The sequence below is a fragment of the Pseudonaja textilis genome, chromosome 4, assembly GCF_049901715.1.
Source record: "Pseudonaja textilis isolate UNSWEBS1 chromosome 4, rPseTex1.2, whole genome shotgun sequence".
NCBI lineage: Eukaryota > Metazoa > Chordata > Lepidosauria > Squamata > Elapidae > Pseudonaja > Pseudonaja textilis.
Genome location: NC_141993.1, coordinates 10645954 through 10718042, shown reverse-complemented (window position 1 = coordinate 10718042; position 72089 = coordinate 10645954). Strand labels below are relative to the sequence as shown.

At 42.3% G+C, this 72089-nt stretch overlaps 1 protein-coding gene across 2 annotated transcripts; it reads right to left on the bottom strand.

The window, feature by feature from the left end:
• Window positions 1-15803: 15803 nt before the first annotated feature.
• Window positions 15804-57478, bottom strand: WAPL (WAPL cohesin release factor). 2 transcript variants are annotated; one of them, XM_087932228.1, is made up of 20 exons: window positions 57255-57478; window positions 52843-53363; window positions 44917-45957; window positions 39724-39792; window positions 39427-39545; window positions 38345-38440; window positions 34393-34542; window positions 34096-34232; window positions 31267-31378; window positions 29657-29881; window positions 29321-29432; window positions 29058-29155; window positions 27986-28062; window positions 26800-26975; window positions 25755-25870; window positions 25109-25270; window positions 22465-22672; window positions 21605-21693; window positions 20202-20297; window positions 15804-18379 (listed from the first exon to the last, which is right to left on the bottom strand). In XM_087932228.1, the coding sequence occupies exons 2-20, from the start codon at window positions 53339-53341 to the stop codon at window positions 18314-18316; spliced, it is 3648 nt and encodes a 1215-aa protein (XP_087788354.1). In that variant the 5' UTR covers window positions 53342-53363; window positions 57255-57478; the 3' UTR covers window positions 15804-18313. The 2 variants fall into 2 exon arrangements, with proteins under 2 accessions (XP_087788354.1, XP_087788355.1); XM_087932229.1 differs by lacking the exon at window positions 39724-39792.
• Window positions 57479-72089: the final 14611 nt, after the last annotated feature.

Sequence of the window (72089 nt, the reverse complement as noted above, 5' to 3'; positions counted from 1 at the left end):
CATAGAAGGAATTGTTTGAATGAGTTAAGGAGTTGTTTTGTGGAAAGATCTCTGCCCCAAAACAAATTAAAAGGGACTATAGGAAGTACTGATTCAGCAACACCACTGCAATGAACAACCAAGATATAATTAAATCAAGGAGTGGCAGAAACCAGTTTAACAAGGAATGCAGAACATCAAGGCAACCTCAAAGGCTGCACCAATTGCTCCTTCAAAAGATTTTACTAGTCCACCCACGAGAGGCTAGTATAATTGTTATGAAGTTTGCTGCATCCTGATCTTTCAAAAGACTGAGGAACTACAGAAGAAAACTTTGGAGTGGTCCATTTTGTAAGTAATGTTGATTTGAATACTGCACAGCAATGGCTGAAATGAAGGGTGCAGATTCCAAACGCCCCTTCTGGAGGTTCCAGAAATTCCTTGAGATCTTTCTTAAGGGGAAGTTTAACTAAAGCAGGGGTTGCCAATCTTTTGGACCTCAGGGACCGCCAAACTCATAATTTTAAATCCCACAGACCACTAATATGAATTTTGACTGACAGTGGTTGCAGGAAAAAAGTCTGCAGGAAAATTCCCCACCCCATTTTCCTACCAATTGATCATTCTTTATTTGGGATTGCAGGATATCATCTCCTGCTCCATTCTCAGGGAGAGAGGGAGAGAGAGGGAGGGAGGGAAGGAGAGAGAGAAAGAGAGAGAGACTTTTGGCTTCATGCAAGAAAAGCAGCAGAAGTTTTTCTTTCTTTCCCCCAAACGCCGCCAGAAAGTTTGCTGGCCCAGCCTCTTGGAGCAGGAGGCCTTGCAGGGTCCCAAAGACACATTTCTGTCAGAGTTTGGGGGAGAGAAAGAAAGACTTTTGCTGCTTTCCTTGCATGCAGCCAAAAGCAGAAAAAGAAAGAAGTGGAAAGAAGCAGCTGGGTGGCCAGGACAGGTGCATGGGGCGAGTGGGGCAAGTTCCCCCTCTCCGCCCTTTCCCCCTTCTCCTCACTACCTTGTGTTGTTTGCAATGCAAGCGACATAAGCCTTGTATTCCCGTGCAGCCTGGATTAATTGCTTTGTGGGGTACTTTGGGGGTGACATTTCTCTGCAGATCACCAAAATGTTCTCACAGACCACCAGTGGTCCCTGGCCCACCGGTTGGCGACCACTGAACTAAAGCATACCATGTTTTGTTACCTGCATGGAGCATTTTTGGAGAGCAATACCCAAGTCTGCCAAAAGGCAGAGAAGTTGTTAGTATAGACCAATGTGATCTGTGGCACAGTTTTGGACTATTCTGATTTAAAACATTCCAGTTAAGACCACGATGGTGGATTTCACAGTGTGCTATGGTAAAAGGGATCTGTCTCTATAGTTCATAAATCCCATGTATGCAAAGTACAAAAAATACATCTCACATCCATAGAAGGTTTCTCTCAAGCAGCCAGGGCTTTCAAAGATCCAGAGATTTTTGCATTTCATGGAGAGAAAAGGCCTATCCAGGTGAATTGATCCTCCTATCTCATCAGCTTGTAGAGATCCTTCATCATCTCTACCATATGAACAGCCATTCTATGGAAAATTTCTCAACCATTTGGAATCAACTGCTGTTGGCTTCTAATCTACTGTAAATCAATGTTCCTTTTCTTGCAAGCTGTCAGACTTCCTCTAAACCTCAGCGTTAAAACACAAACCTCCTTCTCATGGCTCCACTGCTCTCTTATGCTAGGTCTTGGCAGATGTTTTACAGAAATGGCTCAGCTAAATAAGAATCTCTATTGCAAAATAAAACAGTGCCACATCAAACAGTTAATTTGCCTACTGCCTCTTCAAATCTGCAAATGCCTCATAATGGCCATGATGACTCAGACCCATAACTTTTTCTTCCTATTCTTCTTTTGAAGGCCCTCTACGTGGCCCTTGATGGCTTGAAGTAGAGCAGTTTTTGAAGGTTGACTGCAAACTCTGGTCCAAGGATTGCTGGTTCTTAGCTGATCATGAATTTTTGAGCACATTTTCATGGAAAAGTCATCACCTCATTTCCTGTGTTCTAAAAGGAAATATGGAAATGCAATGGAAGAATGGATAGATGATAGCTACCTGAATAGATGATAACTGAATGAAAAATTGCTGGTGACCTTCTACCACTGCACCAGAGAGAGTATCTTAACTTACTGCACCTCTGTATGGTTTGTCAATTGCACAGGAGCAGATAGGACAGTGCTCCAGAGGGTTAAGGTCATTGCCCAGAGAATGATGGGTTGCCCTCTCCCCTCTTTGGAAGAGCTTTATAGCTCCCGCTGTCTTAAGAAAGTTCAAAACATTCTCAAAGATCCATCTCATCCTGGGCAACCTTTTTTTTTTGAACTATTACCATCTGGCAGATGGTACAGAATAATAAAAACAAGGACAAATAGGCTGAAAAACAGCTTCTAGCCCTGGGCAGTAGCTCTTTTGAATTCTGCTATATAGTGTTGTGTTGGTACAGTGTCGGGGGTTTTCGGTTCAATGTGTGGAGGGTGAAGGATGTGTGTTTGTGTTTATTTTCAGGGTTATGATGTGCACTGAAGATGGTGTTTGATTTCATTGTACGAGGTGCAATGACAATAAAGTAAACTAAAGCTAGCTAGACAGATGATACATGATGGATGGAGATGACAGATAGGCGTGACAGATGATGGAGATGATATAGAAACAGATATAAACATAGACAGACTGGCATTTCGCTACATAAACTTAACTTGGTTTTCTTCTACACAGAAATAATTTTTACTCCAGAATCTCCAAGAAATGAGTAGACTATCTGCCTGGATCCAGAACAGTCATAATAGAAACCACATCCACTTTTCCCCTTTCCATCATATCTGGATTTATCCTAATGTAACAAAGTAAAATTTAATTTTAATAATTACAAAACATTAAAAAAACAATGGAAACAGAGGAGACAGTTTGGAAGCAAGTGTGGGTGGAGAGCACAGCTTGAGCATTAACGATGTAGCCTGATTTTATAGAGAGCTCAGTTTAATCCTCTGAGCACAATAGGGGTGTATTTACATTCTTTGCCATGTGCTTTTTATTGTTGTAGTTTATTGCATGTTTTATTGTATATTGTATTATTCTTTTTATGTCATCCAAATAAGAGTCATGCCCTATTAAATTGTCATTACAATCCAAAGACAAATGAAAAGAGGATCTCTGCCAGAAGTCGCAAGCAGGGAATTCAAGGCAAAACCAGCAAGTCTGAATGTCCCTGTAGGTGATCTGGAGTGAGCCAACAGCCATTCTATGGAAAAATCATGAGATCACGAATAAAAAGGACAGGTTCACCCTATACTCAGGTACCTCTCATCCAGAGATAGGGGTTGACAATAAAAAAGATTTTTTTGGGGGAAACTCGGTAGTCCAACTCATGAACTCAAAGTAACATTCAAAATAAAATACCCCACCAAGAAGGTAAAACAAGTTGGCAGCAGCAGTTTCAGATTTGATCAGATTTGAAGTAGCTCAGAGTTGAACTGTAGGATCTTTGAGCTTGTTTTTTACCTTGCAGACATTTCATGACCCAACTAAATAATGTCATCAGTGAGTAGCGCCATGTAGCCTATACTTGATCTTCTCCTCAATAAGCCTTCCAGGTTCTGAAGATTAACAGATTAACAGAGTTGGAAGGGACTTTGTAGATCATCTAGTCCATCCCTCATCCAAGCAGGAGACCCTACACCATTTCTGACAAATGGCAGTCCAATTTCTTCTTGAAAGTCTCCAGGGATGAAGCTCCCACAACTTCTGAAGGCAAGGTGTTCCACTGGTTGATTCTTCTGTCAGAAAATTTCTCCTTATTTCTAGGTTGAAGCAATGAGTGTATAATCAGCTCCTTACATGTGCAGTCGCTGGACATCTTTCTTGTCTTTGAAAAAGCTTTCCAGATGGAGGAACCAACTGTCTTCTCTACCTGGATGACAAGTTGACATTTGCCCTGGCCAAGCAAGACAGAAAGGGAGAGAACTTTGTTTGGTCAGGCCTGGTCAAGGAAAATTCAGCAGACGATTTCTGTGCAGGCTTCTCTTTGTCATCTCGTGGCATTGGATGACTCCCTCAACCTTCTTCTCCAGCCCTCACTTCCTTTATGGGAGCAGCCTTGAGGCTCAACAAGCACAAGTTCTGCAGGAACTGATGCTCTGCTCTTGTGGTTTATGCAAAAGGAAGCTGGTGTTTGTCCTTCAGCACAGTCTTCCACATCAACTGCTAGTTTTAAAACCAACAATGATTTACAACATTTTTAGAAGCTGCTGTTAGAATGCTGAAGTCTTTTAAAGAGTTATCTATGTTGCGTATTCCTATTGATAACTAAAGCTCTCCAAAATCTTCTTGCTGTTGTGAGAACTTGTTATACCAGTCCATTTAATCTTGCCTCCTTCCTCAACATCACAACCTCAAGATAATCAAAGGAAATTGTAGATGTTTTCTTTCCTCTGACTTCATAATCAAACAGGAAGAGGCTAAAAAATTAGCAGAGGCAGAAACTTTTTGGAAATGATTGCAAGATGGTTTTTTTTAGATAAAATTTAACTGCAACCATTTTATTGTTTCTCATCCACCCTAAGCTTACTCTTTTCACTCTTTGAGGAACATAACCTGAGCTTTCCTTGCAAAGTAGCAAGCCAAAAATCATTTGACAAATGCTGATTTTTGAAAAAGAAAAGAAAACGCACACTGAAACCATAACAACCAATCCACTTTCAAAAACCCTTTTATCAGGGGACTACAACGCAAAAAGATGTAAGCAATGTGCAATTTTTTTTATTTAAAATTATTCATATATAACCCAAAAGCCGACATGTAACCCAAAATAATACTTAACACAACACTTTCAGAAGAAATGTTTAAAAAAATTTTGTTGATAGTCATTGTATTGCTTTGATAATATTGAAATCTTAAAATAACCACAACAGATCCAATGACCTGGAACAGAGTACCGGTAAGTCCTTGAAAACAATCAGCCCTTGGAGAAGATGATTCCACAGATTAGATGTAGGTTTAAAAATATCCTATTGGCTTGTCTTTTTTGTTACATTTTGGCTTGGTATTCTCAAAGAAACAAAATAGACCCATAACAAGTTCTCAGTGATACCTTGGTATTTTTGTTAACTTAATTAACAATGCTGTTTTGGGGGTACATATGACATTTCCACATCAGGGGTGTCAAACATCATCGCGGCAACATCACATGACGTATTAGGACTTTTTTCCTCTTCATTAAACTGGGTGGGGGCAGGGCCAGCACTGATGCATCTGGCCCATGGGCCGCGAGTTTGACACCCCTGTTCTACATTGTTATGCAGTTAAAAAATGAAATCAAAGTGATAAAAAAAATAAATGTTTCTTTTATTTATCTTACGTATCCTGACTAAAATCAGTTTGACTGGAAGTTCCTTACAAGCTTTTCTGGAGAAAGAAAGAGAAAATGTTTTAACTTTTCGCCGATGGAAAAGCTGGGATATTGGGATGGAAGGAAGAGAGGGAAAGAATATAGCATTTGTAATACGACACATACATAATATCTCTGCCACCCCGTGCCTTGCTGAAAACACCCTTTTACATCAACTATTTTTTATCAACTAGCATAGAAAAAGTGGGGTACAGTCATTAAAAATCCATAAAAGATACATCAAGCATAAAATAAAAATCTAGATACATGAATTAAAAACTAAAAGTCTATGCATAAAAACAGAGACTCTAAAGAATCTAAAAGAAGGGGTTGACACTGAAAGGGGTGTAGCGGAGCCTAAGAAATGACATCCTTGCTATAAATCCAAAGTGGCTGTTTTTAGGACTTGCCTTTGATGGAACACTGAAGGCACAAATTTGTCCTTTAGAATCTTTTTGTCTTTACATACTAAGTGTGGTAACGTGCCCCATCCTCCCCAGTAAATTTTAAGTCCCCAAGCTGTCAGGGCTCCGACATGCACCCCCATTCAAATCACAAGTCTCTAGCCGCATCTCTCTGAGTAAAAAAGATTGATTTATTAGGAGTTGACATGTAGGTTTTTTCCTGGTTGCAGCTGACTCTGACACATCATTCATTTCACCCTTATCCCTGGTCTTCTCCCAATCCCCTGGATGTATATTTTCCAATGAGACATATCAATAGCCAAGAGTCATCAATCATGCTCTCCAGTAATAATCTTGCGTGCCAGAGCTTTGGTTGCCAAAGCGATTATCTGAAGCATTTAAGGGATGCACTGCTTTCTCTCCACTCCCTTTCTGCTGGCAACTAAAAAGACCAAAGAAGTATTTTTTAAATTGACACAGACCTCCTTCCAGCCCTTTGAACTGAGTATTCATTCCCATGCTTCTGTAATATATGTACTTGTGAATGCATACGTAAGAGATGAGAGAATGTCAAATCTTAGAATTGGAAGCATTTCCTGAAGCCATCAAGACCAACCCGCTGAAGAAAGCAAACGTAAGCACCCGCCACACAGAGATGTCCACCCTCCATATGTGAATTTGCCCAGCTGTGCCAAAGACACAGAAGTATACCCCTTCATGTGTTTGAGTGCATCTATCCTCAACTTTTCCATCTGAATAAGACAATGCTTGCAATACTTTAATCCCATTCTTAAGTTGCTACTTCCGTGTACTTTTCTGCATCGGACATTATTGCAGAAGGTGGGATCAGCAGCATCCCTTCATCCAGAATGAAGCAGAATCCCAAAACTGAGACACCAAGCTACCTTCAAGAGAAGGGCGGTAACCACAATAGACAGAATTGATGTTTTCATAGGGCATGGTTATTCGTAGACTGCACTGTACCAAATGCACACAATTTGGTCAACCAGATGGCCTGGAGATTCAGCAAAGGTGCACTGGCACATTTGCTAATCTCAGAGGCCTAGTATCTGCTGTCAAAACCTCTGCTAATGAGAGAGCTTTAGCAGCCCTAAAGCTTTTATCCCCTCAAGTCTGTTAATTTTTAATCACAGTTGAAAGGGACCTACGGGGCCCCAAAAACCTTCCAGAGTGGCTCATACAGACTCATGTCCTGGAATGACCTTTCATTCATGCAGTGGTCCTTGCTTTGTGGCCAATTTTGTGCTGCAGCAAAGGACAAGGCAAGAAAAGGGGAAACACACAAATATGCTATTAGCAAGCGAAGAGGGTGAGAAAATAAGGGCCATTAAACATGGTTTGGCCAGGATACCGCCAGGATACCGGGTTTCCAACTTGGTGCCTTGCTCCAGATGCATTCAGACTGAACACTCAGATCATACAGTTGGGAAGGTTATTTATTTACTTTATTAAATTTATATGCTTCCCATCACATTCTGCAAAGTGACTCTGGGTGGCATAGAAATTTATTAATTCTAATTTATTCTTCTAAGTTGGACAGGTAGTGCCCTCAACTTAGTGACTGTTCAAAGTTACAGTGGCACCGAGAAAAGTGAGTCATGACAGCTCTTCACGGTTACAGAGGTTGTAGCCTCCCCATGGTCACCTGATCAAAATTTGGACGCTTGGCAACAGGCATATATTTATGACGGTTGTAGTGTCCCGGGTTATGGGAACTCCGTTTGCGGAGTCAATGGGGGAAGACAGATTCACTTAAGAACCGTGTTACTAACTTAACAACTGCAATGATTCACTTTGAGAACTGCGGCAAGTAGCAGAGATGGCTAAATTAGCAGAGATAGCTAAATTGACGGCTTCGATCAAAGAAAAGAAATACAAATACTTTTATTTCTACTTGGATTTTGGATTTTACCTCTGGATTTTGTGCTTGAGGTGGAAAAAAATGAAACTTTGATTTTGGGTTTTACTTATTGGATAGGTTTGTTGTGATAGAAATGGCTAGTTTCTATTACTATGAAAAAGTATAAAAAGTTGAGGGTAGATCTTAATGCCATATTTTACTGCACCAAAGGAGTTGGAAGTCAATGCTTTTTCTTTTTGCTTTTTCCCTTGCTTTCCCTCACTATCCACTTCCCTTTTTCCTTCCCTAATTTACCTAATATTTGCTTTTGTGTGTGTGTGTGTGTGTATGTATATATAAAAGCGAAATACCACTCATGCATCATCACAAAATCTCTAGAACCGTAAAGCCTACACAAACTTGAAATTTGGCACATATGTTCCTCTTGGCTTCTAGGTGCTCACTAAGAAAGGATTTTTCGAAATGACCATCAGAGCATTTAGAGTATTTCCTATATTATTGTTATTCACACGCTCTGATGCTAAGGAGTTCTACTCCCCCTCCCCACCTGAAAAGAAATCTCTTCCAAATGTAAAACACAAGCAGAGGCATTTCAGTTTCAGAGCACCAGTTTCAGAGCTTTAATACAGAACAGTTGAGCTAAGCCATGCCCAGGCTCCTTGCTGTCTCCTTCCTTGTTCACTCAGCAAATACTGTTTCAGTTTCCAAACAGCCCTCAACTCTCTCACGCACTGACAGGATGCTAGCCAGATGAATACTAATGGATGCAGAATTCCCCCCCCCTCTCTTATTTTCCTCCCCCAAAACTAAGCCCGACCACATAATTTCGTAGCGAAGCACACAGGTTTCGAGCTAGTAAATTAATAAAACGAAGTTACCGAGAATTGTAGCGAGAAAGGTCGTAAAATGGGGCAAAAGTCACTAAACACCTGTCTCACTTAGCAACAGACATCTTGGGGTCAATTGTGGTCGTAAGTCAAGGACTACTTTTAATGACTTGAGTCCCAACAGTCCTGAAGGGTGCCCACTTGAGAAATGCTCAGGGGCAAATCTTTAAGGCTGCTTCCAATGCAGTAGGAACTAGGGAAAGGGAGTATATAAACGAGAAGGTGTGCCAAGTTAACCTTTCCCTGGCTGGTACTCCTCTCTGAGGTCCATGCACAGTCCTAAAATTTTTATTTTCTAGGACAGTGGTGGCTAACCTTTTGGGGCTCCTGTGCCAAAAATTGCATGCGCACTCACACATGCACACACCAGCACCCAGAAGGCAATGTTCACAGGGGGCATGCCCCCTGTGCATACACGTGCGACTCCTGTGCACCATGCATCTCTGTGCATGCGTGCAAGACCCCTGTGCATGCTGCGCATCTCTGCACATGCCTGAGCATCTCCCACATCCCATGCCCCCCATGCATGTGTGCCAAATACCTGACAATCAGATATTGGGCGGGCGGTGCACACGTATGTGCAGTAGACCTGCTCCGGGCGAGGACTTGCGTGCCGGCAGTAAGGGCTCTGCGTGCCACTTCCAGCATGCATGCCATAGGTGCGCCATCACGGTTCTGGGACTTCAAGCCTTGGACTTTAGCAAAAAGGCAAGACAGGGAAGGGTGAATGCTTTGGGTATCCTCCTCCCACTGCTTTTCTCTTATCAACATACACTAACACAAACCATCTTGCAAGCAAAAAGCCAACGCAATGCTAAGTTGCATTAACCGAGGGATACAATCGAGATCAAGTGAGGTACTAATACCACTCTATAAAGCCTTAGTAAGACCACACCTAGAGCGCTGCATCCAGTTTTGATCACCACACTATGAAAAAGATATTGAGACTCTAGGAAGAGTGCAGAGAAGAGCAACCAAGATGATTAGGGGACTGAAGGCTAAAACGTATGAAGAATGGTTACAGGAACTGGGCCTGGCTAGTCTAGTGAAGAGAAGGACCTGGGGAGACATGATAGATATATTTGAGGGGCTGCCACAGAGAAAAGGGAGTCAAGCTATTTTTCTAAAGCACCTGAAGGCCAGACAAGGAATAATGGATGGAAAACTGAATAAGGAGAGATTGAACCTGGAAACAAGGAGAAACTTTCTGACAGTGAGAACAATCAACCCATGGAACAGAAGTTGCCTTCAGAAGTTGTGGGAGCTTCATCACTTGAGACTTTCAAGAAGAGATTGGACTCCCATTTGTCAGAAATGGTGTAGGGTCTCCCGCTTGGCTGGGGGGGTGGGGGTTGGACTAGATGACCTACAAGGTCCCTTCCAACTGATTATCTGTTATCTGTTACCATAAACATGGCTTCCTTTCAATTACCAGTAGTCCTCAACTTACAAGAGTTTGTTCAAAGTTAAAAACAACACTGAAAACAAGGTGACATTTTCACACTTATTACCACTGCAGCCTCCCCACAGTAATGTGACCAAAATTCATATATTTGGCAATTGGCTCATATTTAGGACAATTACAGGGTCCTGGGTGTCATGTCATCACCCAATTGCAAACTTCTGACAAGCAAAGTCAATGGGGAATCCAGACAACCACGTGACTAGCTTAACAGAGGCCATGATTCGCTTAGCAACCATGGCAAGAAAGGTCATAAAACGGGGACAAAACTCACTTAGCAACTGCCTCGCTTAGCAACGGAAACGTTGGCCTTGCTTGTGATCCGATGATGTCCTGTATGCTGCAACCATTTTTTCCCCCTTCCATTAGATAACCTATTGTCCTCTGATTATGAACTGCGGGAAGTCCTCTACTTATAACCAGAATTGAGCTCCAAAGTAAAATTTTAAGGGAATTTGGCTTCTCTGTTGACTTTGCTTGGAGGACACTGCAATCATCATGAATATGATGTCAGTTGCCAAGCATCTGAATTTTGATTACGGGACTATGAGTATGCTGCAAAGTGTGAAAAGTGGTCATAAGTTGCCTTTTTTTCCGCAGTGCCATTGTAACTTTGAACGGTCACTAAACAAAACAACCTATAATACTCTGCTTTCAACCGCTTGGCTGCTTCTTCAATGACCCTGTGGAAAACCAGAGGGGCTTCATGACGAAATTGACTTGGTTGTGTAAGTCAAGGGCTACCAGTGTCTTTCCCTGCAGAAGTGCAATTGCTGAAGAGGCCATGGTGCTCCGGCCTCGCTGTGGTGGAGGAACAAAAGGAGAAGCACTCAACCCCTTCCTCACCCTCACCAAAGAAATACCTCCGTTAAATCGCCTTTCTTGGGGTTGCAGAAGTGTCTTTGCTTCCATACTGAGGCGGCTTCTTCTGCCCCACGGTGATGTCCTCTGCTTCCCAAGTCTTCTGGTGAGAGACCCAGCTGAACCTCAAGGCTTTCAGGTCAGTCTATGCCCCGTCGTAGGAGAAGTGGACAACCGGCTTTAGCAAGGTCCATGTGGTGCTTCAGACGGGGGCCTCCATTTTGAATTCCAGTCACCTGCCCAAAAAACGTTCCACAAATCCCTCAGCTAGGAACCAGAAAATGGCCCTGGCCTTCAACTTGGCTCCTTAGAAGAGGAGCAAAAGCTTCAGCTCTCCAGGTTAGGGCCATTCCCACAACCCCAGGGATTCATGCAGGCCAAAATGGAGCAGGAGCTTCTTTTCTGAGGTAAAATGCTAATCAAGGTCTGGAGGAGCCACCTGGAGACCCCCTCGTTAAGCTGTCCAGGGTGCTGATAGGCTGGTTGGAATGGCACCTTGGCAACTGCTCCCACCCCTCAGACACAGGTGAACTCATTAACACAAGAGGATGAAGCCTCCGGAAAGCTCCCTGATGAGTTGAAGGCCATAAAAGCTCTTTTGATGCTTGGATTGTCCAACTTTTCCCTGCTGGAGTCTTTCTGAAAAGCACTTAAGGGGGAACTGGAGTTTATTTAGCTTAAAAATTAGACATTTTCGAAATGTTTGTTTTAAAAAGGCAAATTTGTTATTTCTTCTGTATACTTTATTACTGGTTTCTCTTTGGTTGTTTTGGTTGTGGTTGAGGTCTGCCTTTTTTCTTTTCTGTATTTTAACTCTAGAGATAAATAATGTAGTTAAAAAATTGCATATACGTTTTTATTTGTATATAAAAACAAATAACACAAGGAGGTTAGGCATTAATAAATAACTTTTACAAATAAGTCAGGGCAGCCAGACATTACTATATCCAGCACGCCTTCCTCCTCACTATTTTCTCTACAACCACCACCCTGTGGGGTGGGTTGGGCTGAGAGAAAGACTGACTGGTCCAAAGTCACCCAGGTGGCTTTTATGGCTAAGGCGAGACTAGAACTCAATCTCCTGCTTTTTGGCCTGATACAATTTCTCTTCAGGCGGACAAGTCATGTTCTTCTTCCTCATGTTTTGTCGCAGCTTTGGAAAAGGGTCTTTTCAGCATTGCTTTTACAGAGTCAAAAGTCATGAGAGAGAGAGAGAGGGAGAGAGAGAGAGAGAGAGAAGAAAAAAGAAAAAAGGAAAAAGAGAGAAAGAAGGCAGGAAGGAAGGAATAAGGCAGAGAAGTTATGTTCTTCTTCCTCATGTTTTGTCGCAGCTTTGGAAAAGGGTCTTTTCAGCATTGCTTTAACAGAGTCAAAAGTCATTTGAGAGACAGAGAGAGAGAAGAAAAGAAAAAAGAAAAAGAGAAGGAAGGAAGGTAGGAAGGAAGGAAGGAAGGAAGGAAGGAGGGAAGGAGGGAGAAATGTTGGGTGGGTGTAATCCAATCGGATAAAAGTTAAGACTCATTAAACAATAAAATACACATCTTACTTCATGCACAACCAAAGTGGCTGTCATTGCCTTTGTCTTCTTCATATTGAGAAGAAATGCAGGTTTTTTTTTATTTTGCATTTGACTTTCTTAATTAATCTTGAAGTTCATTTTTTTAAAGCTTGGGCCTCTTCTGGTGAGAACCTGTTGGCATCTTCACCTGTGTTTGGCACAAGGGTCTCTCTTTTCCAGGAAGATCCTCATAAGGCAAAACTGCTACTTCTTTACTGAAGGAATTTAAGGCCCATCTTTAAGGTACATTTGACAGGCATATTATAATACTGCAGTATCCATGTTTACACCGTCATCTAGGTTGCTCGATAGCAGCCCTGGGTCTTTTACTCTGCACCGGAAAGCGGGGTGGAATTGTCCCAGTCACAGTTTTCCAATTAAAGAACTGGGATGCACTGGCAATTCATAGCAGCTCTTTTTATGCATTTTTATGCATGGATAGTTAAAACATAGAATACCATTGCTAAGAGCTTGCCATCTGGCCAACTACTATCAGCTACTACATCTTCTTCTTCTTCTTCTTCTTTTTCTTCAGCGTTTGTCTCGCGCTCGGGCGAGGTCCGCTAATGTCCTTAATCAGCTACTACATCATGGATAACTATGATGTGCCCAAGCAGGTCCAACTCCGCTAGGTACTCCAATATACACCTTCATGTTGGCATTGGCCTACTAAAGTGACTCAAGTATGAGAAAACTGTCAGTTAGGCAAAAACAGATAATAGCAAAGCTCCTCCAGGTAGAAACTATTGACTACCTGAAAAGATAAAAATTTACCTTGTGTCAGCTCTCCCCAATAGTGCCCAGGGAGAGGAATGTTCATAGCTGTAGCCCAACTCTCTTTGACACATCAAGCTCATGAAATAGGCAAGGCTGTTCTCCATTCATCAAAGCAAGACCATGAAAATCCCTTGTTAGACTGCACTTGGCTCAGCAAAACAAGTTCTCCCTATCACTCCAAGCTGTTTATTAGAAAGAAAATCCCTTTCCATTTTATTCTCGCTCTTGGAGTCATCTAAGGCAGGGGTCTCCAACCTTGGCAACTTAAAAAAGACTTGTGGACTTCCCAGAATTCTGGGAGTTGAAGTCCACAGGTCTTAAAGTTGCGAAGGCTGGAGACCTCTGATTTAAGGGAAGCAATGAGGCTGACCAAAGTACCAGTTGTGAAAGAAATATGAGCTTGTGACCCCTTGCATTCAAATTATGAGCTGTTCTATTACCAGTGGACGTAAAATCTCAATACAACAGTGGCTGAGGCTTATATGTTGCAAATGTTAGTAAGGAATAACATCCGAGTGCTAAAAACAGACCAACACCAATACGTTTTGGATTAGCAGGTCACCTAAGGGATAAATAATGTGTGACCAAGGCAACATTTATTACTTTGTTAGCTTCTAGGCTGACATTCCCCAACCTCTCTGGCTTTTTAGACTGGGGAGGGGGTGGAGGGGGGAGAGGGAGAGATGATTCTGTGCAAAGGACAAGTGTGCACGTGCAGTTTTTTTGCACAAGCAGTGGGCACGCCAGTCAAGCTGCATGCATACACTCGTGAGCATCTGTCTGCTTGTGTGCTCACCCGACACTTCCGCGGCTGTCATGCCCGTCGAAATCTGATTCAGAGGAGACCGAGCAGCTGACAGGAATGGGAATGTGACTCCATTGGCTGTGGAAGAAACTGGGGAAGGGCACGGTCCAGCTGGGCAGAGCAGGGGAGAGGTAGAACAAGGCAGAGGGAATTTGGAGACTCAGGCCCACCCCCTCTTCATCCTAGGGCACGCAGGAAGGAACGGAGAAGGGAGCAACATGAGTTGCGTGGCTTAAGAGGGAAGAATGGGCCCTGATTCCCTTCATCAGCTGCAGCTGGGAACACAATGTTTAAAAAGGGAAGCTGCGCACAACTTTCTGGGAGCAAATTGTGAATTATCTGGTATCGTGGAGGCTTATCTGGGTTCCTGGCATCTTCCCAACTGTGTGTTTTGCTGGGCTTTCAGGTCTGCAATTCTGTCTCCTGCCCCGTCAAGTTAATTGCTGCAGTGTGGTTTGTTCGGATTCTTACTTAGAGTTTGTATGTACTTTGTTTTCAGACTGAATTTCCTCCACTTAAAAGACTGTTCCTGGGAGTGTTTTTTTCTCCAGCCAAAGGCAATGTGGACATTGGGGGAAAAGTTGGAGATAATAAAGGGACTCTTCTTGCTTATTTAACTTTGTTGCCTTTGTGCCACGCCCCGGGTCATCACAGTGACCCACTTTTGAACGGCTCAAAGTCCGGTAGTGGGCTGAGGCCCGGGGTTGTTCTCAACCTTGCATTGCCTCTTCTATTACACGCTGGGGACTGAGCACCATGGCCAAGTCTTCTTTGCTGAAGGAGATGGGTGAGACTTACAGGAGGGGGAAGATGATAGCATCTTTTCAAACACCACAGCTCTCCTTCCAGAGTAAATACAGGTAGTCTTTGACTTACAACCAGAATGGAGCCCAACATTTCTGCTGCTAAGTGGGACAATTAAGTGAGCTTTGACCCATTTCACGACCTTGCTTGCCACGTTTGTTAAAAGTGAACCACCGTAGATGGTTGTTAAATGAATCTGGCTTCCCCGCTGATGATCCTGGTCAGATGGTCACAAAAGGGGATCATGTGGCCCCAGGATACTGCAACCATCATAAACAGGAACCAGCTGCCAAGCATCCCAGTTCTGATCACGTGACCACAGGGATGTGACGGCCATAAATGTGAAAAACGGTCCTGAAGTCAAGTTGTTTTTTTTTTCCAGTGACACTGCAACTTCGAATGGCCACTAAACGAATTGTCATAAGTCAAGGACTACCTGGTATGAACTTGAATCAGGAGGAGAGAACCCTGCTGCACCTTAGGGAAAAAAACGTTCTGGTAACAAGAACAACTTGGTATCTGGAACAATGATCTGGAGACACAGCAGACCTCTTCGTTCAGTGGTGGCTTAGATGGGCCTCAAACATATCAAAGTTGGAGAACTGACTCCACAACCCAATTTTATGATGTTTAACTTAGGGGTTAAATCCCCACGGTGCCCAATTTATACTCTGGAGCAGGGGTCTCAAATCTTGGCAACTTTAAGACGTGTGGACTTCCAACTCCCAGAACTCTAGGAGGTGATGTCGACAAGTCTTAAAGTTGCCAAGGTTGGAGGCCCCCGCTCTGGAGTTTAGCCCAAGAGTGGAAACCACCATGCTGTAGCATGGTGCTTATTTTCCACATGAGAAAATAGAGAAAATTCAGGTGGTAGCCCTGCTACTTTGTCTTTCAGGTTGAAATGTGGCAGGCAAGAATCTCCAGTTATCAAGAAAAGTGGGCTCACTACGTGTGGGTTTTATGTATTGAAAGTAGCAATTTTTATTCGAGTTAAAATTATTTACAAAAACCAAAAGACATACTTCATGAAACTGGTACAAACTATTATTCCTGCCGTTGGCTTTTTGCTCCAAAGATCACAGCTGAGAAATACTGTATAAAATAAAAATAGGATTGGATTCAGAAAAGTACTCTATGGTTCTAGTTTCCAATTGCGCTTATTTACACATATATTTACAGTGGAAAAAGGAAAAAAAAAAGTTTTATTTTAAAACTTTTCAAATTTGAAGGTTGGCCTCACGTACCCATTGAAATGCAGAATTTGATGAGGGTTTTAAACAAGAAAATACACTGCAGCTCCACAGGGGGTGTTTCCCCTGACCCTTATCTCCCCCCCCTTCCCCCCCCCCCACGACCATCTGCATCCGTTCAGTGCTTGTTAATTAAAAACTGTCAACACAAGACTTTAATCAATTCCCATTCAGGTCATTACCAGTGTAACAGAGAAGGGTGGGTCCTGATTCCCCCAGAATTGCATTTAATTGTCCTTCGCCATGGCGCGCGCACACACACAAAAAGCCTAACTTAAAAGCTACATGAAATCAAACTCAAACTGGAAGCCGTTTGGTCTACAAACTAAAAATGCCAAAAAAATAAAAAATACATCCAGAAAAATCCTGCATTGCAAAAATAATTTACAAGTTCAGCTTTATTGGGTTGTTCTCCCTTGTCCTTCACCCAAGGGCAAACACATAGCCTCAGCTTTTCTTTTCTAAGTTACACTGGTACGCTTTTGGGGGGACGGGGGACGGAAGGGGGTGCCTGGTTTTCTTTAAAAGTGGTGAGAACTTTTATTTATTTATTTTTAAAAAAGAAGAGGATAAGGTTTTGTTTCTAATCACTTACTTCCACACTGAATTCCCAACAATCTGCATTTATCAAAAATAGGAAGACATAGAAGGCAGCCACTGTGTGTAAAAAAATGTACAGCTTGCACTGATACAAAAGCACGCTTGTCATTTTATACATGGAGATAACAAGATCTAAAAAGCAGGTTAAATTTTCTGTTATTTCTCCCTTCCCTCATTATACATAGAACTTAATTTTTTTTTTTTTTTATGGCTTCAAGTTTTACAAATTCAAAGTAAGATGATGCAACTTCCTAACACAGGTAATGTGAAAAGTGTCGGTGACACACATGTCCCTCGAGAAACCTTTGTGAAGATTCAAGACCAGCTTAATAAAAGTCATGAGCAATTCCGTCAGGACGATCGATGAGTGCAAGGAGTCCCTAAATGTTCAAAAACACAACGGAATGAAACAAAAAATTAAAAGTATTTTGCAGGGATCTTTGTTCCACAAAAGTCTCAACACAATCCTTTGCTGTGAACTAGACTCTACACTGAACAAAATGTTTTGCTATATTCAGCTATTTAAGGCTTTGTATTGTATGCGTTTTACCTGCTCAAAACTCAAACTATAGAAAGATTACCTTAACTGGAAAGATTTGTCCGCTGGATGGTTTAGTTCCATGTTTCTTTGAAACAGATTGACAGCATTTAAGAGGTTTTTGCTTATTCCGAAGTGTAAACTACCCTGGATTGAACATGGTTTGACACTAACTTTTAGCAGGGCATGTTTTACTGTATTTTTAAAAAAATATAGATATAGACACCGGCCGGGAGGGGATTTTTTTTCTTTCTTTCTTTCTGCATGTCTCTCTCAGAACTCTGACGTGATACGGTCCATCAGTTTACAGTACTTAGGCCACAACAATTGCAAAAACTGAGAAGTAGCTTCCAACAACCCAAGTTTCAATCAAAGCAGTATAAAAAATAAACTATCCGAGCCTCAATCTCTTTGGATTCCAACACATTTTTAAATATAGACAGTAGTTAAGATCGCAAAAAGTATATTAAAAAAATCTTTCTATGTCTTTTTTTTAAAATCGTTTTGGAATAATCTCTTTCAAAAACAAGAGCAAATTAAACTCAAATCAGAGCTAACGCTGCTGCCCAGAGCACTTTTATTATTTGAATTTTTTTTTTTCCCCTTGATACCTCAGTAGCTAAAGCTGCCTTCGCCCCTGGCTGGCATGAAAAGAAGAACAGTGGCTCAACAGTAAACAGCAGTTGCCTTACCCGCAGTACGATTATTATTATTATTATTTTTTCCCCTTCGAAGGTTGTCACAAAAAATCCAGACAAATAAAGAGGGTGGATAAAACTTTGCCAAATACACGGAAATACTGCGCTGAGTTAACTAGAAAACATTGTGAGTTCTCTCGGTCCCCAGATCTTTTCCCTCTCTCATTTTTGATAAGTTTGCAGATTGAAGCAGTAGCGGTCCTTCGGGAAATGCCAGGTGTGTGGTGGGGAGAACCAGGTAGCCTTAAAAAATCCAAAGAGAAAATGAGACTTGGGGAATGCTCTTGACGCATCCCCGAGCACATCGGTCGCCGGCTCCTCTGCTTTTTCTAAAAAGAAAAAGACCCTCTTCCGAGTGCCTGTGGCCCAAATGGGGGTAACTAGCAGTGTTCCAAGTATTCAATCACTCGGGAGATTGACTTCTGGCCCGTGGTTCCAACGGCACACTGGGTGAAGCAAGGAGACAAAAAGCAGGGATAAACGTTATTAGATTGCGTTTTGAGGGACGCCGGATCTTTCCCACCTGCGCCACTTTGGACAAGACCTGGTAGTTTTCTGGAAAGAATGCTTCTTGCTCCTTACTTTCAGAAAAGTACTCTTGGAAAGAAATCCCCACCCTGTTCCAGATCTCTCTAGAACATCCTATTCCCCTATCCCCATGTGGCGAACCTATGGCACACCTGCCACAAGTGGCACGCAGATCCGTTTGTGCTGACATGCGAGCTGCAGGCAAACACTGAGCATGTGCGTGCCTCACAGCTGATATTTTTTTTTCCCCCAGTTGGTTTGGAGGCCTTTTTTTGGCCTCCCAGAGGCTTGGAAAAAGCCTCTGCAAGGCTTTTCAGGCTGAATAATAGGCCCGTTTCGTCAGTTCCTATAATACTGGAAGTGACGAAATGGGCATATTATTCGTCCTGAAAAGCCTTGCAGAGGCTTTTTCCAAGCCTCTGGGAGGCCAAAAAAGGCCTCAAACCAGCCAAAAAGTCAGCTGTGAGGCACAGTGCAGGTAAGGGGGTGGCAGGCGGGCGGAATTGCATGTGCATGTGTGCATGGGGCGTGGGCACGCATTGCATTCTAGGTGCTGGCAGGCCTGTCCGTGGGCGCGATTTGGGGCACAGGAGCCCCAAAAGGTTAACCACCACTGCCCTATCCAGTAAAGCAGGGGTGTCAAACTCAAGGCCCACGGGCCAGATCCAGCTCTTGCCTGCAGGGCCACCCTGGAAGGACCAGCCTGCGGTGCCTCTGCTAGCGAAAACCGAAGTTGCGGGGGCTACGCGCGGCCCGTCTCAGGCTCCATTTTCACTTGTAGGACGTCAAGCTGGCCACGCCCACCCTGGCCACGCCCACTCCCCCCCCAGGTCAAAAACAACCCTGATGCGGCCCTCAATGAAATCGAGTTTGACACCCCTGCGTTAAAGGTTGCACATCCTTGTTTAGAGCAACACAAATTTGAAACAAGATCAAGTACACTGGCGGTTCCCATTTTCAAGAAGAAGAAGAAAAAATCCTAGCGGTTTAATACAATTTGCTATCCAACCGGCATTCTTTATATAAAATCCTTGCCACCAAAATCCAATTACTGCTTAGGAAAAGCACCGCGGAATAAACGACTAGCATTCAGAGCCATGGACAGGCAGAATGCTCTCTGGCAGTGCCTAATTCCCGAAGCTGATGTTTAATACAGCTAGTCCTCAACGTATGACCACAACTGAGCTCCAAAATTTCTACTGCTAAGCAAGACATTTGGGAATTTTGCCCCATTTTATGACCTTTCTTGCTACGTTTGCTTAAGTGAATCACTGCAGCGGTTAAGTTAGCAACAGGGTTTGCTAAGTGAATCCGGCTTCCCCATTTAGTTCGATTGTCAGAAGGCTGCCACAGGTGATCACATGACCCCAGGACACTGCAACTGTCATAAATATGAGTCAGTTGCCACATGGCTGAATTTTGATCACGTGACCATGGGAATTTTGATCACGTGACCAACAATTGCGTGGAAAATGGTCATCCTTCACTTTTTTCAGGGGCATTGTAACTTTGAGTGGTCGCTAAACGAACTATTGTAAGTGACCGCCTGTATGTGGTTTGTTGGTGAATCCCTAGCCAAGATCAGCAAGAAATCTGCCCAGCCTTATGCTGCGTAGTAGTAGTAGTAGTAGTAGTAGTAGTAGTAGTAGTAGTAGTAACAATAATAATAACAGCAGCAATAACAATTATAATAAAGCTAGTCAGGCAATAAATCATTAAAATCGCCAAAGATCTACTTACAGTAAGGTTCATGAAACTAAGAAACTTTTTGAGCATTTCGGTCATGATTGAGAAGTCCCCGTTGGGTAAGTATGTCCTTACAGTAGTCACATTGATCTAAGGAAATAAATTTTGCATCAGGAGACATTTCCAAGCTTGTAGGAAAAAACATTTTGCACAATGGGACACTGGAAGAAATAAGCCCTCGCACGTTGATCCCCGCCACCTCTTTCCCAGTGCAGGACCAATGTCCAAATATCAAGCTGCATATCTTTAATAACTTGATACCATAAAGCTTCTCAGCCACTCGTGGCTATTTCTCCCTCACCCCCTTTCATATACAGATCACCCAAGACACTAGTCTTAGCATCTCAATAAAGGTTGGAAGCTGTCCCTGCTCTTGAGCAAAAGAAGCTGGCCGCTCTCCTTTCCGCCTCTCTACGGTTTCCATGGGCAGCGAAAATAAGAAAATTAAAATAAGGATACGTAAAGAGCCATGAAGCCTTTTCCAAAAGTTTGGCCATGTTAACCTTTTCTCTGGCTATGAACGATCCCAATGACAAAGCATCGTTCCAGTTGAGACGGTGAGAAAAGCCCTGCTCAAACAGCAGAGTTATTGGTTGGGTCAGATTAAAGAACCCAGATGTAACATCACATATTTTGTTCCCTTATTTGCTTGGGATGGGATTTCCAGCCTGCCAGCAGACGTAGCTATGAGCACTGAACAAGACTGGAGGGAGGGGAGGTCAGCCACAGCCCCCAGCCCTAAACAATGACACAAATTTGGCAGCACATGAGACAACAGGGAGACAACAGCACATGTAGGTCCTCATATCCAACTTCGTTTCCTTATGATGTTTTAATTCTGGAATCCCCCACACATTTAGCCCTGCTCACTGGCAACCAGGACAATCCGGGGCCTTGGGCAGCTGCAGCTTTTCTAAAAGTGCAGTTCATGTGCTGAATTTAAAAAAAAAAAAAAAGCAAAGAAATCTCTGTCCTTGAGTTAACAAGGCTGATCTTGGATTGAACATGCTAGGATGGGAAATTAGCTTAGGGAGCTTCCAGCAGCCAGAGCAAACAATACAGAACACGAGACAGCCGCGAGGGCGTTTTGCAAACACTTTAGAAGTGCTATTATAGCTATTAAACTATATCCTACCAAACATGAGATTAAACAGCAGCCCGACTGGTAGACGGAGAGCCTTAGTACTAACTCATTTGAAAACACTGGATTTTTTTTGTGTGTGTCGCAGGAAAAATCCAGCAACAACCAGCCTTGGAGAAAAGCAGACTTTGAGTAGCTTTTCTCTACCTATGGAATCCCGGCCCTGTATCAGACTGCGCGTAACCCACTTCCCTGCTTTAAGCAAATCCACTCTTTCCAGCCATCTAAGGGTTAAACAGGGGGTGAATTTCCTTACTGGACTCTCCTGGCAGAGACAGCCTAGCAGCAGTGCTGTGTAAGAGGCCACAATGCAGTCTTCCATGTGCTTTCCGGCATGCTGAAGGGCTGTAAATAAACAAGAAGGTTTTATACCAATAAGCTCATTTCGTGTTTTATACAACTTCCCTGATTTTTTTCCCACCACAGAGAAATACTGAGCAATCCCAAAGAGTAACAAGGCAGCAGTTTCTACCTCATCTGCTCAATTCTGAAATCACTGGCTAAACTCCTGATTTACCGGAACGTAATCCTGACCCAAAGGACAATCATTAATCCATTCTTTCCTCAATAAATACATTATAAGGTTCAACAGACACATTTGGCACTACACACACACACACACACACACACACACACCAATCAAATTAGTTGCAGTTAGGTGTGAACATCAGGGAAAATGTTGCAAAAACATGATATAAAGGAGAGAGAGAATTCATTCTGGATAGAATTTAAATAGAAATTTAAAATAGAAATTTAAAAGAAATCAGGAAACAGGCAAGATAAAACTTCCTCTTATCAAACAAGACACAATGTCACAGCCGGAGGAGAGCTCTGTCAGCACAAAACCCAAGCAGGTCTAGTAGCCCCTCTTCCAACTAACAAAATTAGCGCTACTGACAAAGGCTTTTATACTTCTTAATAAAATTTATTAGTCAGAAAAGAGGCCACCAGATTCTTTCCAATAGTGTCAGAAACAAAGCTTTCCAGGAAAGAAGGACAGCAAAGGGCCGACACCTTCAGCAAAGAGATTTTTAAAAAATGAGAAAAGAGCCAGGGTGTTCAAGCATCGCACACTATCCTGGGCTGCTGTGCTCTTGTCCAGCCGTTGCCACCCACCTTTATTAAGATCCAGCTCTTCTTCTTCTTCTTCTTTCTTCTCTTTCTCCTCAGCGTTTTCTGGCTTTTCCGTGGAGACCCACTGAATCTCCCCGCTGGTCTCTTGCCACTCCCCACTCTGGTCATGCTGTGTGGTGGGAGCCTCTTTGATCAGCTCGTCGGTCTGGCTCTCGGCCAATTGTGCTGCTCTCTCTCTCTCCAGAAACAACTGAGAGACACGACAAAAACCAAAAAAAGACACCAACCATGGTTGAGTCGGAAAGTCGACCACCCTACATTAACTCTACAGCCCTGCCCAGCGTCTCAGCCGCCCTCTTCATTGCAGCTCCCCCTTTTCTACTCAGCATTTCACAACATTCATGCATCCCGTTAACAGCTTTGGGATTCAGCACAATAGTAACTTCAATTCTAGTGTAGGAAGTCTGTGAGGAAACAATGACGGGATTGAAACCTAGTATTCCATAGTTGATTATCGGTGTGCTGGATGGTGGTAAGCGAAGTGCTGTTATGTTAAGTCAGGCCAAGGCTTTGGGGCAGGTAGTGAATTCAGAGCTGATGAGAGTAAGAGCTATGGTTAGGGAAGAGGCCTTAAGGGCTACTTCTCCTATCCAGATTTGCTTTGTCTGAAAGGCAAGGCAACCAAATCACTCCAGGTGACTCTGGGCTGACGTGCAAAGATTCAGCAGACCCTCTGAAACAGGTGTGTCCAATTTTGGCAACCTTTAAGGCCTGCAGACTTCCAATTCCCAGAATTCCCCAGCCAGCCATCCTAACTGGGGAATTCTGGGAGTTGAAGTCCACAAGTCTTAAAGTTGCCAATTGGAGGTTTTTGCACACTTTTGTGACTGTGTCGAGGAAATAGGAGCGAAGGAGGGATGATTCTGTTACACACCCTTTTCCTGCTTGGAAGGCTGTCAGGATAAAGCAGAGCTGGGTATAAAGAGAATCACTTCCATGCCAGCTACTTCACCACAAGGGTAGCTGGGGAACACCTTTAAGGCTTTCCAATGGATACCAGTACCGTAATATCCGGCTGATATTAGAAATATGTCTGAGAAAAATTGCCAAGGAGAGGTGACAAGAGGGAAGTTTTGATTTCTGCTCCAATAATCTTAACCAGGCGGCTATTTTCCCTCCTACTCTGTGCAACCAGAAAATACATTCTCCCTGTACGAGAAGAGACAGGTTTAGCCACCTCCTCTACAACTCTAGCTCACAACCCAACCTCAAGTACATAAAATAAACATTTGGATTGTGGAGCAATGGTTTTCAAGTACTGGCTCTTCTGTGCAATTTGAGGGGATGATCATTTCAGGCAAGGGGTTAAATGCTGAACTGTGTCCTGCTATGGATGCCTGGTTCCTGTGGTTTAAACTCTTCCAAAAGCAGGCCTCACCCCTGGTCCCTTGTCACGTGCTCTTATCAGCCCTTTTCTGTCATCATAGGGGAAGCCATAGAATTGGTTGAAATAAATGAAAACGTCCTGGCAAGGCTACAATTGATGGACTACGCCGGCAAAGCAGGTTATACGTGTTCTTCACCTTCAGGCTTGTGCGCTTGAATCGGCTGTCAGCCTTCCTGCCTCTCACCAGCGCTGTTTTGCTGAGATCGGCAAAATGAAGGAGGAGCAGCAGCCCACGATCCCAAAATGGAGGTTCCCACAGAAGACTCTGCTCTTCCCAGAAGGCAGAGAGGTGAGGCTGTTCCCTCCCCCCAGCTTTTATTTCGGTGTGTGTGTGTGTGTGTGTGCGCTACATGAACCATCCCCCAGCTCTTGACAATTCTTACTTTTAGGAACAACTCATGTGGCCCCTGTGAATCTTAAGGCAGCCTTGTCCCAAAGGTGCTTTTTCTATAGAGGCAACTGGACTTCCTTGTTTTTCTTTGAAGGCGTTTCGCTTCCCATCCAAGAAGCTGCTTCAGCTCTGAAGAAGAGGAGTTGAAGAATTTCCTTGGATGAGAAGTGAAATGTCTTCAAAGAAAAAACAAGGGAGTCCAGTTGCCCTCTTGAAAAAGCCCCTTTGGGACAACCATGACCTGGAGGACTGAGAAACTCCTTGGATATTAAGGCAGGCTTGTCAATAAAAAAGGTAACATAAAGGCTGACATTTTACTTTGGAGTAGATTTATCATCATTATTTTTTTTTTAATGAAAAGAACCTCTGCGGTGGTCCTGAAAGAGAGGGATACACCCAAAGACTTAGCAAAATCTACACACAACGGGGTCGCTGAATGTCAGCATTTCTTTCTTTATTTTACTTTATTTGCTATAGCTTGCATCCTACTCAGTCCAAAATGGCTCTGGGCAGCTCAGATTTCACAACAAAAAACATTCCGTGAGAATCAAGACCCCAACCCAACCAATAGCCCCTAATTGCACCAACCAACTGGGGGTGGTCCATCATCCATGTTCCCAAATGCTTCGCCCCTTTTCCATGTAGCTCTACATGACTTCGATCTACCCCCCCACCCGCTTTCCAGGAACCCCTGCGGATGGACTTCAGGCGCCCCAGATCAGTGCAAGCGAGACACAGAAAGGGAGGAATGAGCCCCGCTTGCCTCCTCTGTGAATGGGCAGTTTTCAATAACCCCTCTGAATGATCACCAAGTGGCACATATTTGGGATGCAAATAATGGGAGTCACCTGTACTAGAGCCTGAACAGCTGCCATTTGTCCAGATGTGCTTATGCTCTCCTCAGCTTCTCCCAAGCAGAAGGAATCAAAGGAACACGACGTTTCCATATTCACAAGGCAATGTCTGTTTCTTGCGCTGTATTCAACCAGGTTGATCAAAAGACCCAAACCCTTAAGATTAAAAGGGAAAGAAAAGAAAAAAAAGAGGGAAGAAAAATTACAAAAATGCCGCGTTATTCCTAACTTAAGACATTGATTGTTCAAATGGACCAGACAATTGTAAGGACTTTTCTGACAGGTAGATGTACGCCTTGGTAATCTTGCCTATTAAATTTACATTATAAATTTATACGTGTACATATATCACTGAAAATGGTCCTTCTGCTTTACAAATGATTGAGTCACAAGCTTCCAAGCAGTTTGCAAATTCAACCAGAACCGTTTCCTGCACTGAAGCAAAAAGCCACAAAGGGCTATGAAAATCTTTCAATGTAGGATGGGATCAAACTGGCCTCAGCAGAACGTTAAAAAAAACAAAAACAAAGAAAGAGGTTGTCCTTAGGGTCTTATCTAAATCGATCAATCACAGAAACATTTTATTTTCCAAATTGCACTTGGGTGGAGATGAGGTTTTTTGTTTGGTTTTTTAACTTACCAGAACCCGAATATCAAATCTCTGTTCTTGAGGTAGGAATTTTGGAACCTGAAGCACACAGTTCAGAGCGGTGCCAATCAGGCCTTCTTGCTCTCCGGTCTTGGTGCTGCCCCACTCTGCAAACATTAAAAGCGGGGAGAAACTGAGGAGTCTGTTTTATAGCCGGAAACATTCCTAAGTTGCTATCCGAGTCCCTCTTTTCATGTATAGGTGGCCGTTGTAGGGAAAATATGAGGAGGGAGCATTATGTGTGTTTGCCTCCTGGAATTACTAATAGTAATAGCACTTAGACTTACATACCGCTCACAGCCTTCTCTAAGCGGTTTACAGAGTCAGCGTCTTTCCCCTAACAATCTGGGTCCTCATTTTACCCACCTCGGAAGGAGGGAAGGCCGAGTCAACCTTGAGCTATTTAGTATTGAACTCCTGGAGTGAGCAGTGAGTTACCCTGCAGTACCGCATTCTAACCACTGCGCCACCATTGTTCTTTTACTAATATAGTTACTAATAAAGATGGGGGTAAAAAAAAAAATTCTAACCAATAAATGTCACCATTTCATCCCTACAGGTGAAGACTTTGCTGTCACAAAACATCAGTTCTTTCTTCGGAGTATCTCCTTCAGCCCACTATGCCAAGACTACAAACTAGATTTTTACTTTTGTGACAAAACATGCTGCCGCTAACCAACGGGCGAAGCTGAATGTAAGACACGGATAGGTCCAGAAGGCTTAAAAGGACGTTCAAGGCTAACAGGATTCAACTGAGGGACCACCTCACATTCAATCCAGCCAGGCCTTTGTCTTACTCTTTTTTTTTTTTCCTTCCTCGGATGCCTGAATGGCATTGGACCTGTTAATCTCCAAAGAATCTACTTTCATGGATTGCTTTACATCACTTCACCCAGCAAAACCTGCCCACCCCACCCCCCCAAAAATACTGCTGCCATTCAAGCAACATCCTAAGGACATTTTCTCTAGAGAGGAGCAACTGTCCTTGCCAACCGCTGCCTCTTTCTCGGCTTCCTTACCCAAATGAGTTACTTACCATTATCGTTTGTCAAGTTGAGTAAGACACCGATGATGGCCCTCATACAGTCTTCTACTGCCTTACCCACGTGGTTCGTTACATTCTGGTAAGGCAGTGGCTTACTGTCTGCAAGACAGATGGTGTCTTCCGCTCGGTTGTATCTCTGGATTAGCTCCTCACAATGCTGCAATGCTCTGAAAGATTCAAAAAGACGAGAAGGCACAACCCAAATTATCCCTGCATCACGGTCCTTAGGGAAAGGTTTCCACCAACATGTTCTGATTGAACACTGAATGTCATTTGTCATGTCGCCCTGATACAGTGAGCCGCAGCAAGGACTGCTACACAATCTTAGAACCCACATTATTAGCACAGCTGCCAACATTACCTTTGAAAAAGCGGCTGTTGTATGCATAGAATATATAGTTATATATATTGGAGTGATCTGCAGAACAAGCAGTGAGACATTAGCTTTTCTCTCTAACTACAAAGACTAGGAATCTAGTCCTTTTTTTGTTTTTTTAACTGCGGACATTTCATTATTGAAACTAGTTTGAGATTCTTTGCACAGCACTGATGATGTTACCTAGTTTGGATCATGAACATCTTCAAGAAAACTACCAAGTTCAGAGAACACCAAAACCCCACAGTTCAGCCCTGAGCTATAATTATTCTCCTTTATAAGGATATGAATCAGTCTCTGGCGCAAACAGGAAAAATGCAGATAAATATAAACAGGAGAAAGGGGTAAATTATTTCCAACAAATTCTTCTCATCAGAATTCATAAATTACATGTAACAATTTATGAGACGAATGAGGTGGTTTCTATCTTTTGTTACTTCTTGATGGCTCTTATTAAATTCTACATACCACTTTCCAATGCATAAAATCAAAGATTGAGATTCATTTATTTTTTAAAAAGGCTCCTCTAAATATTAAAAATGTTTGTGTAAGGTCAACACACTTGTCCAAAAATTCATAAAATTATTATCAAAATAATAAGTCAATAAATACAAATATAATAGCACGCTATCACCCAAAATTCAGCTCACTTTTCACTTTTTCTCTGTAAATTCAGAGAAAAGCTAGCACAGAAGAGCTTCAAGGCATAAAACTTTCAAATTTTAAATATGCACTGAGCCATGTTGATGAGTCTTTTAAATAATTGTTATACCAGTAAAATAAATACGATTTAGAACTTACTTAGCTGAAGAGACGATGAGCTGTGAATCCTTATATGCTATTAAATAGCTTTGATTCTCTGGATTGTGAACTGTTACCTGGAAAAAAAAATAAACTGTCTAAAGACTAACTCCTCAAGTCCTTCTTAAATGAGCCATGCTTGTATTTTGGCAACATTTAGCAGCCTAACTTGTAAAGAGAAAGTGACCACGCTCTAATCCAGTATTTGAATTGCACAATAACAAATGGTGAAGATTAATATTTTTAATGTACTGGAAATTCGGATTACAAAAACAAGATGGCAGTATCGAGGGAGACAGAAACATGGAGTCTGCCTCTTGAAGTCACAAAGGTCCTTTAAGTCAGTGCTTCCCAACCATGCCAACTTCAAAACGGATGGACTCCAACTCCCAGAATTCCCCAGCCAGAATGCTGCAGGTGAACAAGGTTGAGAAGTACTGCTTTAAGTGAAACAGTGAAGAGCTGGCTTAGGGCTGTTTCTGGGATGCCGACTGTGTCTGTACCTGCATGGGGATTACTAAACAGGCCAGCCTTCCACTAGCAATTACAAAACCGACAAGAATCACTTCCAGCCACCATCATTCTTGTCAATCATCTCCATTTAACAACCCTATAATCCCTTGCGGGGTGGAATCTGGGCAACTGAATGGAACTGAGTGTTTACTGGCCAGATGCCCTTCCTGTCACCAACGTGGAGCTATATTTAGCAGATATATTCTCATCGTGCCCAGAGAAATATCTGCCTCTACCTAGGATTGAATTCACAGCCTCCTGATTGTGTGAGGCAAGGGCTCCATCTCACCAGTCGCCCTCATTCTTGCCAATGTTGCTTATTATTTTTCAGCAGACCCATTCAAAACACTTTCCACCTTTCCCACTCAAAAAAAACCCCAAAACCCCGAAACCAAAGCTCTGTCACACAGACAACTTCAGAAAGCAGAACCAAATGCCTTTCCTTCAGCTGCATCGAAGCAAAAAAGGCAAACCCCAACCAATAACAAGGCATCGACGTATACCATTTTCTCCTTATTCCAGTTCCACGTCCATTTTCTTTAGGACATTTCATACTTACACTTTCCAAGACCCGTAAACATCTCTCTGCTCCCCAGAGCGAAGCAACCAATTTCTCTTCGTTCTCATCGCTGCTTAAATGATCCACACATTCTTTAACTGAGAAACGAAAGACAGGGATGATTATTAAGCCGGTTAAGACATTTTGTAAGATTGTTTTTTTTTTTTTTTTTCACTCTCCCAAAACGGCATAAAGCTCTTATCAACAGACTGTGATACGTTCCGGTTATAAAATGTAGGTACCTTTTACGACAAAATTAATACCTTTATCTACAATATGGTCGAGACCACCTAGAAGTCGCAGCTCTTCTTTAAACCAGTCGCCTGCCCGTTTTGAAGTGAGAGAGAGAAGGGTCTCCATTGCCAAATGACCGGTCTAGAAAACACACAAGTGAAAACTGGCTATAAATACAGCCAAAAGGCAAAATCCTCTCACAAAACTGAACCACTGACAAAACTTATATGCGGCTCAAGGCAGATTTTCCCTCCATATACAATCAATGTTGACTAGAAATACACCTTGTGTAACTATAACTGCTGTTTCTCTGCATTTTCATAGGATTTTTTTTTTTTTAAAAAAAGGGTAAAATCAGTGCTCACCGTTATGTTTTCGAGATCCAGGTGTTTATTATGAACAGTTTCACAGAGTCTTCGGATTTTTTCCTTGATTTTGTTCATGTCTTTTTCATTAAGCAACCTGGAGGAGGAATCCTGCTCAAGCTCCAGAAGTCGGATCATTAAATCTAAGCTGGCTCTGTCTAGATCCATGTTTAAGCGATCTCTGCTCAAGATATACATTAAAGCTGCTGTACAAAGCGATAGGTTCTTCAGCAAAAGAAAAAGAACAGGAAAAAAAAGGAGTAAGCCTTTTGAGTAGGACAAAGTGACACCAACCTTCTCGTTTCAAGACGTTTTAGAAGAGCCAGAGAGGGTTAGCAATAATTCAGGGTCATGAATTCACAACTCAAAATGAAAGCTAACTAAGTTTTCCTGACTAGTGAATTTTACTATTGTCCTCTTTTACTTAAAATACATTTCGCATAGAATCCACCTCCGTTCACATGAAATAAGTATTTTCTCCTTATGTTCAGCAATAGTAGCAAGGGCAATTTCATGGACATATCTGCATGTTATATGCGCATGTGTCTATTATTGCATGTAACTTCTGTGCAAAAATTGTGGGATAATTATCCCCCCAAAAATCTATACCACAGACATTTTTATGCTCAATTTAATGCTGCCACATCCCATCTGAAGGATGCAGTGCACGCTCAAAGCGGCGTCTTTTGCTTCCCTTCAAAAATTTAAATCAAGCTGCTCAACAGCGCCCTGCCCAATCTTTCTCCTTTGCATGGTCCTGAATTCAAAACGCCTCGTTCTGACAACCTGGACATTTCGATCGTCTGGACCTTCTGAAACATTTCCAATATGATCAAAAAACACCCTGTTTCCCATGCCAAACAGCTGTTTCGTACTCAAAGCTACGGTTCTGGACCCAGAGAACCAGGCACTCAGAATTCAGAGTGGCACCAATCCTTTCCATATTGCTAGTAGGCTGATTCTTCTAAACGAGGAGACACCCTTGATATAAACAGTTTCAAAACAGTTGCTATGGAATGCAACTGTGCTGTCCTTGTCTGGCAAGGACAAAGCCTGGCACTTCCTTGTGGGAGAAATATTTTGATTTCCCGCTTTACTTTTATTTTAAAAAAATGTTTTTTTAGAGATTCAAAAGGCCCCTATTGTTATTCCGAAGGACACATTAGCAAGAGTAATAGATGTGATCCTTTGTTGTTGTTGTTGTTGTTTTCGTTCCTACCTGGGTTTGTTTTCTCTGCCACTTTTATTTCTTTCATTGTGTTCTTTTTTTGTTGTTTGTACATTTGTGTGCGTTGCTTTTTTCTTGTGAAATGTTTTTAACAAATCCTTCAATTGTTCAGAGTTGCTAGGAGTTGGGCAGCGTGTTAATTTAACACATTATTATTATTACATTGTATGTTGAACACAGGGAAGCCTGCAAACGGCACCTTTACAATTATTTTAAGAGTGGATGACATCAGCAGCAGAAATGGACAGAACTTAAAAATAAAACTGTATTTTTAGTTTACGGTTCCTAATCTTTCGGTGTATGCAAAAAACAGTTTCCTCGGAACAATAGCCAACTGAAAACCCAGTTTTGAACCACAGCGAATGATGGGAGGGAGACGTACCTGGTGGTGCTGTGAGTCATCCAGTGTTTTGAAGACCATTGCAACCATTCCGTGTGCTCTCAAATGCATTCGGAAACTGGGCATGGCGCACTTGGTCGCCAGACTGATAACACTAAAATGAATGAATGAATGAGAATTGAGCAAACAGAAAAGCAGATAGGTGCTTTATGCAAAAGGGAAAGCAGTAATATACTGCTAACCCATCAGAAAAAAAACTGAAAATATACGTATCTTTATTAAGAGTCTGCAAGACAGGATGCTATGAAACCATGTATATGAATCCTTATGAAGGATTCTGCAAAACTGGTTGCACAGTCCAATTGTAACATTTTGGTCCTAATAAATATACTAGCTGAATCAAATGAGGCCACTATCTGTAAATTACTTTTTTGTTGTTGTTTCTCTTTAATCATGGTTAACATGCTCTCAATGGCTTTAGAGGGGAAACGTAGAACACCATCATGACACAGTGATGTTTATCTCTGTTTATAGCTAAAACAGATTACTTCTGCCTAGTTACATACTGACAGGTTCAATACAGTCAAATTGTATGCATTTTGTGCTTTAAAAAAAATCAGTAAAATTAGCTGCATTACAAATTGTTAAAATTACTCAGAATTGATGCAGTCATTTAAGGAAGGTAAAATGACTGAACAAATACACTAATCCTTTACGAAACATGAGATGTTTCTTTTCAGTCTCATATTTCATACAAATGTGTTTTTTTCGACAGAAAACCTATCAGAAACAGAACTACAGCTCTCGCTTTCAAGCAAGAAAAATGAAGTCATTTCCTTTTCAAGAACTGCTTGCTTTTTTTTTCTGCTAAACATCAGGAAGAAAAGCATTCTTCAAGCACACACATTTAATACTGCTAGCTGGATTTCATCTTTGGAATAAGTAAATAAATGCCCCAAATATTGTTAAGATAGTGTTCCAAATCACTGAGTATTATGAAAGGCTAATGTGCATATTGCTTAGTCTTTAGGTTTTCTCAGTGGGTTTTAAAGTACCTTGGATTTGACATTCTGATGCTCTTTAAAATGTTTTATCACTAAAATACACATGGCAAGGAAAGGAAACACATCGTTTTTCTTCTACAATTTTCCCATAAAGTGTAAAAGGTAATCAACTGCACTAGAATGGTGTAAAAGAAAAAAACTAGCTTTTTCTCCAAGGAAGATCCAGCAAAGACTTCTTCTCCCAGTAATTTCAACTCTTCGACCTCTGAAATTAGCAGAATCCTTAGTCAAATGCCTCTTATAGGAAGCAGTATGACGAGAACTGCAAATCTTGCCACCCAACTCCAGCCACATTCCTATGGTCAGGATTAGCTACAGACATCCAACTGTCCTCTTTTAGTAAGCTAGACGTGAACTAGGCATGAGACAAACAACTTGCTCCAACTTGCCATTTACAGCTATCATTGTCTCTGGGCACTACAGTTCCAGTTCATCTGGATGTGGCCAGGCTGGAAAACAAAGCTATTCTCCCTGGCTAATTCTCCCATGATCAATTCTTACGGTCCATCAATTTCCCTTCCTCTTTCATCCCCCCATGTCAAGTGGAGCTGGGAGGCTCCCAAATAGACTATCAGCAAGATCACAAAAATTTCCAAAGGGGGCTGTGTGCTCAATGAGCCAATCAAATCAGGGGCTGTAAAGCAGCAGGGAAACCCTGGCAATCACACATAGGCTAATTGCACACCCATCACAGCTAGTTAAAAAGAATACAAGGAAGACCCCCTCTGGAAATGGTCACCGCTGCTTCTTTAGCGCAAGGGAGAATGTCAGCTTCAGTGAAGCAAGTTCCTTACGCCATACGCACACACAAGCCGAACTCACCTATCATGCTTGGGTTAACCATGGTTGATTTAACAAGCCTAGCTTCGCCCATCCAACTAAGCCAACGGCAATCAACTTACATGATGGCTTAGCTGGATTTGCCCACTGAGCCGCATCCTAACGCGGTATCAAGCTTACTCTCTGAATGAACTGAAGCATAGGAGATTTTTTTTCAGAGGCATCACTTTGTGCCAAGTCACTCATAAAACTCCACCTTATCATGAGGGAAAGGTTACCCTGGAATTAGACGGCTCTTAGAGAGCTGGAAAGAAGAGAGGAAACTAAATAAAGAGAACAGTCTTTCTCTCCGTTCCAGCGTCCACTGCGGTTAGAAACGGTGTTTCTTCTGGAGATTTGCCATGGAGACGAGTGACAATCTATATAACATTGTTACTGACTTTTGGCCCAATTAGGCTCTACGGCTTGGGACGAAAAGACGACCCGTTGGGACCCTTCTTGACATTTATAAGATCATGACTCACAACTCTGGAGGGTCCCCCCAGAGTGACACATTCAAAACAGCAGGGACACACCAGACAGTGGAAGTACAAGGGAGGAGTTGCTCTATGAAGTAGGTCAGAAAGGTGGCAGATCTCTTGCCTTTCCTGGTCTCCATGCAAAGCGGTCGCTTGACTCTGTCTAAGGCAGGAGTCCGCATACTTGGCAACTTTAAGACTTGCCAACTGCCAGAATTCTCCAGCCAGCTATATGGCGAAGTCCACAAGTCTTTAAAGTTGCCAAGTTTGGGGACCCTGGTCTAAGGGTAGATAGAGTAAAGTACGCTTCTTAACTAAAACACGTTTGATGTAGCATCAGTAAGACTTTTGCACCTTGGCACCAATATAAAACTTCTCAAAGTCTCCAAGTTGACAGTTTCCATTAACAAACGGCTTCCTTCCTGTTCTCACCTCCTGGTGCCATCGTACCACCATGCAATCATCTACGAAGGTTAAGAAAGAAACTAACCAAAGAAAAAATATCTCACCTAAGGCAACGGGTGTTTAGGGGCTGATTGCTCTTCAGTCCACTTAATAAATACTCAATGTCATCCGTGAACTCTTGGTTTTCTCCGAATTCTACCACATCATTGAAGTGTTTCACGTGCTGTACAACAGTGTATAACTGGAAAACAAGTAAGCAATAGGTCATCGGAGAATAAATGGCTGGTTCAGTTTGCTCGTTTTTAAAAGAGGTTTCTCAGCTTCTCGACTGGATATACCTCCGATGTTTACCTTTAAAAAAAAGCGTTATGGAAAAATAGCATGTGAGTTGTTCCACTTACTTCTTTGTCTTCTTTCCTACATTTCAAGGCAGTTACTATCTCCTGATAGGGCTGAGTTGGTAGAGTCACCGTTTTTATCACTTTGGGAGGTGGTGCTGGAGCTTTGAACACCCCGTCGTCTTTAGGAACTGCATCTTTTGAAGATCTTGCCTGTTAATGAAAAACAAGGACGTTCAAGTACAAGATGGGAAGTTTCTCCTTTCCACAAATGTGATGACCTGGGCAACACAGTCAGATAATCAATAGGAATCCCTTTATTAGCTCCAACTTTGCCCCCAAAGTCCAGGTTACCTTGTGGCTGGAGAAAAAACTCTCCCGGGAACAGCTTTTGCAGAGAATTAAGTCCAAAACATGGACAACACAAACTGTAACTTTAAGTCCAATCAAGCCAAACTGAGGTAATTAGTTTGGCTGGGCAGGAGCAAGAACTCCAGACTTGAAGGCACCGCAAAACTCACAGTTGGAAAGGCACCAGGAACATAGATAAGCAACGACAACGCAAGATAAAGTCATGTTTGCTCCCAGCAGCCTGCCGCAGGCAACCTGCCTTTCTTATAAACCGGCTTCCCAGCTGCAGCTAATGAAGGGAATCAGAGCCCTTTCCTCCCCTGCAAGTCATGCAACCCACGTTGCTCTCTTCTCCATTTCTCCCTGCATGCCCTAGGATGAAGAGGGGATGGACCCGGGTCTTCCTCTGCACTCCCTCGCCCTTGCTCTACCTCTTCCCTGCTCTGCCCAGCCGGACTTTGCCCTTCCCCAGCCTCCTCACAGCCAACGGAGCCACACTCCCACTCCCTGTCAGCTGTTCGTCTTCCTCCTCGGATTCAGACTTCGACAGGGGCATGACAACAAGACTTTAGAAGATGCAAGACTAACCCTTCAAAGATGCCAACGCAACATAAAATAAGATAATGTTATGTTTTTAAACTGTTTATTCTGAAAGATTCTAGCAAGCAACTGAAAGAAATTTACATCTGAAGTAAGGAAACCATTTATGTCTCATATTCACCATTCTATATATCTCAACTCAGAAGAAAGTCCCAGCCCAAAGATTCCAAACTAAGAAACCTGCCGATCTGTCAAAAACAAATTACCGTATTTTTCGGACTATAAGATGCACTTCAATCCCCTCACCCCCCAAAATCGGGTGGGAATGTATGTGCGTCTTACAGAGCGAATGTTGCCGAAGCCGCACCCACCCGCCAGCCCCCACCCTACGGCCTCTGCCTCCCAGCAGTTTGCCTCCTTGCAGCAAACAGCAAACAGCCTGGTCACCTTCAGCACAGCCTGATTTTGCACGAGCAGCTGACTGGCGGTTGGATCGGCCTTCTGGAATACCGACGATCAGCTGTTCCAGGCTGTGGGGATTGCCGCTACCTAACACTGCCGCCTGGAAAGGCTCGAAAATGGGATGCGTGGAGGCAGCAATAGGCGGCAGCGGCTATGATGCTGTCGCTATCCAGCGGCAATCCCCGCAGGCTGGAACAGCTGATCGTCAGTATTCTGGGAGGCAGATCCAACCGCCAATCAGCTGCTTGTACTAAATCAGGCTGTGCTGAAACTGACCAGGCTGTTTGCTGTTTGCTGCAAGGAGGCAAATTGCTGGGAGGCAGAGGCAGGTTTTTTTTCCTTGTTTTCCTCCCCAAAATCTAGGTGCATCTTATTCCAGAGTATCTTATAGTCCAAAAAAATACAGTAAATTGTTTTTGCACTTTCTTATTTTTGGCCTTCAGTTTCTCTTAAATTGAGGAGGTAAAATTAATGTTTTATTCCAGTATCATTCCACAATTTAATGTATGCTTTAATACAATCTGAACAATTTTATGCTAAGCTGAGGAATTCTCAGAGTTGAAATCCACGCATGTTAAAATTGCCAAGGTTTAAATCCTGCTTTAAGAGGAATTCCAAGATTAATCCTGAATATGTATTTTCTTCAGTTTGACAATTTATTGAAGAATTTTATACGGGAAGAGACCTCTAAGGATTTCATTGGTTCAGATTTATATTTTGAGGATGTTGGTTTTATTTACCAGATTTTCTAAAATATTACTAGGCTTACCTTTGGCCATATTTATGTAGAATGAAAATTTAACAGACTATCATCTATTCTCAGCTTCATTGGAAGGTTTTTATTTATCTCTAATAGGGTGTTAGAAAATGTATTGGTCAATATATAATAAAAAAGTGATTCATTTCTGGGACAAACACATTTAAGCTCTGTTGGGGTGCAGATTGGATTTTGTTATCATAGGTCATAAATATTTTACACTATGGAGGAATTCTTTAAAAACTGGCAGCAGAACATTATATTGGAAAGTGTGAGAGGAGTCAGGAATAGTTTGTTTAAATCAATTACTTGGATGGATGGGCACTGAGCAGCATTTTTTTTTTTTGTTGATAAGTATTACAAAAGGGGTGTATACTGATTTGCTTCACATAGTTATGATTTTCAAAGCTGTGACTGGCACAAGTTGGTCTGGGGAAAAAATATATTAAAAAAATGTCAAAAAGGAGATATACTTGAAATATATGTTGCAACTGGAAGGAAAGAGTTTAGCTACTTTCTTTATTCTAAGAGACCAAAAATTGTTATGTTAAAAAAAAACAATCTGAAAGGGCTTTTACGTTTTCTGTGGGAAAGGGACTTTGAGTAACAATATTAATTTACCAGAGAGAAAAGATCTATTCCTGTGCTTCCTACAGGAATTCCTTTGACTTTACTATTTTTTTAAAAAATAATGCCCTTGCCCAAATTTTCTGCAATTTAGATAGAGGGTAGTATTCGACATAGATTACCACCCACTTATTCCTTTGGTTTTCGCTAACCTTTTCCTGCTGTTCTATTGAGAGTTTTGTTCCTATGCAATCCAGCCAACCAAAAACATTTTGAGTGGGTTTGTTGGATTCCAAACTTGAATCAAAGCACATTTTCGGCTTTGCCTTCCTTCCTATCAGATCCCAAAATGTTCTTCCTCAGAATGACTGAGATATTTATAAAATTTGACATGGCAATCGGATAAACTGAAAGTTGCATGATGCTTCATTCCCTTCCCTTTAATGAAGCAAGAATATTTGAAATTAATTTAAATATATATATATATATATATAGTTCATGTGAAGAACAGTTCATGCTGGCTGGGGAATTCTGGGAGTTGAAATCCACCATCTTCAAGTTGCAAGCTTGAGAAACATTGGTTTAGATCAAATCACGTATCCAATACAGACACAAAAACATATAAAGGAATGTTTAGGTCCAACTATACCAGGGGTGTCAAACCCAATTTCATTGAGGGCCGCATCAGGGCTGTGGTTGGCGGGGGGGGGGGGAGAGTGGCTGACTGTGTGGGTGTGGCTGACTAGGTGGGCGTGGAAAGCTTGACAACACTCCCCAAACTGCTGGCATGTTTCCTCTTTGCATTGAGTCGACCGGGCCAAAGCCATGCTGGCCTAATTGGGTAGGGCTGAAGCTACATTGGCCTGATCTTTCCTCTTCGCACCAAGTAGACCGGGCCGAAGTTTCGCTGGCCTGATCTTTCCTCTCTGCATTGAGTAGACTGGGCTGAAACGATGCAGATAGACCGGCCAAATCCAGCCCGTGGGCCTTAAGTTTGACACAAGATACAAACAGGAGAAGCTAATAAGCAAAGTTCAACTGAAAACATTTTGTACAACCTTAAAAAAAAATTATTCAAGAAAAAAACTTTACCTAAGATATTATGCTTTTTAATTAAATCCAAGGCCATTATCCTTCTCTTTCCTCCCAAAATATGTATGGCACAAGTCTGACCATTTTTAAGTGAGTCTCCAATGTTGTGGTATCAGAAATTCTTTTCCAGAACTTAACTGCTAAAATCGGCAACTGTTGTTCAGAATATTTCTTTCTATTGGTGAATGCACGTGGCCTTAACCTTTGAATTTTTCAAGAAAGGCAGTCTAAAAATACCATACTCACTGGAACATTGGGATTTTTCAGCACTTGTGATGCTGGAAGAACCTCAGATTCTGGCTGATTCCAATGTCTAGCATTGTACACAGCTTTTGTTGGTGACTGAAAATTAAAGCAGAACATTAATAGCTGAAAGGTACCCAGTTTGTTCTTCAGAAATATTGTATGTTAAAGGTACCGATTGACAGATTTTATAACGGTTTCTTGTCTCAAAATATTGTAATATATTATTAGAATATTATATTAATATACTTATATTATTTCTATACTAAGAAATATTGCCTTAAAATATTTTCTATATTTTAATTTTAAATTGTAAAGTTAAGTTGTAAACATCAAAACTGAAATCCCATTTCATTGCTTCAAATTTCAAGAACATGTCATTAGTTTTGTAAATTTTAATGAAAAAGGTATGAGAGAACTTTTCAAAATTATTCCATAAGAGAGCAAATCTTGAAAACAATTCTAAAAAAGTCCCACATATCTTATACCTTTAAATTAATGTAACAAGCCGTAACACAATATATGGGAACTACAAAATCATTTAGCATTCAAGTCCTTGTATAAATATGCTTTATAGCTCTCCAGTTGTTAAGAAACTGTACAGTATTGCACAGGTTAACCAAAAAGTCCAGACACCTATCGTGTCATATGATCACAGTCCAGATGCTTGGCAAACTGGCCCAGGCTACCAACTATCATACGGTCATAATTTGTGACCTTTGTCAGCTTCAAGCAAAATCAGTGGGAAAGCTGGCAGGAAGTCAAAAATCATAAGTCATGTGAAGTTCTCACTTAACAACTGAAAGTGGGAACTGCCAGGACCATCGTTGTTAAGTAGCACGGTCACCTAAACACACCACACTTTATGACTGCACTGCTTAGTGAAAGAATTCTGGTCCCAATTATCATTTTTAAGTAAGAACATTTGCCACATAGTATGAACCGCGCGTAGTTTTTTTCATGGTTAATATTGTATTTTTAATGGACATATATGTATATAATGGTTACAGAGACTCAGCTATGTCTTAAAACTACCTTTGAAAAGGCAATCAATTTATGAAGCCGATTTTAACATTCCTACTTACCCTCTTTGGTCCACTAAATATTTTTCGTGTGTTTTCTTTAGACTTATCGCCTTGTGAATTGGTAGATTTCTTATTGCTTTCCAGAACACTGGATGAATCTTCTGCAAAATCCATCAGCTCTACAAGAATAAAGGTTATATGGTTAACGAATAACAGATCTCATTTTTTTAAAAGGGAGTCTGTTTCAAAGATGAAATGATTAAGAGCAAGAGCGTCTGCTTGAAAAAAACAGCAGCACTTTTGAGAGGAGGGTGCTAAATACATTTTTTTTTTAAAAAAAGTGGCAGCAAAATTTACCTATTTTATCTCCAGGAAAACGTACAGCCACCTTCTTTTGACTTAAAACCACAGTAGCTTCAGGTTCTTCTATATTTTAAAAGAGGAACAGAGGACTCCGGATTACAACTATGGTTGAGTATGTAACATTCCCCACAATGATAAAAATAAAAAGGGGAGGAAAGACTGTGAAAATGAGGGGAGAGAGAGAGAGAGAGAGAGAGAGAGGGTGACAGCAGGGACACATGAAATTACAACCAAGGAGGAAATAAACTACTCTATCTTATTTTTTTAAAGAAAGCTAGAACCTTTCTTTGGAAATAGTGGTGCATTTGGTGAGGCTGACAAGAACTTCACAAATCAGCCTACTGAGAAAGAAAAAAACTTAAATGCATGCTTAGTAAAATGCCAGCTAATCGCCAATGTCCATGTCACCAACAGCTGCTCTATACAGCAATTTTCAGTTTCTAATAGCAGAAAGCATCTTAATTTAGCATTAGCCAAATGGTGAGTGACGCTAACATCAGCTTCAAAATGGCTTCATGGATATAAAAGCTGAACACATCAAGGCAAAATAGTAGAACTGTCACCATATGAATGACTATATACAAGCAGCAGAATTGTTTCAATATCTATCTACCCCTGCAAAAGCTTCTGTATTTAGAGAAATGTTTTTTCCTCAACTGGTAAAAAGTTCAGAATATCCAACACCTATAACTTATTAATCAATAAAACTGGATTTCTATGGAAGCGAAAGGCAATCACAAAATAACAATATAAAACTTTAACAAGAAAACAGTCTCAAAACCTCAGTGAAAACATCCTGATGAACTGAAATTATGTACTCCCATTTCGTAAAATAACATTGATTTAATAATTACTACATAGGAAGGGATTTAACTGCAATCCCCACCCTTTCAAATATAGAGGAGGATTTGAAGCAGTAGTCACAAAGATGTATTGATAAGTATTTTTACCCTCCCTATAGAAACTGACTCTATTTTAATTTTTAATGCATTCGTATTTTTGACTGTACAACTTTTTAAAAGGCATGCGCTTCTTCCCAGTAATCTGCCTCTTAATAACTTCCATCCTTTTCCAAAACCCCACTTTGCATGCAGGAAATTAGAAACAGGAACTATGTGTTTGCTAAAATGTTTTAACTTGAAAATAGCCTTACCAAGAAAGGATCATCCCACACAGTACCCTCCCAACCTTCTTGCCACAAATCCAGAAATATTGCTTTGATATGGAAGGACAAATATCATTTTTAGGCAACCCTTTCATCTGGAGGTTTTAAGAGTAGGAGGGGTAAGAGTAGAAATCATGATACACATGTGCAAATACACCTACTTTTATCTGTGTAGTCTCTGACATTTGATAACCAATAAATTAAAAGTAGTCAGAAGAGGATGAAAATCAGAATGTTTTGCTTACTAGACACTGTTTGAAACCTTAGAATTATATATTTATACCTAATGCATGCATCCATTACTAACAGACAGACCCTTCCCTTTAACTGAGGAAAAAGCCCACCACTTACAAAGACATATTTTATAAACTGTTTGTAATCCGAAAGCGCAATTAAGTTGAACAGCAGAGTAGTATTTGTTTTGAAAGCAGTTCCTGTGTTTAATAATAGAGAAGGCAAATCAAGAAAGCAATTGGGGGGGTAAAAATCCAACTATAACAATAACTTGACAGTGGCACCAAGAGCCAGAGAGATATTGTACTAATTCTTCTTCCCTGGGTACGTTCAAATGGAAGCTGGACATTTTTTAAAAAAAAGATGTAATATGCATAAAGAAGCAAAGTGGAGAACAAACATATTGGAGAGGAGATGGAAACAAACAAACAGCAAAAGAGAATGCATGTAATATAAATTAAACACTATAAATTAAAGTGATAAAGGAACAGATTAACAAGGAGATTGTTACAAATATCAAGGATCATCGGTCTCTGGAGGGTGAAATACGTAACCAAGCCACGTATTCAAATTGCCCAAGCATATAATTCAAAGCCACCACCTTCTAACAATAGCAATGGGCAGAATGTTGTCCACCTTTTCTCTTCCCCAAATTTTAACAAGGCTTGAGCTGAAAGACTGCAAAAGAATAAGGCTGTTTTCCAAGGTGAAGTCAATTTGTTCATGAGGAGAGACTGAATTTGTTTCAACTCGTATTTCAAAAGACTAATTTTCCCATGGCCTACTCAGAAAGCCTCACTTGGGTCCAGCATAGAGCCAAAAAACAAAAAAAACAAAAAAATGGAATCATAGTTTTGAGTACTGCAGAGCGAGAAAAAAGTCTTAGCTCCAAATTATTTATTACACTCCAACTAGCACAGGAGGGTTTATGGACACAGACGGCTGTTTTTTGATCTTGTTGATCAAGACTGAAAGCAGATTTCTAAATATTTGGAAACCTCAAGCAAGAGACTGCTGATTTCCCAAAACGCAACTGTTTGGGGAATAAGATTACCTTCACTTAGTGGACGTAAATTGCAACTGATTAAGACAACAGAATGTTGCTTGAAGACTGAAACCTCCAACAATCACTAATCTAGAATGACAGCAGTGTCAACATAGAGGCATGGAGGGGGATTAGGCTCTGGGGTAGAGCCTGTATCACACAATTAATATGTTTAATAAAAGGGGGAACTCCTCTTTAAAGTGGGAATAAATAAAGACTTCCACTTGTAGCATCTGTAGGTGTCAAGTGTTTTTGTAGAATATAGCTGGAACATGTATGTATATGTATGTGTGTGTGTATATACATACATACATATACATACACACACACATATACACACACACAGTTTTTGTGGGTACTTACATGTATGGTATTCAGCTTTGTTCAGGTATTTTCCCACATCATTACAGTTGTGCTTTTAATGTTGTAGCAATGTTTCGGCAGAATCTCATCTGCCATCATCAGGCTTCTCTATTGTGTTCGTCTGTGAGTCAGACTTTTACAGTGGTTTCAGTTTTAAATTTGGGGCTAGCCTACTGCTGTGCCAGAATGGTTTTTTCTTCATCCTGATTGGTTGGGAGTCTTGGTCTGTGCTTATTGGTCTTGGAGTTTGTTGTGTTCTGCCTGATTGGTGTTTCTAATATCTTCTGTCTGTTTTGTGGCTTTTTTTGTCTTGATTGGCGGGCAACATTGTGTTCCTGTATTGGAGGCTTTTAGTGCAGCTTGGCTCCGAGTAAATGGACGGCTATCCTTTGTTAGGAAGTTAGGTTTCATCTGGGTGCCTGGTTGGGGTATGTTTGAGCTGGAGGTATCAGGGGGGATCTGTTTGTGCCCAGGTGTTTGCCTGGCTTGTGGTGTGGATATTTTTTTGTTTGTGAGTGCAGGCTTTATATATATATATATATATATATATATATATATATATATATATATATACACACACACATACATACACATCTGGAGGAAATGCTAGCATCTGTTGTGAATGCCCTTAGCTGGATTCCTGCATGAAGCATACTGGCTGGGAATTCTGGGTGTTGAACTCCACATATCTTTCAGTTGCTAAGTTCAAAAAAACACTAGTTCAAATGTATATCTCCATTTCTATTAATTTGTGGTAGTTCCTTCCAAGGATAAGTAGCAGTTTAATAACAATACTCAGATATTCTATAGTCATTTGAATGGTAAACTCTCTCAGCCAACCCTCCTCTATATCCTCATTGAAAAACAAACCACTTTCTAATGCAACTTTGTGCTTCAATTGCTGGTTTTTACAATTGCCTTTTTAGCGTACGCTGCCCAGGGTCTCAAATCATTATGTGATATATAAATAAGTAAATAAAATTTATGAACTGATCAAAGCTAGACACAACTTTTGATTGGAAAAATCCAACTAATCTCAATAGTATGAGATCATAAAACATTATTTATTCTGGCACATTACCAAGAGCTATCTGACTGCAATTAAGATTTTTTTTCTAGTTCTTTTTAAGGTAATTTGGAGACCCAATTCAGTATCAGAGGAGATTCTTTTGAAATATACGCAAAGAGAAATTATCTTTGTAATGGAGAATTCTATAATTAAATTATTTTTAACTGAATAATTTCTTTACTGCCTAGTTCAAATGTATTTCTCTCCTACTCTGTGATTAAATTGTTTATATACCATGGCTAAATCATCCTTTATTTAGAATCTTTAAACATTAACCAGTCTGTCTTATTACTGACACAGTTCAAGCATTTTTTCTTTGATAAGTTGAAGGATGTTTCTTTTTTTGTAGATTAAGCATCTATCTTTTCAGTAGATGAAATAAATTTACAACATGTACTTCTAATTATTTCACAAGCAATTCACTATATCACTTTAACAAATGTTCACAAATAAAGACTCTGGAATCAAATATATGCTACCTGCTATTGCTTAGACCCATTAATTACCTTTATAAAGTTCCAAGTTACTTCTATCAAACATCAAGCTACATAAAAATGCAGGATGGATAACCAAGATTTCATTAGAAATTCTTCAGCTTGTTTTGGTTTCCTATTACCTGAATCACTTCAACACTTACACTGAATCCAAGGATGCTTTCAGTTTACTATTCCTTTTTCGATATACCTTTGTGTTGGAAGACTTCTATAATATAATTCTGCATATTCAAAATTAGTGTCATTCTACACTTTAACATTAGGCATGTTAGAACGGAAAAGTGTTTGTTTCTAAGGGTCCAGATATTCAGTTTTTCTACAAAGTCTGATTTCCAGAGATAAACACAGACAGCTGAGAATCTATTGCTCATCTATTTTTGAGACATCTTGATATATCAAAGTCTCAATGTTATTTATTAGGATATATAATTGTAATCCAATCAGTGCCAAAAAGCAGAAACTTTAAAAAATAAACAAATTAGTCTATTGGAGCATGGGAGCAAATGTCACCTTACAAGGTTGACTTTGCTAAAGTAGATTAGATTTATATTACAATTTAACACAGCATTCACACTCTCTCAATTTAATGATAAAACTCACACTTTAAAATTACTAATCAGGAAAATTCAGTTCGTCTGTGTTCAGCAGTAATTTTTACTCTACAGATTTTCATTAAAAAAAAAATGTGATAAAAATTGAGATAAAAATGTGTTGCTTATTCTCAGCATAAGTAAATTAAGGTTTATAATGGGTTAGTTCGCTCTACCTGAATGGGCAAACCATGTGTGTTAAAACACCCAGAGAGATGCTGACTTACCTGAATTGGAACTTGACTGGCTATCCTGGGAGTAGCTCTCATTTCCATCTGAAGTGGATTGTTGCGACAAAGCGGCGACTGTGGTTTGGCTTCTTTTTTTATTCACTTTCCGCTCCAACAGCCGCTCTTCGTCGTCATCCTCGCTTTCGCTTAAGTCATCAAAACCAAAGTATTTAATTTTGTAATTGGAGCTCCCAGAGGTTCTGGACCCGCCTTCGCCACCCCCGCCTTCGTCGTTGTCGTCAAAGCCAAAAAATTCTAACTTGACGTCCTTCTTGGATTTGGTATTGCTAGGTCGGAATCGAGTGGTCGTCTTGGCCGTAGCGATGTCGGCTTTCTTCCGCAGACGGCCTGCTTCCCCCAGGTCAGTGGGCGTGGGCGTGGCGAATTCATCCATGCGGTCCATGGTGTCTTGTATGGTGACGTTGCAAACCGACAAGCAGGATGGATGGAGAACAGTGTAGTCTCTAGTCCTTCCGGTGCCTTTAAAACTGGTCCCACTACTTAGAGCAACCTTTCTCACTGGGTTCACACCATCTGCATTTGAATCACTGTTTGCTTTGGCTAGAGGTTGAAGAGTGCCATCCAGCAGCTTATCAAAATTTGACATTCCCTGCAATTTCGTTTTGCTTGATCTACAGTATGTCCGACAGTTACTCGGCCTGAGAACAGTTTGCATCAGTTCTTCGTTAATGGCTTCCTTTGGGCTCCCCATTTCTTCCTCCTTGACGAGCTCTTCGTCCTTGTGTTTTAACTCTGAAATCGGTTCATCATCAAATCCTAACATATATTCTCCTCTTTGGGCATCCTCGTTCTCATCTTCCCAATCATATAAGCCAGTTATTAGTGATCCTTTAGCATGGGATATGTCTGAGGGAGAGTCTCTGTTGGCAATGTGGCAATCCCAAGAGTCATGCGATTCCTTGATTTCAATGTTGTATCCAGAAATTTCTGCTATTTGAGCGTTCACACTATTGTCTTCGGCATTCTTGTACAGGAAATGGCTGTTCTCGTTGTCCTCGGGATAACTCAGGGCAGTATCTAGAAAATAAAAACCAGTGAAAGAAATATATACCTGACACTTCAAATCGAAGTGAGGTTAACAGCATTTTTCATCAACAGATTATAAAAGCAGATGTTTTTCTAAATAACACTTTCCCTGTTTTGGCATGTTTGACTTAAATACTAAGCATCTTGTTTACACCGTTCTCCATAAACAAGCTAATGACTGAAGGAAACAGTTGCATCGAAAAAGAAAAACACTTCTGCCCAAGCAAGAGGGAAATTTCGAGAAAAATGCCTCAATAAAATGACATTTTCTAACCATTATGAATGAGAGCCAGCAAAGGCTCATATTGCACTGGGAAGAGAGGCCAGTCAATCACCCTTACGCAGCTCAGCGCACCACGCAGAATAGTGTTTGTGGGAGATTGAGACACTGCTCTTAGACATTAGCAGTGTTCCAATATTTGAGGGGCTGCCACAAGGAAGAGAGTGGGTCAACCAATACTCCGAAGTACCTGAAGGCAGGACAAGAAGCAACGGATGGAAACTAATCAAGGAAAGAAGCAACCTGGAATTAAGGAGCAAATTGCCAACAGTGAGAACAATTAACCAGTGATACAGTTTGGCTTCAGAAATTGTGAGTCGTCACTGGAGGCCTTTAAGAAGAGATTGTACAAGGATTTCTCCAGAACGGTATAGGATCTCCTGCTTGAGCAGAGGTTGGACTAAAAGACCTCTCAAAGTCCTTTCCAACTCTGTTATTCTGTGATATATAAAGACATACCACATAAAAGTACTGCTATTAACAATGCAAATTTGTCAGCCATTTTACATCTTACTGAAAGCAGCACAGGTTGCTTTCTAGACTCACGACTATAATTGAGCCTGGAATTATAGCCGTAAGTTGTGGTGGTCGTTAAGCAGGTCACCATGGGACCGTAACTGATTTTAAAACCTTTTAACAACCTAAGTGTAAAAAATCCAAGTCACCCAGCCAGCTTTCATGCATGACAGCACTAAAATTCACCATTTCAATCTTTGTAGCCTGGTGTCTTAACTACCAGGACCAAACTGGCTCTCATATATTGTGATATATTGGAATCTAAGAGCTATTTTATCCATTCTCTTATTTCTAAGATTAACGACAGGTAGTCGACTTACAACAGTTTGCTTAATGACCAAAGTTAAGTCACCGAAAAAAGGTGCTTGGCAACCGACTCATATTTATGACGGTTGCGGGGTCCAGGGGTCATGTGATCAGCTATTGTGACCTTCAAAGTCAACGGGGAAACCAGTTTCACTTGCTAATTCACTTAACAACTGTGGTTAAGAAAAGTTGTAAAATGGGGCAAAACTCACTTAGCAACATACATGTTGGACTCAGTCGTGGTCATAAGTTGAGGAGTACCTGTACTGTCCAGCTAAAACAGTTCTCAGGGTGATGCACCACAAAACCACAACTTATTGGAGGTGACACATATTGGGAACTACTTGGAGTCAGAAGGGAGGGGGGGAGTGAGGGAGGGGGAAGGGAAACACTTGTTTGAGCAGAAATGCCTTCGATCCATATACATATATACCAAATATAAGTAACTGTCATTTTTTGAGTCAATAGCAGCAGACATTTTTCTTTCGTTTCACAAGATTTCCTTTTGAATGATAGGGAAATGTAGAATGCTATGTGAGTCATTTCAAGAGTGGGTTAAAAAAAAAAAACAGAAGCAACCATACGTGTATAAATATTAGCTCTGAAATCATTTGCAAACTAGAATTTCTATTCTATTCAAAAGAATGAGTAAAATAGAGACTCGCGAATGGAGCAAGCACAGGTATTTATATATTGCCGGCACTTATTTCTCCAAAAAATCGTTTTCTCTTAGGGCTGCATAGGGCCTCTATGGCTTTGCAGTGCTCAGGAGCATGTACAGTATGTTGTGCTTGCCAACAACAAGTCAGCAAACCCATTTTTACCTGACATTATTGCTGTAATCACAGAAGGCCTCCCTATGATGTCGGATAAAGAGGCAACTGCTTTAAAGAGTTACAAAGAGGCACTTGTGTGTGTGTGTGCCCGGACTCCTAAAGACAAAATGCTACACATCCCTATTTAACATTGCATTTCTCATGTCCTATTTCTGATGATATGTAGGTTTTGAGCAAAAAGTTTTAACTATTGAACCATTTGCTGAAAGGATCACTTAAAAGCAGTTAGCAGAAAAAGGCTACCAATTCTAACTTTTTATTTAAGGAACGTGACTTCCCCAAAACCTCCTTTTTAAAGCCCTTTTGAAACAAATGTGATTAATATAACCTCAATATTTTTTTATACCACCTCAATGGAGCCTGCTTATAAGTGGGTACAACTATGAGCCAAACGACTTATCTAAACTCATGGATTTGCCTAAAATTCATGCAATTTCAAATATCCACCCTATAAGGTCTTCCCATTATTAATGGCACTCGTGGGAGATAGTTTGATTTGCAGGTTCTTAAGCACTCAAGCCAAACATTCCTTGTAGAATCTACAGCAGGGGTGTCAAACTCAAGGCCCACGGGCCGCATCCAAAGGATTGACCTGTGGTGCCTCTGCCAGCAAAAACAGAGCTCTGGGTGGGGTGGGGGCGCACATGAGGGTCCTCCTCTCCCACCAGGCTCCATTTTCACTAACAGAGGGTTAGCAAAACAAACTAAAAACAAAAGGAGAAATGTCTCCCCTTTTGCATTTGAGCAAAAGAAGAAAAAGAAGGGAAGAGAGCAAGGAAGGAAAAATAAAGAAAGAGGGGAAGGAAGGAAGGAAGAATGGGGAGGGAGGGAGGGGAGATTATCATGAGAGTGAGGGAGGGCCCGAGGGAAGTCCTGCCTTAGCCACAGGTGCCCCCTCCCACACAAGTGACGTGGAACTGGCCACTCCCCCTCCCAGGTCAAACACAACCCTGACGCGGCCCACAATGAAACTGAGTTTGACAACCCTGATCTACATGTTCTAGCAAGGGACAAAGATAAGCGTTGATTGCTCCCCTTTCCTGCTTCTTAACTTGGTGTGCCATGTAATATCATTTCCCTTCAGCTGAGCCTGGAGGTTGACCAAGCCTGACAATAATGTAAGGCTGGAATCCTGAATCACGATTCCTATAGAAGTCTATCTTAAGCATGCACGAGCAGACCTGAAAGCAATACTCTGGGTTAGGGGTCTCCAACCTTGGCAACTCTTAAGACTTGTGGCCTTCAACTCCCAGAGTTGAAGGCCACAAGTCTTAAAGTTGCCAAGGTTGGAGACCCCTGCTCTGGGTCATATGTAGCAACAGCATATTCAGAGTAATGGTGGCTGTATTTTTATTTCCAGTTCCTTTTCTAGTGATCCTCACCATGCAATTTCTTTAAAAAAAAAAAAACCAGCCATACAATAGAACAATCTTTTCATTAAGTTGTCCACTATTTCTCTACATTAGTCTTTTCTTGGTAGTGAACCACTACCAATGTTCATCCAAACATCTAGTTTGGACTGGGTTTTGCCCCAACAGTTATGACTTCCTATTTGTTTATATCTATCACTCATTCATACATACACACAATACATACAACATCTATAGCTGCCCATCTCAGTCAATGATTCTGGGTGGCTTACAATTCAAAAAAACATGTTACAGTTAAAATACTAGATATGTGTGAGAGACTGGCTGTGAGGAGGGAGGAAAGGGCTTAACTATAACAAATTATTTGACATCTTTTGCAAACTTGGTTACTTCTCTTCTCATTTATAATTCCAGATCACTTATGAGAAGGTACAAATATTAGGCCCAGTTTCCTAACATTTATCTTGTTTCACTCCATATTTGGAAGAAACGAAAGACAATTTCACCATTACAACTACCTTATTTATGACAGTGTGGTGCTGCACTGATAGACTAACGTTTGCATCAGAAGGGAAACATTAAGTAAAAACCACCCGAAATATAACTTAAGAATATGTGCACCAAAGTACTATCAAAAAAGACAGAAGGTGTGATAAAACTCATTTGGATGCTTTTGAACATTAGATATCTCCAGACAGAGCAGAAAACCTGGACTCTATGATTTTTTTTTAAGAGTATCTGCCATGGATAGATAAAATATATCTGGCAACAGCGGCCATCAGTATAGGACAGTATTGCAAATTATAACAGCTGCATAATTTGCATGGTAAAAAGACTGTGGCAGGTAGAATTTGCACATCACCCTAAACCACAGTTTAGCGCAACTTAGGTAAGTCACAAATCTCCTATTTTCCATTTCTTCAGTACTTTTTACTTTTCTAATTAAATTACAGGTCGTTATTTTGTTAGATGTTAGCTTAAAAAGTTTTGATAATTTTTCAACTTGTTTAGATTAACATATTAACATAACAGCTAAATAACATATACTTAATGTGTTAATCATTTTATCAGTATAGACACTGACCATAACTTAAGCTTTTAATCTCCCAGCCACACAGGAGAGGCAGCCAAGCATTGTTCACTGTGGCTCATTTGGGTGGCAATAAACTATGGTCTAATATGACATACAGATACATACAATCCAATGCTCAAAACAAGATGCCTTTAAATCTTACAAAAAGTACAGAAGATAAAGAAAATCCAATGAAGAAAAAATAATAATTTTTAGCACTCCAACGGAATTATGTCTACTAGCTGAAGTGCAAGGTGATGAGGACACAACTTTGTTTTAAATGGCTCAGTTTCTAGGACCCAGAAAAAAACCAAAACAATTTCTTCACTCATAGCTATGAAATACCACACCTGAACTTTGCTTAATTTTATAAATATATGTGTATGTTACCATAATTTGACTACATATGCAGGCACATGCCTAGTGAATGAAGAGTTGTTATTTTACCAAGGATTTCAGGAATCCAGATGACTATTACTCTGTGGGATTTCATCTAAGTAAACACCATATGTTTTTCTTTCAATTCTTGAGCAGGTGGATTTCACTAATGAATAGTATTATTACCCTATGATTTTCACCCGAAGCTTGAGTTCTATTAAAACCTTCAATTTTGTATCCTTTTTTTTCAAGACTCAGTATTTTCAAAAACCGGCACACAAGTGCATACATATTGTGTGTGTCCATACATACACACACACACACACACACACAGTTCTACATTAACACTTCATATGTAATTTAAAACAGTTGGACATTTATAGCAAGAGAACAAAACATGCCTCTTTTTCTCCCTATTTATTTCTGCATTAACTTACTTTTATTCACAGGTGATATTTACATGTTTTAGCACTTTTATTTTACTATCCTACCCCATGGGTAGAAAAGTACCCACTCTGAAGACAGAGCAGAAGGACATTACAATTACATTTCTATTCTACTTCCAATATGCACAGTTCTTTTAAGAAAATGCCTTCAATTAACACACTACTTAAGCAGAGATAGTAAGTAATTGAATTTTAACTGTTCCAAAACTGAAACATTGAAAGCCATTAAGTGGTAATCAGGCACACCCTACGGTTTCACAAAGATTACTTAAGGTTAGCAAAAGGCTTTGGATTTGTTGAAAATGTTATATAAATGCCAATAGGAGTTTTTAGCATATGAATGCAATCAAGTTTGATGATGTATTTGTAGATTGAAACTGCCTGTAAACAGAATAGGAAGTAGATTAAAGCATTGTAGAAAAGGTAGCACCTCTGGTAACTTCCTGAATTACCCCAATAATCCAAACAGGAGTTTTGGATCCAAATAGATCAGGTCTCCAAACTTGGCAACTTTAAGGCTTGTGGACTTCAGCTCCCAGAATTCTCTGCTCCCAGAATTCTCCAGCCAGCTAGAGAATTCTGGGAGTTGAAGTCCACAAGCCTTAAAGTTGCCACGTTTGGGGACCCCTGAAATAGATCTATAGCAATATTGTTTCAAAGAAATCACCCACCCACCCGCCCACCCACTACACAAATCACTGTAGGTGATGGTTCCAAAAACCAGCCCTTAATGGCTTGGATTAGCAAAGTGGCTGGGAAAAGAATTAACAATGGATAGCTAAAATACCATTTGGAGGTACTGTATTATTCTATTAAAAGAAATCTTCCCTTAAGATTTTCTTCCTATGAAGAAAAATATGCCCATTTCAGACCAATGACCTTGCGACATTCCTCCATATAAACTAATACAAGAGACTGTGTATAACTGTACAAACCTTGCTGTTCCAGGAAGTAAAAAATGTCAAGAGATGCCTGTAACGTTTTGTTTCTCATCCAGACCATGCCAATCTAGCCATTTTAGATAGCTTTCTAGAAGTTCCTCCTCCTCCTCCTCCTCCTCCTCCCACCCCCAGAAGCCAGCTTGGTATCATCCAGTGAAACAGAAGGCTCTGGCATTCACCAGAATACTTTGTTCCCAGAGTAGTTTTCTACATCCTTTCATTTTTGAACTGTATCCTTTCATATTATATTGGGATTATACATTTTAACTCAAGTACGTGATCAAGTATAGCACTGGAAGCATGAGTATTTTAAACCAATACAAGATGTGCAATGTTGGGAGATGTTGCTGATTCTGATTAGCGCTGTATGATAGGGAAGAGATTTACGTTGAACACGTGGCCTTTTATATGAATTTTTTAACTTGCATTCACTTAAGGATTAAAGGGATTCTGATATTGGTGCTTTTAACAATAAATTTTACGTTTGGTTATTTAGAAACAAATTAGGGAGGCTAATTGGCCAAACAATGCAAAGATTCCCATCTCCTTATGGTAAACGTCAGAATATGGGAGATGTCCAAAACCGTCTTCTTCCCCACCACCATTGCCAAGTACATGCCAACTGGAGCAATTCAAATCAGAAAACAAAGCATTTGGCAAAGACCATGACTGGCAAGCTGGCCACTGGCCTACCCATCAATGTTGTGCACAACTGCACTACACGAGCATACCTGCAGCTAGAGGGATAGCACTGCTACTTCTGAAGTCTTCTTCTGCCGTGTTTCTGGCCAAATTCTTCTCTTTCAAGTCATGCACGGCATTATCAAAAGACACAACTTTGCTGGACAAAGTGTCTTCACCAACCAAGGGAGGAAATTTGCTATTAGACTCAAGTATAGAAGAGAAGTCTTCTGGCTGAGAAGCTTCAAGTGACTCCAACTGAGAAGAGCCTTTTGCTTGGGACACGTTCTTGGAAGAAACTGGCAAAGATTCTTCATCGCTGTCAAATCCAAATGGATCTTCTATTGCTTCCTCTTCTACTTTGGGTTTCTTAGGGATCTCAGAAATATCTGGCTTGCTGTTGGGCCTCTTCTGGCCTAGCTTGGCCATAAAGGTAGTTTCTCCCCATTTTGTACTGAGAGTGGTCCGTTTGTTTGAAAAAACTTCATCAAATTTTGAATTGCCATTACCACCTTTCCTGCTATATGTCTTCCCAAATCTGGATGTCATTTTGACGCCTGTTTCATATTCTCTGTGGAAAGAGAGAAAAATTACTTCAAAATACAATTTAAATTTTATTTAAAGGAACATTCACGTATTTCACATTTTAAAATGGTGAACAAAACTCCTGGCATTTTGAAGCTGCATTAAAAAAATCCCTCAAGAGGTGATGAAACCACCCAAAATAAAGGCATCATTCTTTACATGTTGCTTGCACAAAAAGAAAATGCCCAAGAGTTGAACTGAAGAAGTTTGCTTTCCCCCAAAAGTACGGCATGTGAGATCAAGAAAATATTGTGAATGATTTTTTTGTTGACGCAAAACCATTTTTATCTATGGCTAAAAACTCTAACCGCTCACTATGTATAAATCAATATTGCAAGATGAAGAGAAGAAAACAGCTGAAGATGAGGAAACTGTTCCACATTTTAATGTCTCTTACAGGTGCAAGTTTTTTTATAGTGAATATAAGCCAATGCCATCTGTCGAATTTCATCAACCCCGATACACAGATAAAGAAAACATGTCCTCCCTGGCCCCCAAACACTGTGGATATTAATAAGGAATTTGAGAATGTTACATATAATAAATGACTGGTTCTTCAACCAGCATATTTTCACAGATAAAAATGGACAACTGTTTACAGCTAGGCTTATAATATCTCAGCCTGATCCTGGAGGGCCATTCTCAGGTCCTCATAAACCAGCCTACATAATGAATGAATTCGGGCCATATAGTCAAAGTATACTTCAACTTGTAATGTGACCCCAGAGAAGTCCGTTAAGTGATAACTGTGGTAAACAAATCCTGTGAATACAGTCCATATTTGTTAATACATTTTCCCACATAAACACTCCGAGTCATCTCCAAAGTAGAGTGTATTATTCTAGCCAACTGTCTAGGCAATATAGTCATGACTGATTATTGCCAGACTATAAAGAGAATCACACTTTTTTTCACCAGGGGACCATTTTAAAAAAATGGTCTGTGTATAAAACCAATCTTAAGAATACTCTGAGACTGGTATTTGACTAAAGAGCATGAACATTAACGAACTTAACCTAAAGGCATATTTACATACTTGAATGTTAACTGGATTACAGTATTTACAATACAGAACATCCAGTTAGGCCACTGGCTTTCTACCTGAAAACACGCCTACAGCACCTGTTCATTGTACAGCTTTTCTGAACCTGAATGCTCCAGGTGCATTAAAATATATCAAAACTTTCTAGATATTAAGGTAGTGGGATTGGAGCGATCTGGAGATGTTTTGTACAAAAAAAAAATGCTAACAGAACAGGTCCCAGGTGATCTGTACTCATATAAGGAACTAAATTTGGCAGATAGGAACACTGGTGGCATTCATCAACGTATTTTAGCAATAGCTGCCAAATGATTTCTCTCACCAAGGAAGTCTACTGTCAGGAGACATGGTCAAGTGTAGTATTACTGGGAAGAAAAGAAAAAAACCAAGAGGGAGACAGAAGCTGCTGTAGCAGCAGCCAAGGAATCTACCTACTTCACTATAAGATGGTGATTAACAACTGGTATTTACTTTTTTGAAACTAAAAAGCGGGGACATCTTTGAATCTTTTATCTATTCCTTCTTCCCAGTAAGCTTTGAACATACAATCCCAGTCCTGTCCCTTCGCTATATCTAATTCCCTCCAATCCTATCCTGCCCCTGACTGTGTTTCAGCTTACCGGGTCCTTCTTTCCCCCAAAAAAGCTTCGATCACTCAATCTGATCCTGTCCCTGACTGAGAGATCCAGTTTGCAGCTCCACTGGCTTTCCCTCGCCGTATCTTATTCTATCATCCCCACCCTCCTGGTTTTTCACTGGCAGGAATAATTTCAAGAAACCCAGGATCTGCCAGGGCAAAACTTCAGTCAGCCTCTGCAGACTTGGCATTAAGGGAGGGTGAGAGAGAGAACATCTTATTATCTTTTCTCTCCCTACAATTAGGTCTAATTAGGCTAGGAAGTTTCACGCTCCCAAGCAGCTCAGCCAAAGCCTTAAATTAGACAAGCCTCGTCTGAAATGACTCCTTTAACCTACCATTGGGAGAAGCCAGGAGTACCTATAGGGATTTTCTTTCTTTCCTCTGCTTCCCTCCCTCCCTACCTTCCTTCCTTCCTCTGCTTCCCTATTTTCTTTCTTTCCTTCCTCTGCTTCCCTATTTTCTTTCTTTCCTTCCTCTGCTTCCCTCCCTCCCTTCCTTTGCTTCCCTCCCTATTTTCCTTCCTTCCTTCCTCTGCTTCTCTCTCTTCCTTCCTTCCTCTGCTTCTCTCTCTCCCTCTCTTCCTTCCTCTGCTTCTCTCCCTATCTTCTTTCTTTCCTTCCTCTGCTTCCCTATTTTCTTTCTTTCCTTCCTCTGCTTCCCTCCCTCCCTTCCTTCCCTCCCTATTTTCCTTCCTTCCTTCCTCTGCTTCTCTCTCTTCCTTCCTTCCTCTGCTTCTCTCTCTCCCTCTCTTCCTTCCTCTGCTTCTCTCCCTATCTTCCTTCTTTCCTTCCTCTGCTTCCCTCCCTATCTTCTTTCTTTCCTTCCTCTGCTTCCCTATTTTCTTTCTTTCCTTCCTCTGCTTCCCTCCCTCCCTTCCTTTGCTTCCCTCCCTATTTTCCTTCCTTCCTTCCTCTGCTTCTCTCTCTTCCTTCCTTCCTCTGCTTCTCTCTCTCCCTCTCTTCCTTCCTCTGCTTCTCTCCCTATCTTCCTTCTTTCCTTCCTCTGCTTCCCTCCCTATCTTCTTTCTTTCCTTCCTCTGCTTCCCTATTTTCTTTCTTTCCTTCCTCTGCTTCCCTCCCTCCCTTCCTTTGCTTCCCTCCCTATTTTCCTTCCTTCCTTCCTCTGCTTCTCTATCTTCCTTCCTTCCTCTGCTTCTCTCTCTCCCTCTCTTCCTTCCTCTGCTTCTCTCCCTATCTTCCTTCTTTCCTTCCTCTGCTTCCCTCCCTATCTTCTTTCTTTCCTTCCTCTGCTTCCCTCCCTCCCTTCCTTTGCTTCCCTCCCTATCTTCCTTCTTTCCTTCCTCTGCTTCCCTATCTTCCTTCCTTCCTTCCTCTGCTTCCCTATCTTCTTTCTGTCATTCCTCTGCTTCCCTCCCTCCCTTCCTTTGCTTCCTCCCTATTTTCCTTCCTTCCTTCCTCTGCTTCTCTCTCTCCCTGTCTTCCTTCCTTCCTTCCTTCCTCTGCTTCCCTCCCTATCTTCTTTCTGTCATTCCTCTGCTTCCCTCCCTCCCTCCGTTTCCCTTTGTCATGGGTATCCTCGGCCAGGCATCAAACACCACCAACCACCACAACGCTGCCAAGAAAGTTGCCTTTGCACAAAGTGTTGAAAGGAACCCAGAATTCATCTCGCCACATCAAAGCCCCGAAAGGCGCATCCGGGATCCCTTCTCCCCCCGCCCCGTCTCTTTTTTCTTTTCTCGTTCTTTTTTTTAAAAGAGGGCTGGGGGGGGAGAAAGGGGAGAGAAAGGGGCGGCTAACGAGGGCCTCGACAGCCCCCCCTTCCCGTCCACCCCTTTTTCTAAAGCTGCCCACCCCGCTCTCCCAGGGAAAGGGCTCAGATCAAGGGGCGGACCTCCGTTCCCGATCCAGGCCGGGCCGCCTCCCCGCCGGGGGAGAACCACGGGCATGTGTGTGCGGTGGTGGTGGTGTGGTCTTTGGGGAGAGGAGGCCACTAAGAGATCCCCGCCTGACGGGCTGATCCGGCCCGGGATCAGCCCCCACCCGGCCATTTCCGCCCCCAGCGCCTGCGTGGCTTTCCGCCGACAGACGCGCCTTCCGCCTCCATCCCCGGCGAAGCCGCGGCGTCGCCCAGTCCCGGGCAGGCCGCGGCTGATCCTCTCCCTTCAGCCCGGAGGAGGCCGGCGAGGCCTGAGGGTGGGAGGGGTGGGGGTGGGGGTGCCGTGCCGCCTTGCTTACCTCAGGAGGCCCGGGAGGAGCGGCGGGCAGGGCCTCCTCAGCCGCCGCCGGAGCCGAGCGACCCTCCGCGGCCCGCCTAGGGCGGGAGGACGCGGCGTCGCCTCCGCCGCCCCCTGCGCCGCCGCTTCCTGCGCGCCGGGGGGAGGACGACGACTACGATGGCGGCGGCGCTGCGAGCAGGGCCCTGGACCATCGCGCCGCCATTTGCCCCCGCTGCTTCCGTCACGGAGCGCCGCCCCCCGGCCCGGCCGCCGCCAATCCGCGCCGGCCTTACTCAGCCCGCCCGACGGGCCCGCGTCGCGCCTGCGCAACGCCTCGCGGCGGGGCGCGGCCGAGCCCCAACGCGCATGCCAGCCCCGGAGGCTGCTAGGAATTGTAGGCGGCGGGCGAGGGCTGTGCTGAGTCAGCGCCCGGGGAGGCTGGGAAAACGGCGTTGGCTGTGTTCCTTCCTCCCCGCCCCCCGCCTCCCAATCCCCACTTGGCTTCGCCGCTCGGGCTGACGGCCTGGTTTGCCTCCTTTTTGAAAGCGCTTTTGGCTTCCAGGAGTGGCCTACACTTCTAGGATTTCCTTGTGGTCTCCTATCCAAATTTAGGGAACAGAATAGGGAAGAGAATAAAAAAAAGAATAGAATAAAAGAGAATAGAATAGAATAAGAGAATAGAATATAGAATAGAATAGAATAGAATAGAATAGAATAAGAAATAGGAATAGTATAGAATAAGGAATACAATAGAAATAGAATAGAATAAGAAATCCCCACTCCTTTAACCTCAAACTATCCACTATTGACCTCACCCCATTCCTAAGAGGTCTGTAAGGGGCGTGCATAAGTGCCTCCCGTCCCTGTCCTATCGTCCCCATTTATTCGTACCTATTTCCTGTATTCTTATTCATGTTTATACTTGTACCTATTATTTTGTAAGCGATTGACAAATCAAATAAATAAATAGGAATAGAATAGAATAAAAAAGAATAGGAATAGAATAGGGAATAAAATAGAATAGAGTAGAATAAGAAATAGAATAGAATAAGAAATAGGACTAGAATAAGGAATAGAATAATAGAAATAGAATAAGAAATAGGAATAGGATAGGAATTAGAATAGGAATAGAATAGAATAGGGAATAAGGAATAGAATAGAATAAGAAATAGAATAGAATAAGGAATAGAATAATAGAAATAGAACAGAATAAGAAATAGGAATAGAGTAGGAATTAGAATAGAAAAGAATAGGAATAGAATAGGGAATGAAATAGAACAGAATTAGAAATAGATTAGATTAAGAAATAGGAATAGAAATAGAAAAGGAGTAGAATAGAATAGCTGGAAGGGACCTTGGAGGTCTTCTAGTCCAGCCCACTGTTCAAGCCGGAGAACCTATACGATTTCAGAAAAGTGGCTGTCCAGCATTAACCAAGACCATCCTGTTTTCAGGCATTTTTCATCACCTCAGAGTGCTGCCTAATCTACCAAGATGACACTATAATATCTACTGCTAGCAATTCATCAAAATTTATGTAGCCACCCATGTCATTTTAAAACTATAATAAGTTTTTAAAAGATGAATAGCTTAAAACAATTACTGTTAAAAACAGAGAGAGAGTAATAAGGGGTCGGGAATGCCACAAAGCCCCTTTGACATCAGTTTTAGTTGCTGACAGGCACATCATTGTTTGCAAACAAATTTAATAAATAATTGTTTTGACCAAGGCTGGCATCAGAAAACACAGAGCTCCCTTAATCTCAGAAAAGGGGAGGGGATGGGGAGAAGAGAGAGGAGAGAGGACAACTGTTGTTTTTTACGCAGAACTAAACCACCTGCATGTATCCCCCAAAACAGATTAAGCAACTCTGGGGTACTTTGAAGCTCCTTGAAGGCTTGGGGCTATTTACTTTGAAGATAATATAAGGGGAGAGACAGTTAATCTCTGTGTTGGAGGAAATAGCCAGGTCTAGTTCCAAGCCGGGAGAAAGGCACGAGAGACAAAATGGAGGCTGGAGGCTGTTTGGAAAGAAGGGTCCATTTATTGATGAAGCAGAACCACCAAGCTCGTGAGATTCTGGGCAGCTGAACACATGGGAGTTGAGAGTAGGGAGTATTAATACTTTATCTAGGGCTTTGCACTTGAACTTCCTATTCCTGCGCAAGGACATGTATTCTATTGGTTGTTGTCAGGCTCCCATGGGGCCATGTACAAATCCTAGGAATTTGCCTGAGCTAAGTTTGGTTGAAGCTTGCTGGGGGTGGTGCAACTGAGATGATGCAAGGAAGGTCTTTGTGTTCTGAAAGGGTGTTGGGCAATTCCTATTGTGGCTTAAGGCCCTTCCTACCATTGTTGGATCTTGGACGAGAGTATTTGCTTATGAATAGAGCTAGCTATCTCTTTGTCTCTTAAGTGCTGACATCTGCTTGAGGGCTATTAAGAAAGGAGGGGGCTGCTTTCCAAGAGCACGTTTCTCCATTTCTCATCCAGGAAAATATAATATTCTGCCTTTTTAACATTTTTCAAAATATTTCATTCTTCTAGGAGAGGGGTGGATGCTAACTTTCTACATGTGAAAGACAAACATTAGGCTGGAAAAATCTGGATGTATCTTCTAACTAACATCTTAAAGCATAAAGTTTTATAAGTTCACAAAAAAGTAATGGCGCTTAATAGAATAATAATTAAAATAAATTTTATTAATAGAATTTAATAAAAAGACTTTTTTTAAAAGATAAAAACCACTTGCTTACTCCAGGCTTCCATCCACCTCCAGATTGTTGCCTCAGAGATGGATACAGATCCAAATGGTATCTGGAGTTCTTGAAGGACACTGGTTTCCAGTTCTTTTAGTGCAAGGGTCTTCAAACTTGGCAAGTTTAAGACTTCTGGACTTCAACTCCCAGAATTCCTAAGCTAACACGACTGGAGGAGGAATTCTGGGAGTTGGTCCAAAAGTCTTAAAGCTGTCAAGTTTGAAGGCACCTGTTTTAGTGTTAGATGGACCACCTTCAATTTTGACTGATGTCTCCCAGTGATCAACCAACCTTTTCAGGGAGGGATTTGGGGCATGTATTCCCATAACTCCAACATCCCTGAAGGAGGATGACTTCATTTCATTTTTTGACTTGATATTGTTTGAAATTTTCTGGAAGTGAGAGCAATCAACTAAGGGAACAGAAGTTGCCTTCAGAAGTTGTGGGAGCTTCATCCCTGGAGGCTTTCAAGAAGAGACTGGACTGCCATCTGTCAATTATGGAGTAGGGTCTCCTGCTTGGGCGAGGGGTTAGATTAGATGACCTACAAAGTCCCTTTCAACTCTGTTATTCTGTCTCTCTGTCTCTCTGTCTGTCTAATCAGCTATCTGTCTCCTGGTATGCTTAAGCCCTCTGGTTGGCAAAGAGCCAGAATCCAACTCATATCCAGGGCTTGCGAAGTTCATTATGAACTAATTTCATCTGTGATTTTGGAATTGATTTGGCCTTGACAAATAATTAAACTCAGGGTTGACTAAAACAACCCTACCAAAGAACCACCAAGACCACCAACATTGACAGGGCAAGCCACTAGACCAGTGGTGGCTAACCTTTTGGGGACCGAGTACTGAAACAGGACCAGCTCCCGGCTGCATGTGCATGGGAGCACCAGAAACGCGTGCTAGCCACCTGGTCTTCCAGTTTCCAGCACATGCACGTGTGAAGATCAGTTGGCCGGTGCCAGGGAGCTGCTCTTCCAGTTTCCAGCAATCCTGAGCGCACAAAAACCAGCTAGCCAGCATGCAAGCACATGCCAGAACCCAGAAGAGCAATGGGTGATGGCTGGCGTGCCCGGAGAGATGGCTCTGGGTGTCACTTCTGACACACATGCCATAGGTTCACCATCATAGCACTAGACTATAAATTGAGAGTAAACTCCACTCCCTACTAGGCACTGATGATATTACCTAGTAGGGCAGTGGTGGCTAACCTTTTTGGGCTCTTGTGCCAAAAATTGTGCGTGTGCTTGCACGCTCACACTCGCGTGCCAGAACCCAGAAGGCAATGCGGCACCCCCCATGCCCCCTATGCATGCGCGCACAATCCCCACTCACGCACCCATTCCACTGGCCCCTTACCTGCACTGCACCTCACAGCTGATTTTCAGCCTGTTTGAGGCCTTTTTCGGCCTCCCAGAGGCTTGAGGAAGGCTTCTGCAGGCTTTGCGGGCCAAAAACTAGCCCTGTTTCATCACTTCCGGTATTTTCAGAAAAACAGGAAGTGATGAAACAGGACTAGTTTTTGTCCTGCAAAGCCGGAAGAGGCCAGCAGAAAACCAGCTGAGGCACACGCATGCACAGTGAAGTAAGTCTGCATGCAGCTCAAGTGCTGGCACAAATGGGTCTGCGTGCCACCTGTGGCACACGTGCCTTAGATTCGCCATCACAGTAGTAGGGTAATGAAGAAAACCAAGCTCAGAGAGTAGCAACTAAGAACCTTTACGAGGTTGACCTGTTTCCTGGTGCTCTATAACCACTATACCACACTGCCCCTTGAGTCCAGTTCGCCTCAGCCCCACCTAGCCTGGCAATGGGGACATTCATCAACATCTGGGGCACCACACTTTCCATAATCCTCTTCTACATTCCTCACATTTCCCTATTGCAGCCACATTGTCTTCCTGTTCTCACAAATCCCTATTTTTCTCATTTCCTCCATCTAGACAGCCCTAATTCCTGTTTGGCTGTATTCCTATATCAAACAAAGTGGCAGTTATGAACGCCATTCATTCAAAGCAAGTTGCTCCTTCGTGCGGATTTCTTATTTCTGTGCAGTTGAATCTTCACTCCACCCGATTAGTAAGTTACGCTGAGGGACCATTTTGTTTGAAAGCGGCTTTCTCTCTCCATAAAGAAAACCAAATAAACGGACTTTGAGCTATCCGCACACTGATTAAAAGGTGGCGCACTGAGAGGAGCAAGTGATGAAACGGAAATAAAGCTTGCTCACCTCTGAGCACAAGGAGACTTCTAACAAATGCAAAAAAAATGCAGCCTTAACAATATAGAAAAATACTTTGCATCTATGTATGTAGAGCACGTCAAACATTTAAACTGCAACCGTTTGTACATCAGACCTGGAAAATAGGTCAGAGTTATTACCTCCGTAACTGTTGTTAGTGCTATACCTACGGGTCACCATATCGAGTTTATTTCCAAGCTGAGATTGGATTTAAAGCAGGGGTATCAAACTCAATTTCATTGAGCGCCACATCAGGATTGTGTTTGACCTTGGGGGCCATGGTGGGCGTGGCCATGGTGGGCGTGACCAGCTTGACATCACTCAGGTCGGTGGGGGGGCGCCTGTTGAGGCCCAAGCGTTGTGCTAGAGGAAACGGGCTCCTGTTTTCAGCTGGGATGGCTGCCTGCAACCCTCTGTGATGACCCAAGGCGTGGCACAAAAGCAACAAAGTCACAAAAATAGGTCCCTTTAAGTCCTCCAACTTGGCCTCCAATGTCCAATTATCAGAGGCTGCAAGAAAAAAACTCTCCCAAGAACAGTTTTTAAAGGGAAGAAATTCCGTCAAAATTCAAAGTGCATATAAATTATGAATAAAAACCAACACAAATCGCACTGCAGCAATTAACAAGACAGGGCAGGATAAGGGATTGAAGACGTCAAAAAATAACGAAATACGCCAGAACTCAGATAAGACTTGACAAACCAGAATAATTTCACGCTTTGCTTCCAGCAATTTTGCCATGCTCAGTTTGCCGTTTTAAACAGTCTTCCCAGCTGCAGCCCATGAAGGGGATCAGGCCCCTTTCCTCCCCAATAAACCACGCAATTCACGTTGCTCCCTTCCCCATTCCTCCCTGCGTGCCTTAGGATGAAGAGGGGGTGGGCCTGGGTCTTCCTCTGAATGTCCAGCTGGCCTGTGCCCTTCCCCAGTTTCCTCCACAACCTCCGGAGTCACACTCTCACTCCCTGTCAGTTGTTCCACCTCTCCCTCGGAATCAGATTCCAACAGGGGCATGACACTCTCTGCCAGTGAAAATGGAGCTTGGGAGGGCCACGTTTTCGCTAGCAAAGTCACCAAGGGCTGGTCTTTCACTATTTCCAGGGCAGCCCCCATGGGCCAGACCTAAGCACCCCCCCATGGGCCAGATCTGGGCCCCAGGCCTTGAGTTTGACAACCCCGGATTAGAGGCTATGAAGCCAAGCCAACTCAAGGCACAGAGCATTCTCACTGCAACCCTTCTTGACAATCGAATTGGGCCTGTGGTTCAGGAGCCAAAGAAGCTGTCCAGTGGTGGGATTCAAATTTTTTTACTACCGGTTCTGTGGGGGCGTGGCCTGGTGGATGTGGTGTGGCTTGGTGGGCGTGGCAGGGGAAGGTTACTGCAAAATCCCCCTTCCCTCCCCATCCCACTAACCTGCTTTCCAGCTCCGTTCTCCTGTGCAGGGCAACCAAAGGAGACCCAGCCGATCAGCTGGGACTCAAAGGGAGGCAGAGAAGAGACGGGGTTGGCGGGGCCAGTCAAAGGTGGGATTTGCCAGTTCAACGAACTATTCAAAATTTCTGCTACTGGTTCTCCAGAACTGGTCAGAACCAGCTGAATACCCACCTCTGAGATTTCTTCTTTTTTTTCAATGTGGAAAAGCTACACCAGAGATTTTGCTTCGTGGAAAAGAGAGGTGAAATGCACGAGGTGAAGAAAGTGGATAGGGAATTATGTCATTTATGGATCTAACTTTAAAAAAAAAAAAAGGCTATCCACAGTCTAGAGCAGGACTGTCCAACCTTGGCAACTTTGAAGACCTGTGGACTTCAACCCCTAGAATGAAATGCAATGAAATTGTGGTCCCATATGTGGTTGTAAGGACTACCTATAAAACCTGGAGTTTCTGCCCTGCGTTTCCTTTGGGGAGATCCACGTTGCCCTGAATGCAGGTCAGCCCTGATCGAGAGAAGGACCGAGAACCAAATCGGACCTGCAGCCCACTCGCTCTTCTTGAGAAATAGGCTTCCTCTTCAGAATCTACTGTGGGAGCCTGCCCGTCTTCCCCAGCGGGTCCTGCCAACTGGACTTTGATGCTGTCAGAGCTTCTTAAAGCTAAGCACAAAACAGGGGTATAAAATTGTGGCCAGAGGGAATAAGATTACACCCCTGGCAACTGATAACGTAATGGTCTGGGTAACCAGAGGATCTCTTCGTTTCTCTCTCCCTCTCCCTTTCTTTTTCTCCCTCTTTCTCTCTCTCCTTCTCTTTCTCCACCCTTCTCTCTCGCTCTCCCCTCTCTCTTTCTCCTTCTCTCTCTGCTCTCTCTCCTCCCTCCCTCTCTTTCTCCCTCTCTCTCCTCTCTCTCCTCTCCCTCCCTCTTTCTCTCTCTCTCCTTCTCTTTCTCCACCCTTCCTCTCTCTCCCTCTCCCCCTCTCTCTTTCTCCTTCTCTCTCTGCTCTCTCTCCTCCCTCCCTCTCTTTCTCCCCCTCCCCTCTCTTCTTTCTCTCTCCTCTCCCTCCCGCTTTCTCCCTCTCCCCATTTTCTCCCTCTCTTCTTCTCTCCCTCTTCCTCTCTCTTTCTCCTTCTCTCCCCTCTCTCTCCCTCCCCTCCCTCTCTCCCTCTCTCCCTCGCTCTCTCTTTCTCCCCTCACCCTCATCCCCTCTGCCTCTCTTTTTCTCTCCCTCTCTCCTCCTGTCTCCTCCTCTCCTTCTCTTTCTCCTCCCCATTTTCTCCTTCTCTTCCTCTCCTCTCTCTCCTCCTCCTCTCTCCCTCAATCTCTTTTTCCCCTCTCCCTCTTCTCTCCCTCTCCCTTTCTCCTTCTATCTCTCATCCTCTCTCCCTCACTTTCCCCCTCTCCCTTCTCCCCCTCTCCCTCTTTCTCCTTCTCTCCTCCTCTTTCCCTCCCTCTCTTTCTCCCCCTCTCCCTCTTCTCTCCCTCCCCCTCTCTTTCTCTTTTTCCACCTCTCTCCCTCTCTCTCTTTCTCCCTCTCCCTCCCTCCCTTTCTCCCCTCTCCCTCTCTTCTTCTCTCCCCCCTCCTCCTCTTTTCCTCCTCTCCCTCCCTGTCTCTTTCTCCCCTCTCGTCTTCTCTCCCTTTCCCTCTCTTCTTTTCTCTGCTTCTCTTCTCTCTCTCTCCTCTCTCTTTCTTCTCCCCCCGCACCACCTCTCTGTCCACTGACTCAGAAGAAGACAGCCCACAGACCTCCTGCTGCAAGTGGCCGGACTGGAAAATCAAGTTATGCAGGATGAAGCAACCTAGATTCTCAGGGATCTGCGCAGGAGTCTGGCCTGAACGAGGAGCAGGGCAGACGCGCCCAGGGGCGCTTTCTTTCCAGCCCAAATTCTCAGGGTAAAGTCTTAAGGAAGGGATTCCCAACCATAGCCAGGTGAAAGAAGAGTGGACTTCAACTTCATGCTGGCTGGGGAATCCACGCCTCTTAAAGTAGCCAACACTGGGGACCCCTTGTTCTTAAGAAAAGCTAAAAGATGAGCAAGTTCGTAACCAGGAGGTGATCTGGGTGGCTGGACCCCAACTCACAACAAGTTTCCATCCACTTGCTGGATGGGAAACCTGCAGGCCTGCAGATCAGGGTTGCAGAAAACACCCCGTTTCTCCAAGCCGCATGTTGCATGCAAATCTGTGGGTTGCCTCTGCGGAAATAGATTAGCTAACCTTTCCCTGAGAGATGAGAAAGGGGAAGTGGAAGGAGGAAGCGCCCCAGCACACAGCCGGGCAAGGCATTGCCTGCCTGCCTGCTTCCCAGCCAGCCATTCTGCACCAGAGTGGGTTTGGACCAAGCCAAGCCCCCTTGATTGGAATCAAAGTCCTCCTTAAGCAAATTCGGCCAGGTCAAGGCTCAGCAAAGAGGGTTGATGGGCAGGGAAATATAGTAGGAAAGTCCAGCTCCAGATCCCATCTGTAAACATAACAGTGGTGGGATTCGATTTTTATTTTTATTTTACTACCAGTTCTTTGGGCGTGGCTTGGTGGGTGTGGTATGGTTTGATGGGCATGGTTTGGTGGGCATGGTGCAGCTTGGTGGGCTTGGCTTGGCTTGGTGAGCATGGCTTGGTGGATGTGGCTTGGTGCGTGTGGCTTGGCTTGGTGGGTGTGGCAGGGGAAGGATACTGTAAAATCCCCATTCCCTCCCCACCCCACTAACCTGCTTTCCAGCTCCGTTCTCCTGTGCAGGGCAACCAAAGAAGACCCAGTTGATAAGCTGGGACTCAGGAGGCAGAGAAGAGATGGGGGAGGGGCCAGTCAGAGGTGGGATTTGCCAGATCTCCAAACTACTCAAAATTTCCATTACTGGTTCTCCAGAACTGGTCAGAACCGGCTGAATACCACCTCTGATACACACACACACACACACACACACACACACACACACACGCACACATACACACTTACTGGTGGCAGTGGTTGACAAGTCTCTTGGGTTTTTGTGGTTTGTATGGTTTTAAAATTTTAACCTGCATAGTTTTAATATATTGAAATTATTTTTCTATTTAATTAATTAAATTGCCGCCTATCTTGTAATGAAACTACTCTGGGCAGCTATTAAAATAATTTGTAAGCAGCCCAGATTCGCCTTACAGGAGGGATGGGCAGCATAAAAAAATCCAACCAACCAACCAACCAACCAACCAACCAACCAATCAATCAATACTCAAATATTCCTTATTTGCTTTTGGCTCAGTCTTGTCTACAGCAGAGAGCCCACAAAGGATGGGTTGGTCTTGGATAGGTGACCACCAGGAAATCCTAGAGCTGAAAGCTGGTTTGGGAAGTCCAGCAACATCTCAAAGAATCCAAGTGCAAACCATTTCCACATTATTGTCTTGATCACTCAGTAGTGTTGGAAGTTAAAACCCACCCGTCTCCTAGGAAAATGAAATATTTTAGGACATACTAAAAAGGCAGAATATTTCCCCTAAAAAGAAAAGTAGAATCTCAGAGAGGCAGAAACTCAGTCCCCCCACCTTTGCCAATGGGCCATTATTCTGGCCTAGGCCAGTCTATTTTACATAACAAAGATCTACTCCAGCTAGAGCTATAATAGGAATTGCCCAAAAGCCCTTTCATTATATCATCACCCAGCAAGGCTCAACCAAGCCTGGGATTCAGGACAGCCTATAGAGTTGGCCCTGCATGGCCCATGGGAGCCTGACAACCAATCAGAATACAAGCTCAAATTCAAATCCCAACAGAGGGTATAAAACCAAGGCACTCTCAGCATCTTAGCCCTTTTTTCTTCACCCAAGGCATGTGGTCCTGTCCACCATTAAACCATCTTTCCAAACAGCCTCCATGTTTCTAGTGTCTTTTTCCCCCACTTGGAACTGAACCCAGAAGGATAATTCTTCCAACAGTATAAAGGAGCTTGGTTTAAATCAGGATTTAAATTCATTCTGGCTGGGGAATTCTTGGAGTTGAAGTCCATACATCTTAAACTTAATGAGATTGTGAAATTCTGGTCTTAATTGTTTATTTGTTTATTTATTTTAGCTTGTTTTTCCTCCCCTTGGCTATCTAACCATCACCCCTAATGCTCAACACTTTGTGCTAAACCACAGTTGTTAAACCATAACAGACAGATAAATTGTCAACCTTTTCCTTAGCTAGATATCAAAACTATGCCTTGTAAATAAGTAACCTTATTTCATACATTATTTCATACATTAGGCTAAGCAAAAATAAACCTTATTTCTTACATTAAGCCAGGGGTCTTGAAACTTGACAGCTTGAAGACTTGTGGTCTTCAGCTCCCAGAATTCCTCCTCCAGTCATGTTAGCTCAGGAATTCTGGGAATTGAAGTCCACAAATCTTAAACTTGCCAAGTTTGAAGACCCCTTGCTTTAAGCTAAGCAAAAAATAAAATGTGTTGGATTCTACCTGGTGCCCTGTGCAAATCTCATCAACTGAGCTTCAGGGGGCAAAACATTGTTCAAATAAATCATGGCTTAAATGCTAGGAATCATATCTGCAGGGTCTATGGAAATTCTCGATCATCCAGATCATGGTCATTCCAAAGGTGCTGTAGGGAGTTAGCACCCACCCCTCTTCTAGAAGAATGAAATATTCTAGGAAATATTAAGATGAGAAATGGAGAAACGTGTTTTTTTAGGCAGGAAGCAGACTCACTTTTAATAGCTCCCACTCTCTTCAATAGCTCACAGCAGATGCCAGCACTTAAGTGAGATGGCTAGGTCTATTCACAAGCAAATGCTCTCACTCAAGATCCTTCGAGGGAAAACCATTAAGCCATAATAGGAATTGCCCAAAGCCCCTTCATCACATAGCAAGATTCAACCAAGCTACCCCTGTATGTCCCCATAGGAGTCTGACAACCAATCAGGATACATTTCTTGACACAGGAACAAAAGCCCAACAGAGGTTATAAAACTCCCTCCCACTCTCACCCATGTGCATTTTTGCCCAGGTTCAAATCATGTGGTCAGAAATGGTGTAGGGTCTCCTGCTTTGGGGCGGGTTGGACTAGATGACCTACAAGGTCCCTTCCAACTCTGATTATCTGTAATCAGGTCCTGTCCACCATTAAACCATATTTCCAAGCAGTCACCATGTTTCCAGTGTCTTTCTTCCCACTTGGAACTGAACCCAGGTGGACCTTTCTTCCAACAGTGGTTTTCCAAAAGGCAACTGGACTTTACTGTTTGTTTGCTTGTTTGCCCTTGAAAATGTTTTGCTTCTCGGAAGTAAAACTTTTCCAAGGAACAAACAAACAAACAAGGAAGTCCAGTTGCCTTTTGGAAAAGCAGCTTTGGGGTAGCTACAAAGTCTCCCACTCCCTATGGACACCAACAAGACAATAAGAACCACAACAGCCCTTAAGTATCTCGAAACAGCCTGGTTTAATATAAGGAATTATTGCAGTCTTCAAGAAGGCTTATACAATTGAATCTGAAAATAAAGATATCACAATACCACAGACACATTCAGACAGAGCCAGCTGTAGAAACTCTAAAGAATAGTCCCCAGCCCTTATCAGGATAATTAAACATCTCAGCCTCAAAATACCTTGTGAAATAAGAAAACATTTACTGCCATCATGGGCTATTAAGGAAGCAGTCAAGCACACCAAAGCTTAAACCAAGGAACTGTTCTTGTCTTTCTGTAAAATAGAGGACCCTGAGGCTGAAAAAAAAGCATGATAAATTTGGGTTGGGAGTCATAGAACAATTGATAATTCCCCTGTAGGAAGTTAGCACCCACCCCTCTCTTAGAAATATGAAATATTTTAGGACACACTAAAAAGGCAGAATATTTCCCCTAAAAAGAGAGGTAGAAACTTAGAAGCAGAAACTCATCTCAGAAGCAGAAGCTCACCCCCACCTTTATTAACGGGTGGGCCATTAAGATCTAGGCCAGAGAATTCTACATAACAAAGGCCTCTGCCCACCTGGCCTGGGAAAATTGCATCAGCCAGCACTCAGGTGAAGTCCAGACAAAGCCTGCAAAGTTAGTTAAGACCTCCCGCCCCTGGGAATCTGACAGCCAATGGGATACATTTCTTACACAGGAACAGAAAACAGGTGGAGCCCAACAGAAGGCGTATAACTAAGGATCTCTCAGCATGTCAGCCCTTCTTTTCCTTCACCCAACATCTTGAAGCATGGGATTGTCCTTTTCACTTCGGAGCTCCAAGGCATGTGGTCCTGTCCACCATTAAACCATCTTTCCAAACAGCCTCCATGTTTCCAGTGTCTTTCTTCCCCACTTGGAACTGAACCCAGAACGATAATTCTTCCAGCACCCCCCATGCTTACTTATAACGGTTTTCATGGTGAATGAGTCCTAATTTCCCTCCAGCAAATGATTGAAATAATGAACCAGCTATATGGAAATAATGAACCCAGCTATAGCAGAGGTCTCCAAACTTGGTAACGTTAAGACTTGTGGACTTCAACTCCACAAGTTGAAGTCCACAAGTCTTAAAGTTGCCAAGTTTGAGGACCCCTGAGCTATAGTGTCTATCCCGGGATAAAGGTTCCCCTGATTTTATCACTAAGAGACAACAGGGCATTGCCAAAATATCCATCCGTTCATCAGAGCTGGGAATAAAGTATCTGTCCGACTCACAAGGTGTGGGTGTATGCATGCCTCCTCTGTTGTGTCCTGACAACCAACTGAAAAGTCCTTGGAATTTTCTGGGCTGAGAGAGAGGACTGGTTCAAGATCCCCCAGCCTGAGGCAGTTCTGATTATATTGCCAGAAAGATGAATGCTGAGCATTGCATTTTAAATCCCAGGTACCTAGTCAAGAGTGCAAGATTGTGATCACTAGGGGGCAGCATGGACACAGAACCCTCTCCCCTGCCACCTAGTGGTTGTCTATCCTCTTTGCAACTCAGCTTTCATATTCCCCTGACTTTTAAATGGAGGGGTCACTTTGAATCGAAGAAGATTCCAGCAGCTGACTACGCAATCAAAGATAATTCTGTACGTGAGATCAATGTCCATTAAAAAAAAAAAAACCTCAATACAAAGCCTTCATTTTGGAAAGGACAGTAAAAAGTTGACAAGCTCAGTGAAATAATAAGACTATTGATTAACCATCAGGGCATTTGAAACGAAGAGTTCACCAACCTGACAATAATGAAAACAAAAATTTATTGTCATTGAAAAGAGGGAAGGTTGTTATTTTAAGACCTAGAGATTGGCTACCTGTAAAAACTTGTTCTGGGAAAGTAATTCTAAGGGATCTTAGTCTTAACATTGCACATTTGTGGCTAATGCCATCATAGTTTTAATAAGTGCCCTGAATGCAGAGTACATGTGAAACCGCAAATCACAGAGGAGAAATCTTGAAGTCTGGAGACAAACTTACCTGGTTTTTCTTCCTTTGTTTCTAATGTTCTGCTCTTTTTTGCTTCCATTTATCATATTTTCAGCTTAGTCTGGATTTCAGAAAAAGACAGCCTTTAAATGTCTTCCTGACCCATGAATCCTATTCATGTTTCCATACATGTGTTGGAAGAAATATCCTTCTGGAATCAGTTCCAGGTGGGGAAAAAAAAAAGACACTGGAAACATGGAGGCTGTTTAGAAAGATGGTTTAATGGTGGACAGGATCACATGCCTTGGAGCTCTTGGGCGAAGAAAAAAGGGGAAGAGATGCTGAGAGTCCCTGGGTTTTATGCCCTCTCTGGGCTTTGAACTTCCTGGGGCACAGGCAGAGTATCCTGATTGGTTGCTGTCAGAGGTCATAGCTAGCTTTGTAGGTTATCTTTGTGCTAAGATTGGTTGAAACTTGGTGGGTGGTGCAATGAAGGGCAATCTGCCTGAAGGAGGTAGATCTTCGTTATGTAGAACAGACCGGCCCAGGACTTAATGGCCCATTAACAAAGAATGTGTGTGTGTGTGTGTGTGTGTGTGTGTGTGTGTGTACTGAGTTTCTACTTCTCTTTTAGAGGAAATATTCTGCCTTTTTAAATATGTCCTAAAATATTTCATTTTTCTAGGAAGGGGCTGGGTTTTAACTTCCAACACACAGAAGTCCTCATCACTCAAAAATCACATAATCGTTCGTAGTTTGGTCAGTCTTAAAGCTTAAAGGATTTGGTTGGCCTTTGAGAGGAATCACCACAAAAAAAGCCAAACCCATGTCAGTTTGGAGAATCAAAATCCACACGATTGTAGAGCAATGAAAAACTGTAAGGCTCCTTGAATTAATTAGGACCTTCCTCCATCGTGCCCAACCTGTGTTCCGTATCAGCTGGGGAACTATCCAGAAAGCTTACTGTTTTTTTTTTAAATCAGCTTCTTGAGAAAGGCATTCTAGAAACTGGACCATTCAGAATAACCATCCTTCTGACCAGGGGGTGGGATTCTACTGGTTCAGAGCGG

What these genes read in the sequence shown, in the direction of transcription:
- WAPL (XM_087932228.1), bottom strand. Translation starts at nt 53,341, where the DNA reads ATGACATCCAGATTTGGGAAGACATATAGCAGGAAAGGTGGTAATGGC. An exon ending in TGCTATCCCTCTAGCTGCAG is followed by an intron (nt 45,958 to 52,842) that starts GTATGCTCGTGT and finishes TTTATTTTCTAG; the next exon opens with ATACTGCCCTGAGTTATCCC. An exon ending in TATTTAGTGGACCAAAGAGG is followed by an intron (nt 38,441 to 39,426) that starts GTAAGTAGGAAT and finishes TTTAATTTTCAG; the next exon opens with TCACCAACAAAAGCTGTGTA.